Below are 63,548 nucleotides of genomic sequence, written 5' to 3'. Positions count from 1 at the left end.
GAAGAATGTCAGAACATTTTCAATCACCAGCTATATATTGTCAAATGCCATTCATGCAATTAAATGTTTGGGTTTGTTGAGGCAAAAACTGCATATCCAAAAGTGAACAACCTGCTGAAAAAAGGATATGTTTAGATCAAAAGGGCTCTTTAATAGTCATTTCCCTACCCATAATAGAGCACGCAATAGACATGATCCACCTGCTAAAACTTGTCTCTGAATACAGAGAGGCTTCTCCCCATTGAACTAAGAAGTTTATAATACTCTATAAGGAATTCCCAAGAAGCTTCCTAAAAAGTTATTTCTACCAGCTATAAATATTATATAACTCAAAACAGAAGTAGAAGATATAAATCAGGTTTTTCTAGTTATATAATTGTTACTAGACCAGTCCCATTGTGTGAGTAAATTGATTTCAAGATAATACTCAATAGATTGAGAATTTGTACAAAATTTTCAGATCATTTTGGTTTGATTAATTCCAAGTTTGGGTCAATTTTGGATTCAAGTGGTCTTGGTGTTAGGTCGATTTTTCAGTCGGGTCATCATAAATTCAGATCATTTTGGGATTCTAATCATTCAGGATCAAGTCATTTCAAGATTACTTGTTTGAGTACTTTCAAGTTTGGGTGTTTCGGTTTGGATTGTTTCATGCTCAGATCAACTTGGGTTCGATCAATTCATGTTAAGGTTAGACAGATTCATGTTATTGACTTTTATGGTCACAATACATTGGTCGGGATTGGTTTCCGGTGATTAAGTCAAATTTTGGTTTGGATCAGACTAGATGGGTATATATTATACCCTTTGTTCAACAATCAAAATAGTATAGTCTTACATTCTTTATAAGCATGTAATCTTGAAAACAGTTCCCATTGACAATCAAACATAAATGTAAATGTAATAGTTGCATCCAAGAAGTGCTGCCACCATCTTTATTTTCTCTATCGTTTGACAGATACCCTTTAATTGATAGTCAATTATAAATTTGATTCAATTGGACCTCATTGGCACAGAGAAGAATCTGCAACAAATTATGAGTTTAACGTGACTATTACCAAGGAGTTTAAGTAACTGTCTGAGAAACTCAAACTGCCAAAATATCTGCTTACATGCTAAATTTGCATTCACATTCCACTTCATGTAGGAAGTTATGTTATTTGGACTAGGGTGTATGTTAGATACAGGTATGCGTTTAACATAGTTATGGTCAATTTTTCTAAGTTTTTTCATGTATAGGAATTCTCGAGGCATCATGCGCCACATGGAAACTTCAGAAAAATGAAGAGCAAAGAACAATTTAAGATTGAGGGAAAAAGAAATCAGTGAAGAGTCTGAATAATATTCTACAAACTGCGCCATAAACGGGCAGCATCAGCCTGAGTATTTGTTCAAGGACTTGGGTCCCACTTGATTCAATCATTCCAATGGAATTGGTCTAATGCAAAGGAACTCGATGTTGACCTAGATTAAACAAGAATTGCAAATTCAGTAAGAAAGATATGCCTCTCTGAAATGCAATGGCGATATTGGAGAAAGAATAATTTGCAAACACTACCTCAATAACTGCGTCCGATGTAAGCTCTTGTACTAATGAGTCATTTCGGATGGTATCGCACGATATTTCGGTTGACCATAGAAGCTGCATTTTCATATCAAATCAGTGTCAAGCATGCCAGAAAGAAAATTGCACTTAATTTAGGTATAACTGACTCAAACAGATAATGACTAAGCAAGTTGTCATTTCCTTAACATCATGCTGCAGTTGTTCAATGTCTCATCAACACCAATGGCACCCTCAAGCCAAACCCAAAAAAGTGGCTAGCTACACAAATTAGTTAAGACTTCAAGCTTATCAGAACAGTGCCCCAAGCAGCAAAGGCACTTGAGTAGAAAGAGCTAAATTTATACATTCAATTGCAAGGTGAGATGAAATAGCAGAGAATGATGAGATTCTGTAGAACGTTAAGATTTTATTATGTTAATGTACTTTGTCAGTACAAAGCTAGCAATATCCCACACCCAACCCACCTACTACAAAATGCTTTTGACAAAGAAAGCTTACAAAGATGAACCAGTGTGGTCAGGCATGCGCCTAGATATGCTTACGTCTTAGCATTATTCAAAAAAACCTCATCCCATTAGGCGTGGCCCTTTGATCAGGCACATGCTTGGTGAGCTTAGGACTTTTTTTAGGCAATAGGCATAAGTAAGAAACAGGGATCCCTGATTGAATTTCACTTTAAATTTCATTTTACTTTCAGTGTTTTCATTTGATATGCCTTTATTAGTAAAAAAGAGATAACATCAAACTCTATCCTTCTCAATATTTGAGCAGTCAACAGCATAAGAAAATCATGCATATTGACCTGTGAAAAAATTGCATGTTTTGTAGATAAACTACACCACCTTTAGAGTTTACTATCTTAAGCTTTATATTTATATATGCAAACACAGACTAGAAAAAACTCACATACATATTGCGGTTTACTTTACTCTGGCTGGTGCTTTTTTGCACCTTGCGCCTAAAGCAATATAAGGGTTTTAGCACCTAGACTGCACCTTGTGCTTCACAACACTGGATGACACTCGCACATAAAAATGGTTTTGAAAAATAAAGCTATAAGCTAGTTAAAACATTGCATATGACCAAATGGAATTCAAATACAGAATAAGGGGAGAACAGAATACATACAAGTTAAAGGTCTATCCTAGTGCGCATGTAGTGAAAAAATGACAAAGCCAGCAACAACCAGATATAGTCAATAATTGGAGGGGAAAAGTATGTTAACAATACATATTTAAATTTATTGTTCTCATTACATTAATAGCCAATTTGGAGCCAAGATGAAAAATACGCTACAAAGAGATTGAGAGGAGAAATGGTTCTTTATTTGAATAAAGAAAAGGAAACAGACCGAGTAAAGGATTGTTAATCTAAATCAGACAAATCAAATAAACTATGAAATTTCATTTGCACAATCTCATATAACGGAACAGGCATAAACAGCCTTTTGCAGTTTGCATTATGCAATAATTAGTTGTAAAACCTGCTGCTTGTAATTTGGATTAGAATGAAACTTAGATAATTGTTAAATTAGAAAGTAATTAAAATAAATCAGGGTAAAAGTAACAGGTCACCTCATAATTCACTTATTCTATTAAAAGACAATAGGATCAAAAAACATCGGTCCAAGACATGTTTCTGAGATGCTCAAGCTTCACAAAAGTCTCATTGCCTTTTAAACATAGTACTAGTGTTTTTTTACTGATAGCCTGATACTGCTTCAGCTATGAATCAATTATATACTTCTTTGATGAGCGACGGCTTAATACATAACAAAGAAAATATCAAACAACAAGATTAAACAAAACCACAATAAGAATTGACAATAACTATGGATTTATCCTTAATTGACCTTATCACATAACATTCAAAACTAAAAATATGATATCTTTATTGGATGGAGAAGTTATAGACAGATATTTACCATCAAACTTATCATTCTGTGCAACCACAATTGGTGAGCCCTCCAGCTGCAATCAGTGGACAGAACATTTGACACTCTCAAAATCCATGAAAATCTATAAAAATCTAAAATGTATACATTAGCGACCTTCAATATCTGAAGAGTGTTTCTAAACAGTATGTCTAAGTCCCTAGAAATACCGATTAAGATACCATTTCAAGAAATGTTGCACTTCAAAATGTTGACAATATTGGTTACAAAGTTATTTTAACAAATTCATGGAATGGAACTTTGAGTTACCTTACAAGACAAGAGCTTAATACAGCACCATTAGGCTGTTCTTCAACTCTAAAAGCAAACGGGCAAACTCGAAATTGAAAAACTTAACCTTATACATAACACCAAATGTATTATCATCTACCCTCTCAATCTTCTGCATCAGCCGAGTATTGGCTCGCTGTAACTCATATACTCAACTGCAACCACCAAAACAAAATCCCAATTAAAATAATAACACAAAAAAAAAATTATCTCATCAGGCTTCAACAGAGTTTTTACTTTCCCAAAAGATTAAGAGAGTGACGCATCTATTTCAAAAATAAATAAAAAAATTTGGTGTAAAAAAAATACTTTAAAGAATTTAAAAAAAATGTTTAAGTAATATATGGATAATTCGTTAATTTTGCTATTATAATTAGATAGAAAACTGTTAATTAAATAGAATCAAACCCTTTTAACAATTTAAAAATAGTTAAATGCATAAATAATTTTATAAACCTTAAAACAAACAGCAACAAAGAAACAAGTAAAAGAAAACAATATATATATAATTGTGGTGCAAGATTACTGAGAGGGCGGTTCAACTGGCGAACGGAAATGGACTCCTTTCGACGAGCGACAAAACGGGCTTTAGGGGGGGAGTCGGTGGCGGAGGCCTTAACGCAGAGCAAGTGAAACGACGGTGGATTTTTGGAGGTTTTGATGGATGATATGTTTGAAGGAAGGAAAGGCGCGTTGAAGTGAGTGAGGAAGAAGATCCTAAGACCATGTTTGAAACGACGTCGGAGAAATGGTTTCCGAATCCAAGAAGGTAGATAGAAAGCGGATATTTGGGGAAGAAGCCTTGAACTGTGGACTCTGGTGTTTTGATCCCAGGGATAAGAGAAGAGATTTTTTGCCTGCCATTTGCGCCTGTGGTTAAATTGCGTCCCCTCGATAAAAAACAAAATTCAAACTAGTCAGAAAAATATGTACGTTAGTTGTGAAGTTAAATTACTTCAAAGGTTAAAATGATAGTTGTGCATATACACCTTCACTCTTTTGATGGATACTTGCGATATTTAACTTTCGTACGCTAGTTTGGATGGACGATTAATTGTAATGTAGAAAGTTTAATTTATTTTTTTTTTGTCTCACGTTACCATATTGTTATAGTATTAAATTTACTATTAATATTATTTTTACACTAATCGCAATAAACTTACCGTGCATCTAAACTCACCTTAAATTACCACCTTCTTCCACTATAGATCTCCCATTCCTTAACCAATGATTCCTTCTCTCTTTTCTCTCATTCCAACTTTCCTCAATAATTACACTTTCTTCCTTTTTTTATCTAGCTCCTTATTTTTCCTTAACTAGCTCTATTTTCATATTGTAACTCTCAACTTTTATCGCATTTTTCCCCCAATAATTGATTTGGTGAGCGTAAACATACATAATTCATTCTAGCTTATACATTCTTGTATGTATAAAGAAGAATGAGAACAAGATTCTCAAGCTTAGAACCAACTTCAAACAACCCAAGTCAACATAGACTAGTAGGAGGCAACAGTATCTTCCACAACAGTTGCAACCAACCACCATTATTATCTACATAACCTGTATGACCCTCGCCACCTAGATATTACACTCAATATCCAAACCAACAAAACCAACCACCACCTCCTTAAGGCAGCCATGGAGAGCAAACGTCACAAACCCAAACTCTAGCTTACGGTAGTTCACAGAGATGCAAGAAAAAAATGTGGATACTTCCTTGCAGCAACGAATATATTAGCAACAACAAGAGGCGAATTTTAAGTTTTATGTTGAACCTTCACTAGAAAGCTATAATAGCTCGCACAGAGGTTTCCCACCATTACATGATCACCAAAGGCGAAATCCTAACATACACTTACATTTAAGGGCAAACATTTTTCTAACCTTGCTAATTCTATGAACTCGATGAGCAGAGGGAGAGATGGTAGTTAGTGGAATCAACAACGAAAGCAAATTGAAAGAGCTCCATATAACAGGTTTGAAACTTATACACCTAACCTTACTTCGTCGCTTATATTCTTAGCTAGATAGAAAATTAAGGAATTTTAGAAACACCCCCATTGGTGAAACCTAGTCACTTTATAGTCAGCCCATAGGTGTCAGTTTCATAATGCTCCTGATCACAAGAATAAAACTGTATACACCTAAAGGATGCAATTGAATCTATTGTGTGGAAGGGATAGTTAAAGTAGTATGTAGCTCAACCCTTCAAAATCGAAATAACAGAGAGTATGGTAATTGAAATGTTGGTTCTTCTCAAGAGTTTAGAGAGGACAAAGCAAGAGATAAGCAACTACTTAAGGGAGTCATCAACGTGATGGTGGAAAATAATTAGGGTTGGACAAGACTTAATGCTAAGAGGAAGGCATATTTGAAGAATGCAATGTTCATCAATGCTCCATTAAAAAAGCCTCACTCGGGGCAATCATGGCAACTTTGGCTTAATGGAATTGATTAAGATCAACTTTTAGATGTAAATAGTAATGGCCTTCTGGTGGTTATCAGCGACCATAATTGGGTTTCAAGCGAAGAGAATATTAGTTGACCCTGAAGTGCAGTGGAAGTTTTACATTGATAGACATTCAAGTTGATGGATTTTAAGGAATCAATACTCAAGAGCGTGAGACCTATTTATGGCTTCGCTAACCAGCCAATAGAGGTCAAAGTGGCAGCAACTTTATCAGTCACGTTAGGCGATGGTCAGCATACAAAGACAGAGATGATAGAATCTTGATGGTTGACCATCCCTCAGCCTATAATGCCATATTTGGTAGATCAATCATAAGGATGGAAAAGATGGTCGCGACAACATTTTGTTTGAAGCTTAAATTACTTGCCCCTACAGAAAAATGCTACATGAGATCCAATCAATGTACTACTAGACAATTTTGCATGCGAATAAAGCAAGTAGAAAGAGAAGTGGCATAGGTATCTCCATTAGAGAAGCGTGGGAAAGATATATTCACATGATAAATGCAAGGGTAATCAAATTGGAAAAAGTACGATGAACTTGGAGAGTCTAGATGACAAGGCAAAGACAAGGATCCATAAAATAGAAGCAGCAAACTAGACAGAACCTTTGTGTTTGTTTCATAATGATTTTGAGAAAACAACATAAATTTCATTTGTTTTTCCTAAGACTAAAAGCGAGCACTAATTCACCTTATAGGAGTAAAGGTGAATTCGATCTTAAGGGTTTTTGGCTTAATTGTGATAAGAATGTAAGTTTCAATTTTAGGAGCTAAATTGAATAAAAGGTAAATGTTTAAGGAAATAGTGTAAAATGTTATTAAATGGTCATATGTATGTGTTCAGACATTTTAAAATTGAAAGTGATAATTGAGTTAAATTATTATATATAGATCAAGAAATGGATCAATCAATTAATAAACGTGGAAAAGGAAAAATTGTTGACTAGTCATCGGTGTGGTGTTTGTTGTTGTTTCATTTAAGTAAGTTCGCATTAGGTTCATTTTGATTGATACTTATGTTTGTACTAGGTGTATATATGTGTGTGTTGTTGTTGTTGGCATGATTGTTGGAAATAAATGTTGAAATTGATATTGAAAGACTTAATTGTAAAGTATAACAACTTATGTGTTTGGAATGAATTGAGAGATGATATGGAATGTAAATGACCATGATGAATATGAAACTATGTTATAAAGATGGAAAGAGTGTGATGATGGAATTAAGGCCCATGTGATCTTAGTGAATGATTAGGATATAAATGACATGTCATTAGGGTTTATCAGACACTATGTACAGGTGATTATATTTATTAGGTACTATGAACCGGTGGCCATATTATCAAGTACTTTGTATCGGTGTTCATGTTGTATCAGGCACTATGTGCCGGTGTTATATTTATCAGGCACTATGTGCCAGTGTTATATTTATCAGATACTATGTATAGGTGGTGGATATCATTTCGATGGCTAGAATTTAGCATTTGTCGCGAATACTCGACAACTTGTGTGAGCAACATTGAGTAATGGTTAATGTCTCGATTTACAACTTGAGTGAGCAAATTTATCCCAAGTATCCCAAGTTCAGTTATTATAGTTCTCCAGGCAAAACTAGATAAGGAAATAAATAGAGATGGAATATTATGGCATAAAATGTTATTCATTGAATGAATGGAAATGTCATGTGTATTATGCTATCTATATGTCTTGATGTTTGCTATATGTTCATGACTAACCATTTTGGTATGGTAGAGAATATGTAACTTGGTCAGGAATACTAAGTTTATATGTTAATTTCAATTTGTAGGAATTTAAATGACAAGCATGTTGTGTTTGAATTATACGAACTTATTAAGCTTTGAGTAAGCTTACCATGTTTCTTTTCTTCCTTGTAGATTGTTGGAATCTTCCTATTGATTGGATAGTCTTCGGGGCTCACATTATCTGTCAATCCTTTTGGTAGACTTTTACTCATTTTGGCCTAGTTATAAGTGGCATTTAAATAGGTTAATGGCAATGTATGCATATAAGTAATTGAATTATGTTCGGTGCCATCTTGAATATGAATTTTGCATATAGAGGTAAACCTTGATGGTTGCTTTGGTTAGTTGTGGTACTTGATGGTATAAGCATGCTTTGGTACCTAGAATGCATTTTGTTTGATGAATTTGACCATTTGGGATTGATGTTGTATTGGTGAATAAATAGGTATGAAACTTTGGTATGATTATACATGAATATATAATGATGAATGGTTGATTTGATGTGTCAATTGTGACATATTGGTTATGTAACAGCCCGAATTTGGGGCTAGTCGAAATAGTGGTTTCGAGACCACAAATTTGACGAGAAAAAAAATTATTTTCATTATATTTTTATGGTCTACGATTTCACAAAATGATTTTGTGAAAATTTCGTTCAAAAAATTTGACGTTTGGGCACTCAATTTAGTCAAAAGGACTAAATTGTAAAAATGAAAAAGTTGAGTTCTATATGTTAGAGGTGTCCAATTGTTATGAAATTTTAAATTGGAGGTCTTTATATGGTAATTAGACCATTGGTTAAGTTGGTGGACAAAAATAGGCATGGTTGGGCATGTTTCCAAAGTTTTCATTAAGGGTATTTTGGTCATTTAGTTATTAAAATGAATTAAAAACAAAATTAAAAGCCAATTTTTGTTCATCTTCAACCCCCTAGGCCAAAAATTGCATGGAGAAATCATGGCTAGGGTTTTTCAAGCTTCCAAGCTCGATTGTAAGTCTGTTCTAGCCCCGTTTTTAATGATTTTTACGTTTTTGAAATCCTCGTAACAAGAGTTACCTATTTTTACCATTATTTTGAACTAGGGTTTGTGTTTAAAAATTTACCCATGAATGATATGCATGTATTTTGATGTTTTATGGAAGAATATGAATGTTTGGAGTGTGATGAACGTCTTTTACTAAGTGATTTTTGATGAAAATGCCTAAAAGGATTAATTTGTAAAAGTTATCAAATATGTCTCAAGTGTGTGAATAAGTGAGAATTGTGGGCTGCTATAGTTATGAAAATGGTTCAGCTAGGCCTAAAATGCAAGGAAATTGAATAAAAATTATTTTACGAGCCTAAGGGCAAAATCATAATTTTGTAAAACTTTAGGGGTAAAAATGTAATTTTGTCAAAGTATGATTTTTGGACTGGAATGAATAGTGTGAATGTTATATAAGTTAATTTTATTGTTATAAATCAAGAAATACGAGAAATTTAAATTGATCGATAAAAAGAAAAGTGAGAAAAAGTGAAATTCCCGAATGAACCTTTGGAATAAAAAGGGATACGAATGAAGTGACAGAAATGATCACATGTGTGGCACGGACTGTGTGTAGGCCACTATGTAAAAGTAAAAGTGATGGTCACGTGTGTAGTACTATGTGCAGGCTACTACGTGTACCGGAATGATAGGTTGCATGTCTAGTACTATGTGTAGGCTACTATGCGTACCGGATAGTTTTGATCACGTGTGTAGTACTATGTGCAGGCTACTACGTGTATCGGATGGTAATAGTCACATGTGTAGTACTATGTGCAGGGTACTATATGAACTGAACATCATTGATTAGTAAGGTGTTGCTATGTGCTGATTCCACCGGACATCATTGATTAATGAGGTGGTTGCTATGTGCTGAATCCACCGAGTATCTGTTATTATTCCGAAGTGTTCATCGGGAAATTGACTAAGTGTAATTAAATAGTTAATATAGGTGTGGAATGGAATTGAATATCGAATTAGAAATGGAAAAGTGAATTTTGAATTGAATTGTTATTGAAAGTGAAAAAGTGAAATTATGAAAGAGCACATTTAGCAATAAAACAATTTAGATAGCAACAGTTGTGTGACTTTGAAAAATCACCAAAAATGGTGGAGATTGAATTAGAGGCTGAATAATATATGAAATTGAAGTTGAATGAGTCTATTTTCACATAAAAGAAATAGAGAAAGCAAAAGAGTTATATATTTTGAGATATTTGAAGTTTGGTTAGATAGAGTTAGAATGAGTTTGGAATCCCCTATTCTGACTTTGGAAAATTGTCAAAAATTGTACAAAAATAATTATGGGATAAATTTTATATGTTTAGAATCCTCAGTGAATCTATTTTCAAGAGAAACAAAAGGAAACAATATCTGAATTCTGTATAATGAGATAATTAATTTTTAGTTAAGAGAGGTTAGAACTATCAAGCAGTGAAACAGGGAAAATTTTAAAGAATAAACTGTACTATTTGGCTAAACCAAAATTCTAAAAATTTTATGGTAAGAATATATGTGAATCTAGTTTTGGGAAAAAATAACGGTTCTTAATTTGGAGCTCTGTAGCTCTAGGTAAAATAATTTAGTGACTCTAACTCAGAGAGACAATTTTAAGTATACATGTAAGTGAATAGTGAAACTATAGAAAATGTTATTTCTAAGAGTGTTATGTACATTAAGGATGTCGAATGGAGAGGGGGAGGAGGAAAATTGGAAGAACATATGAATGACTTATGTATAATTGACCATATGCTCGATTATAATCGATAAACGATTGAAAAGAAATGATGTTTATAATTGTGCATTATTAGTTATGGTTAAAGTTCATGTGAGAAAATAAAGTTTCATAGCATGTGTATGTGGTATACTTGGTATATGATTTGGTATGTAGCAATGTCAGAAATGGTTTATGAATTAACTCTTGTTGGTAAGTTTGGTACATAAATAAATGTGGTGCTTATCCATGCTTATACTGCTTATACTATCTGTTTATTTGGCTAGCATACTTGGTGTGTATGCTTAGGCTTTGGCCAAGTTGTGGCTAGATTACGCCACATCAAATTTATAAAATTATGCATTGAAATGGTAAATGCCTAGATGGAAATATGCTTGTGATCAAAAAAGGGTGGTAAGGTTTAAAGTTTGTAATCTTTATTAAAATGGTTTATCATGTGGATAGTCTTCAAAAAAAAAAGACTAGCTTGCGACAATGGTTGAGTGTAATGTTTATATCTTGTGTGATATGCATAGGAAACGGGAGTGGAAAGGAAATGAAATACTAAGTTCATTCTTGAAGTGTAAAATGACGCAAAAAGGGGATGTTAAGTTAAACGATAAATATGTATTAGTATTAAACTTAATGAAATTGAACTGTAAGTAAATTAAATGGAAATTGCAAATGATATGATTTGAATTAAATGAATTATTTTGGTATTGAAATGTATATTGGATTGAGAAATTGAATTGAATCGTGAATATGAGAATCGTGAATTAAATGAAGGATTGAATTGCATGAGTATGTATAGAAGTCCTGTTTGTTACAAATATAGTATTTTGAAGGTATAACATGAAGATTTATAAAAGCATGTTAAAAATTTGAAAAGTTTAAATTTGAATAAAATTTTATAACTTGGTTTAACATGTTTATAAGTGTTTGTGTTCTGGTAATGCCTCGTACCCTATTCCGGTGTTGAATACGGGTAAGGGGTATTATAGGTTAGTCACTTAGGATAAATGATATAAGTGTTGTTTTGGCATGTTTTTGATGTATTTTAATAGGTTGAGGAATGGTATGTTGCATGGTTGTGGTATATTTGAATGTTTGGATTAGTAACTTGCATTGTAGGGTACCTTTTAGGTATACACGGTTTGTCACATGACCATGTGTGGTCATGTGACACACATGGCCATGTGGCACGGCCGTGTAGTCTGTATGTTTTGGAAAGTTATTGTTGTACATGGCCTTAGAGAGTTTCACGGTCTATGACACGGCCGTGTGACTTCTTTTTTTAGTAATTTTACATTTAGGTCCACATGACTTCGGTCTGTTACACAGCCTGGTGACACGACCGTGTGACCTTGTTATACACGGTTTCAGTCTATTGCACAGTTTAAGCACACGACCATGTCATCTAAGACCACACCACATCAGCCTGTCACACGGCCTGGCCACATGACCGTGTGACACATATTTTTTATTTTTACCTATCTTTTTGTAGAAGTTTTGAATTAATCCTAATTTGTTTTAAGAGTTGGTTTAAGAGCTCCATAAGCTCGATTAAGACACAATTTTAGTTGTAAATCATGTTATACTTGTGTTAATGAATGCTTTGTTGATTGATTTAATATTTAAGTTGAATTCATAATTAATAGTGATCGTTAACTGTCATAGCATTTTATAGCTCGGGTCTGGCAATCGGACTAGGTATAAGGTGTTACAATTTCGTTTAAGATAATCTGGAAACATCAAATAAAATTTTAAAATTTAAAAGGAGATTAAATTAATTAATTTTCATATTATAGTAACAAATTAGTTGACATTATTAATGGATAAAAATATTCAACAATTTATTCAATTTATTTTGATGCTTTGGAATTTAAAATTTCAATATTTAAGAAAAAAAGAAATTTAAAATTTTGGCAATGGGATGAACAAGTACAATTTGGCAATTCTTGTGTATTATTTTAGTTTATATCACTTTTTCACTTTAATTCTTGAATTTTTTTACACCAATCAATACTTTAAAAAAATACTTTTTAAGTGAAAAAAACGAAAGCGACCTAAAAGTTGGGTGATCAAAATGAAAGTGTAAACATGATGTGGACTGTACAGTTTATCGCCATTAAAGATTTAATGTTTGGATGACCAAGATGAAAGCACCTAAAAGTTGGGTGACTAACTAGGTAGTTTATCCTAAAAAATAACGCACGTTTGTCTTGAATCATATCAACGTGATTAAAACCCTTGTCAAGCACCCATTTAACACGGATTTAAACCATGTGATCCTATCCCCTGACCCCAATGTTGTATAAAAATAATAATGCAAACTTTTAAAGATAAAAGCTCTATCTTCTTTGAAGTACAGGAATAAACATTATCCAAAAACCCAAAATTGAAAATCTTTACAACATTTAAATTTATTATAGAAATATAGATATGCATGCAATGGTGATAAGCAGACACTGCATTTTTATTTTGAAACTTATAAATCGAACTTTGCATGTCATTGATTGAGTAGCAATCACATTTAATCCGTAGATTGAATTTAAGGTGAGAAATCACCACCTTCCCCACTACCATACCCTGAGCCATAGCCTGATCCACTTCCATAACCCAAGTCGTTGCCTCCACTTCCACCACCTCCTCCTCCTCCACCACCACCTCCTCCTCCACCTCCACCTCCACCACTACCACCTCCACTTCCATATCCGGACCCATATCCTGACCCTCCTCCATTGCCACCACCACCTCCACCACCTCTACCACCACCACCTCCTCCACCACCTCCACCTCCACTTCCATATCCAGATCCACTTCCATATCCGGACCCATATCCTGACCCTCCTCTATTGCCACCACCGCCTCCACCACCTCCACCACCACCACCTCCTCCACCACCTCCACCTCCACTTCCATATCCAGATCCAAACCCATATCCTGACCCTTCTCCATTGCCACCACCGCCTCCACTTCCATATCCAAACCCTCCTCCACTGCCACCACCTCCACCGCCACCTCCTCCTCCACCACCACCACCACCACCACTAGCACTACCACCTCCACTTCCATATCCAGATCCACTTCCGTATCCAGACCCTTCTCCACTGCCACCACCTCCACCACCACCACCTCCTCCACCACCACTAGAAATACCACCTTCACTTCCATATCCAGACCCACTTCCATATCCGGATCCGAAACCATATCCCGATCCTCCTCCATTGCCGCCACCACCACCACCTCCACCACCACCACCACCTCCTCTATTTCCTGTCCCACCACCAGATCCAGAGCCACCTCCACCACCTTCGCCCCTACCTCTATCTCTTCCATTACCATTAGCTCCTGAACCATACCCAGAGCCACTTCCTGAGCCATAACCTGAACCATATCCAGAACCTGTGGCACCACCTCCACCACTTCCTCCTCCTCCACCGCCACCAACTCCCTTTCTTGCAGCCTTAAATGGCCTAGTAGCAAAAGCTAAATCCACAAGGAGCAAAACCAAGAAAGCAGCACCAATAACCCTAGAACTTCCCATATTCAAACCACACTTAGACAATTAAAAGCTGAATTCAAACTTAGAAATCTACATGAAACAAGCTTTGATGATGGAGAAAAAGGTTAGGGCCAAGCAATCTATTTATAGGAGTTAGAAATCAAATAAAGAAGTTTAAGTAAAACTTGAGATAAATATTTTAAATCTCTCTAATCCACACTTGCAAATTAATAATTTAAATCTCTCCATGTTAGCTGAAATTCTACTACTTCAGTCACGAAAAAGAAGGTTGAGAAGAGGATGGTAATGGCTAGGAACTTACGTCTTCTTCTGCATGCAATTTTAGCATAAAGTATTATCCTATTTCCCAGTTTTGACTTGAAGGTCCTTTTTTCTCGTCACAACTGTGGGCTACTTCATTTTTATAAAACAATATTCTATATAATTGAAAAAAATATTATCCAATGTTTCAGTTTTCCTCTTCTTTTTTTCTTAAACCATGTTTTGACTTTTTGGTTTGACTTTCCGCACAATGTTTGAGTGGCTTATAGGCATCCATCAAAGTAGGTTTCAGTAACTATACATATTTATATATCTATACCTATATATCAACCTACAGACACCTGTCATTTTCTATAAAAAAAAAATCTCTTTCTTTGCCATCGAAATAGTTTATTTCCAAGTTTTTAAAATAATGAAAAATATATTTTATTTAAATTTAATTATAAAAATATGAATATTAATATAAATCTTTTAATTTTTGAAAAACAATTAAAGCCATGGGAACTTACAATGGTATCATATTTTCAATAAAAAACAAATAAATATTTTTTTTCCAAAATTTTAAAATTCAAATTATTAACTAAAGCACAATATAAAACATGAAATGATTAAAAATTGAATTGGGCATAAATAGAAGAATGCTATAAATTAACATATTAAAAATTATATAAATATAAAATACTTTATCATGATTTATAAAAATTTTGGAAATTTTAAAAAAATTAACAAATAAACCAAAAATATCTATCATAATTAATGAATAAATATTAGTAAGCAAGTTTTTTAAGAATAGTAAGAAAGTTAATTTTATTTTTGGCATAATTACCTTTTTATTCTTTCAACTTTACAAAAAAAAAATTTAGCTTTCATTTTTTTTCGTCTCTTTTACCATTGAACTTGTATTTTTTTTATTAAATCACCCCAAAATGGATTGGAAAAGTTAACGTTTGTTAATTTTGCTAATATGACATACATGTGTACTGTCACATGGATGACATGTTAGCATTTAATCATTTTTTAAAATTTAAAAAAATATTAATTTTTTTATAATTTTTATATTTTTAATAATTTTAATGATTTTTAATTCTATTTTTTTTGAATTTTTATAACTTTGAAAAATTAATTAAATGTTGATGTGTCATCCACATGGAAATCCACATGTATGTAATGTCAGCAAAATTAAAAAAAAGGTTAACTTTTCCATCCATTTGGGTGATTTGACAAAAAATATAAGTTGAAGGGCTGAAAAAGGTAAAAATTAAAAAAAAATTAAATGTAAGACTAAAATAACTTTTTTTATAAAGTTGGATGGTCAAATAAGTTATTATGCCTTTATTTTTTATATAATGTTTTCGTTCGTTCACAAACGTGGATGTCACATATTTTATAGGGTAAACTACATTAATTGTCCCTAAATTTTGTTTTAAAATTACACTTCAATCACCTAATTTTCAAAAGTTACATAACAGTCACTAGTGTTATCAAATTATTACATTTTTGTTACTTGATTGTTAACTTCAGTTAAAAAAATAGCGTTGCACCTTAAGTCGAAGGGTTAATAGCTAATTTGGTCCTTGAGATAGCGTTAAAAATCATTTTGATATTTTAAAAATTTTCTTAACAATAATTATAAAAAAAATCTTAGACTAAAAATTATTAAAAAATCTATAAAAATAATAAAATATTATATTTTTAAAAAATATATATATAAAATATTTAAATATGTATAAATCTAAAAAATTCTTAAAATTAAAACTAAAAAATTTCAAATTAACATTTCTTGCAAATTTTTATTATATAAAAATGAGTGGGATCAAAGTGAATGAGTAATTTCTTTTTCTTTTTTGAAAGTTCAAAGACTGTGATTTTGATGAGATCAGATGTGAAAAAATTAGCAGCAAAATTCTTGGTTCTTCCTTGCTACAATTGATTTTTTAATGATTTTTTTTTATTTTTAAGATTTTTAATTTTTTTTACAATTATTGCTATTTTTTTAAAAATGTCAAAATAATTTTTTTAACTATAGCTTATGGACCAAATTAATTATTAACCCTTTGACTTAAGGTGCAACATTACTTTTTTAACGAAAGTTAACAGTCATGTGACAAAAATGTAATAATTTGATAATGTTAGTGACTATTATGTAAGTTTTGAAAGTTGGGTGATTGAAATGTAATTTTAAACTAAATTTAAGGACAATTGGTGTAGTTACCTTATGTTATATTATACGTCAATAATGGCAGTAGAAATGATCGCAAAGTAATAAGAAAGAAAAATAAGAACATTGATTTTATGTGAAAAACATTTTTTGGAAAAAACCATGGGCAAAGAAGGAGAAATTCACTATTGTTGAGAAACAACAATACAAGAGTTTTTCGACTACACACATTTTTAAGTATTAAACAATCATGTTATAATCAATTTCTAATAGAAGAAGTATAGTTCTATACGGATTCAACTTGTGTAGCATGGTTCGTACCGCGAGGGCTCCACCCCCACAGATCTCCCTATTTTGCCTCTCTATTTTATTTCTTTAACAAGTGACGGGATTCAGGTCGCACAATAACACTTTGTTTTATAATATATATATATAGTAATATTTTTTAGAGAAAATATATAAAATAAAAATTTTAACATTAATCTCATTATAGGTTCTTATCATATATGTTCTTTTTAATACAATGTCTAGAACTACCAATAGTTTCTCCCCAACCCTTAAATATGAGGATAATGTGTTTCAATGCACTCGAACTCACGTCCTCCTATATTAGCAATAATGTCGATACCAATCAAATTAAGACTCAATCGATATATATAAATAATTTAACATTAAAAATTTAAATAATTAATTATTTTAATGTATTAAAATTATATAAAATAAATTTAAACTCTAATAAGTATAAACAAAAACTTATCCACAAATCATTAAATTATCTATTAAATTCATTTCTATTGCAATTTTTTATGTGGTTATCATGTGAATATTTAAAAAAAAATTCAAATTGTGACTTTAGCAATAAAAGAAATTTAATAGTGTTACAAATTTGACCTAAATTTTTAAATTAAAAAAATAAATGGACTAAATTTTTAAAAATAAAAGTATGAAATTTAAATTTTAAATGAATGAAGAGTATAAAAGGCTAGAAGTATATTTTAACCTTCAAATTTTACTCTATAATTTAGTCAAAAATAATTAATTCAACGCGAAACATGGTAAAAAATCATAGTAGTAAAATTTAATTTAAAGGGTGAGGTGTCAACTTATAAAGTTTTGGAAGTTAATTTTTTATAAAATATAATTATATTAACTTTTACATTTAGAGTGCGTTTGGTTTGTCAAATTTTAAATTACGTTTCATAATATGATTACTAAAATGTAAATTAAGGATGGAATGTAAGATTATCCTGTTTGGTTCATTTGGCTGGAATGTGATATTCGAGCAATAATATTTTTTTAATTGATATTTTTGTATCATATTTTTTTGATTATTATCATGATTCAATTTACAGATTATTAGTTGTCATACTTTTAGTTTATAATATATTTTACATAATTAATTAAATTAGTATTATAAATTAATTTCAATATTTTACATATTAATCATTAGTGTTTATAATTTAGGTTAATATATGTTTCAAGTCCCTATACTCGTTAAACAATTAGAATCTAGTCTTTCTATTTTTCAAATTTTAAAATTTAGATTCAATTGTTAAAATTCTGCTTTTAAATTCGATGATGTAACATTGTAAATTTTAAAAATAAAATCTCACTTGGTAGTCATGTAACTAAAAGAAATTCATTGTAATGAACCTCAAGTAAACAAAACAATTTTAATGGTATTAACAATTGGACTTGAATTTTGAAAAATCTAAAAAAAAATGTAAGACTAAATACTTAAACAAAAGTAGTGGGACTAAATTAAATATGCACAAAGAGTACAAGGACTTATATCATATTTTAACCTATAATTTATGTATTATACATGTTATTTTTCATATCATACTTGCTTCAGTTATTTTCTCATATTAACTCTGTGTCATATCTTAAGTCACCCCATATTATGTATAGTTTTTCATAATAATTTGTTTTTAACTCTAAATCCATTTACTTAAGATACTAAAATATAGAAAAATTAAATATATTGTCATATTTCAATTTTTAAGTGTTTTTTCAAATGGATGTCAATGTGCCAATGGAAGTGGCCACTTCCGCTAGCACATTGACAGGAAATATACTTGCCTTATTTGGAGTTTCAATCAAATCACTTGACCAATGACTTAAATAATCTTGTGGTATTGTGTTGGCCCATATTTGAAAATTCATCTTTTGGAGCAACAAATCTTTGAAGATTTGATTAGATTGGATGAAGCAATCAAATCCCGTGAAATATGGAGATTGAATCAAGACTGATTAGAAGACTTATCTTGAAGATCTTTGGTTTATTTTGGACTTTATTAGGACATTTTTAAAGCCTTTTTATAAGGTTCTTTTAATAGGATATTCATTGTAATTTATCTTTATCTTAGCAAGCCATTAACTCTTATATGTTAGAGGCTTATGTGCGTTAGGACTATGTATGGAGAGCACTTATTTGTTCAATAAAGAACATTATTTGTAAGAGTACACTTTGATTGTAAAACCTCTTTGTGTTTGGTTTTACAAAGAGGTTTTACAAGCTAAGTTCTTAAAGAGATAATTTAGCAGTGAGAGCTCTAACCTTTGAGGAACAAAAGTAATGATTCTTTACTGGAATGTGTTAAATCTAGGTTCATTGGCTGTATTTGTTTCAAAGATAGTGAATTCATCTCACTTAGATAAGCTCTGGAAATGTAGGGAAACTAAACTGTGTAATCAATTTATTGTCTCCTGTATATGTGATTTATTAATGAAAATAAACTATTAAAAAAGTAGGAAATATATTGTAATAATCTTAACAGTCATCTCTTATAAATGACTTAGAAGTCTTTAGAAAACATGGGTGATTCATTATATAATATGGAAATGCATAGAGTGCTAGCAAACATTACACTTTTATTTTTGAAAATTACATAACCATCGTCATTTTAGTATATGATCAAGTAGTAAGCCGAAGTCATAGTTGGTTTGAATTTATGGTGAGAAATCATCCTCCACCACTACCATACCCTGAACCATAACCGGACCCACTTCCATAGCCCGAACCATTGCCTTCACCTCCGCCTCCTCCACCTCCACTGCCACCACCTCCTCCTCCACCTCTACCACCTCCACTTCCATTCCCACTCCCACTCCCACTTCCGTATCCGGACCCGGATCCGGATCCATATCCCGACCCTCCTCCATGACCACCACCTCCGCCACCACCACCTCCATTGCCACCACCTCCTCCTCCACCTCTACCTCTACCACCTCCACTTCCATATCCAGACCCACTTCCATATCCCGACCCACCTCCGTTGCCACCACCTCCACCACCGCCACCTCCACTGCCACCACCACCTCCTCCACCACTTCCTATCCCACCACCAGACCCATGCCCTGATCCAGATCCTGACCCATACCCAGAGCCACTGCCTGATCCAGAGCCGCCACCACCTCCGCCTCCTCCGCCCCCACCGCCACCCCCACCACTTCCCTTTCCTAGCCTAGCAGCAAAAGCTAAATCTACAAGGAGCAAAGCCAGGAATGCAGCACCAATAACCCTTGAACTTCCCATATTCAAACTGCACATAGACAAGCACTCAAAAGCAAGCTTTAAAATCTACGTAAAACAAGCTTTGTTGGTTGAGAAAAAAGGTTCAGGCCATGCACTCTATTTATAGTTGTTAACAATAAAAAAGAAAAACTTGAAAATGAATATTTTAAATCTCTCCAAGTCATCTCAAAATTCTGTCACGAAAGCAATGTTTAGAAGAGAAAGTGCAGTTGGCATTGGGACTGTTAGTGATGTCGGTGTTGACCTTATGTCGTCTTCGTCTGCATGCTTTGCATGTCCTTTTTGACTTCGAAGGTTTTTTTATTATGAAGAATTCATCAAACTGTGGGGGGAAAGTTAGCTCTTAAATAAATAATATATCATCAAAATGAAACTTAAAAGATACCATCCCTGTTCCCTCATCAAGTGACCACCAAAGTGTCAAAAACTGTATGTATGTCCTTGGGTTGTTTTTCAATCTAGAATTAGCATTTGGTTTTGACTTTGAGAACCAAGTTTTAGTGGCAAATACGATCCAAGTTCCATCAACTAGTAAGGGACTTCTCATTCTACAATTCCCATGATTTTGACTTTCAAAGCTCATACTCTGTTTGTCTTTCATGTCCAATAGTTTTCTCTCACCCATATGCTCTTATCATTCAAAAACAACACCCATACTCTACTTTAGTGGTTGCTTTACTTTTATTTATTATTAAAATATTAATATAAATAATTTTAATAATATATCAATAATATTATTTATAATTTAAAATTAGTATTTTTAAATTATATTATTAAAATAAAATTGGAATATTAAATAACTTATTTATTTATATATAGTTTCTTACTTCTATGAGATTACAATATATGTCCCAAAGAAAACATTAATTTAAAGTAAAAATATTATATATTTGAATATAAAAATCCTAGATTTTCGTTAAATCTATATATGTTTATTTTAGGAAAGTATATATCATATATATATATGATAATGATTTAAGACATTATATATATCAAATAAAACATTGTATTACAACCAAATTTCCTGCATTATGTATGATTTGTTTTCGACGATTGAAAAATATGGGAAAATGTATTTGAATGTCACGGAAGTGCCTACTCTCTGGCCATAATGGAACTGTTTGAGATAGTTTCTATATTTGAGATGCTGACAATTTATTGAACGGTATTTATGGATTGTGTTAAGTATATGGATGATATCTAATTCATCAATGAAGATCATATCAGTTGGGGAAACATGTTTTGGAGATTGGATCGAATCAGATCATCCCTACCTAATTTTTTGGGTCGTGGATATTGGATTGAATTGAAACATTGATTAGTTAGATTCCAAGAGTCCATGTTTACTTTCTACTTTATTATTATATTGTATTCAACTTATTCTATTGATGTTTTATAGGGATGTATATAGATATTCTATATAATTGAGAGACTTGTATAGGTTACTGTACCGAGAGAATTAAGCATGTAATTTGTCTTTGTGAGGAACCTTATTTTATAAGTGCATATTGATAGCAAAACCCTTTGTGTTTTGGTTTTGCTTGTTAAATTTACAGGGGTGAATTTAGTGGTGAGAGTATCATTCTTCAAGGTACAAGGGTGAGGAGCTAGTCATGGGTGTGTGGTAGATTAGGATCACTTGTTGTAAGTGTTGAAATAGTGAATATTTCTCAATGAGTTAGGCTCTGCAAATGCAAGAAAAGCGAATTGCGTAAACAACTTTTGTGTCTTTTGTTTGTTTACTGTTTTACTTTCCATGGTGAAAGAGTGCCCACTCCCTTGCCACTCCTTCACAGTGTGTAGCTTTTATCTTAGCTAAATTTTAAAAGCTTCAAAGAAAAACGCACATCAAACTTAATGGTTGGGTGACTAAAAAATCTAATTTCGAAAACTTTAGTGACTCAATTGAAAAATTTTGTAGTTAGGTGAGCAAAGTAGAATCACTCACATTGTTGAGTGACCAGTTGTGTAGTTTACCCTAAAAACATCAATTTCAAAAACTATCTCAGAGGGTGAGGTGTCAACTTATAAAGTATTGGAAGTTAATTTTTTATAAAATAAATTATATTAATTTTGTCTTAAATTTCATATTTCGTTTGAAATTTAGATAATTTAAGAAAGGGGTTATAATGAGACTACACTTATATTTCGATATTTTAACACTATTTAGGAATGTAAAATTATGAAATGATCGGAATGTTGATACTCCTAACACTATAATTTCATTCCGAAATTAACATCATAGGTTATAATAATGTTGTTGAAATTTCCTACAATTTCATTCGAGCAATAATATTTTTTTAATTGTTATTTTTGTGTTATGTACTAATCATATCATTTTTTTTTATCATGATTCAATTTGCAGATTATTTGTTGTCATACTTTTAGTTTATGATATAATTTACACAATTTATTAAATTAATTTAATAAGCATTAAAAATTAATTTCAATAATTTACATATTAATCATTAGTGTTTATAATTTAGGTTAATATATGTTTCAAGTCTCTAAACTCGTTATATAATTAGAATCTAGTCTTTTTATTTTTAAAATTTCAAAATTCAGATTCAATTTTTAAAATTCTACTTTCAAAATCGATGGTGTAACATTGTAAATTTTAAAATAAAATCACACTCGGTAGTCATGTAACTAAAAGAAATTCACTGTAATGAACCTCAAGTTAACAGAACAATTTTAATGGTATTAACAATTAGACTTAAATTTTGAAAAATCTAAAAAAGGTAGGACTAAATTACTTAAACAAAAATAGGGGGACTAAATTAAATATGCACGAAGAGTACAAGAACTTATAACATATTTTAACCTATAATTTATGTATTATACATGTTATTTTTCATATCATCCTTGTTTGAGTTATATCACTACACCAAAACAGGTTTTTAGCGGCGTTTTTTTAGGCCTTTAGCGGCGCTTTTTAACGCCACTAAAGATATTTGCGGCGCTTCTTAAAGCGCCGGAAAAAATGCCGCTAATGAAAACGTCGCAAATGTTTGCAGCGTTTACAAACAAAAACGCCGTTAAAGACCATGTTCTTTAGCGGCGCTTAGAAAAAAACGCCGCTAAAGATCATGTTCTTTAGCGGCGCTTAGAAAAAAACGCCGCTAAAGATCATGTTCTTTAGCGGCGCTTAGAAAAAAACGCCGCTAAAGAACATGTTCTTTAGCGGCGCTTAGAAAAAAACGCCGCTAAAGACCATGTTCTTTAGCGGCGCTTAGAAAAAAACGCCGCTAAAGAACATGTTCTTTAGCGGCGCTTAGAAAAAAACGCCGCTAAAGAACATGTTCTTTAGCGGCGCTTAAGGGAAAACGCCGCTAAAGATCATGTTCTTTAGCGGCGTTTTTTTTCTAATCGCCGCTAAAGAACATGTTCTTTAGTGGCATTTTTACAAACGCCGCAAAAGAACATGTTCTTTAGTGGCGCTTTTATACAAAAACGCCACTATTTTTGGGATTTTTTTTATTAAATTTTTCATTTTTTCTGCCCTCCTGTAGCAAAATTTCAAAAGCAACATTTCAAAAGCAACCAATAGCAATAAATTTATATAATATTTTAACATAAGGGAATAAAATAATATTAATATCAATAAATAAAAGTGAATTCATATTGTTTTTGCAAAAAATGTTAAATGTTAAATGTTAAAATGATAAAAATATTTATGTCATACACTATGAAGGTGGAAGTTGCGACTTAAACATCTTCATCATAATCTGAAGCTGCTGCTGAAGTTCGTCGTACTTTTTGCTCTGCTCTGCTTCTCTTGCTGCAGCCTCCGCTTCCCTCGCTGCAGTCGCTGCTTCCCTCGCTTCCGCCTCTGCTTTAAGTTGTAGCTGGAGTTCTTCATATTTCCTTTGAACCTCAATTGTAGTCGCTTGCATCTGAGCCATTTGGTCTTTTAACCTCTGAACTTCAGCTTGAGCCTGACTCCCCGAAGCCATGTATTGGTGGGAGCTGGATCCAAAATATTGGGTTGGGCTAACAAAAGATCCTTGAAATCGAACCCGACCATACCTTTCAGGACCCAAAACTTCAGTAATAATCCGATTATCAATATCTTCAAGATGAACCGAACTATCACTAGAAGCAATTGCTTCGTACTCCACCTTTTTATCATTTAGTTTTTCCTAATAAATATATCACATAGTTAGGAACACAATATTATATATTGAAAAACATATGCAACATAACAATAGTCGCATTAACTGCAATGAATTAAACCATTAGAAAATAAACACTATAAATAACTAAAATAAGTCAAATCGTATTAAGTAAACGTACCATTATTTCAGCAGCTTCAGGAGTCATGGGAGATCCATCTTTCTTCCTATGTGTAATTTCAAAAAGTTGAAGGCGTCCAACTTTTTGACCGGACGACCGTTCCTACAATATAGTAGTATAAATATTATTTAATAGAAAGTTATACATATTCGACAATATTAAAAAATTTAAAAATACCTCCGCCTCAGCTACACATGCGAAACTTCTCGACCCGGCTGTGTGGGTGAATTTTTGTTTCTGCCTGCTGCTTATTCTAACTTGTTCACGATCCTACGTTATGAAATTTTTTAGTACGTAAATAGAAAATACTATAAACCAAAATAATTACAATAGTTTAGAAGGACGTCAGACCTCGCCTTTATTCGAATGCCAAAATCTAACCGCATCTTCCCATTGGTACCTCAACATACCCGGCGGGACATTTTGCAATTTCTCATCGAGGGTTGTTTTTGTCTTATAATAATTTTTCTTCAAAGTAATTTTGTTGTCTCTCCATCTTTTTCCCAATGCCTTCTTTACATAAGCATCCGAGACCTCTAAAGCAAACCTCGCCTGCAAAAAACAAAAAACACAAGTTAATAAAGTAAATATAAATGAAACTATTTCCCAAGCATTATAGATGACATTAACATTTTGTTACCTTAATATTATCGAGGGCTTGGTTTTTGTTGCTATCGGGCATTTGATGCCATGACTCGTAGTTTATAGGTAACATATTCGGATTTCGTGCTAAAATGCCCATGTATCCAGCTAAAAGTCGAGCTTCTGATCCAACAGGCTGACCAAAACTGTTTCGTCCAACTTTGACACGCTCGACTGAATCTAACTCGTACAACTCTCTAAGTAGCGTACGTCCTCGACCTCTGCGCGTCCCACCATTTTCAGCTACAAATGGTATATTATAATATAAGAATTTGAAAAATAAATCAACTATAACAGAAACACGCATGTAAATTAAATGAAAAATTACTTTGAACTTCTGTAGGATCCTCAGCTGTAATCGGAACATTTGAAGATCCAACTGCTGTCTGTTGTTCAGTACTATTAGTTTCTGTCGAGTTTGGATTATTTTGAACAATGCTTCCCCTTAGAATTTTTCTTCTAGGCATTTTATCTACAATACACATAAAATAGTTAATAACTTAATAGCTAATTACAACAATAACAGCACATATAAAACAGTTGAAACATATAATAAGACGATTTAAATTATGATATTATATATAATTAAACAATCGTAAAATCTTACTACATCATTATTCGTAAATATCTTCATCGGTATCCTGACGAACCCATCCAAATTGTGCACTAGTACTAGGGATATTATCGTTTAAGTTTAGTTCTGGAAAGGGTAAAGTTACTGATCTATCTTCGATGTTATCTCTACTTCCACTGCCCATATCAAACAAGTCTCTAGGGATGTTACGGAGTACAACGTACCAACCCTCATCAGTTGGATCTTTTGAGTAAAAAACTTGTTTGACTTGAGATGAGAATACATACGGCTCATCTATCAGTTGTTGTCCTGTGTGAATCAATTGGTCAAAGTTCACCATTGTAAAACCAAATTGATCTTGCTTAATTCCACGAGCTGTATTAACATCGGCCCAATCACCACGAAATAAGACAACTTTCCATTTGCCGTAGTAATCCAACTCAATTATGTCAGTAAGTTGTCCGAAATATTCCACATTTCCCTCGACAGGATTATTGTCCCTAGCACTAGCATAACTCGTAATTGCAGAATTGACAACAATTCCACAATTTTGCGTTCTCCTCAACCTCTCGCGATATTTTGTATGAAATCTGAATCCGTTGATGAGGAACGCACTATATCTTTTAACCACTCGATTTGGACCTTGGGAGAGCCATTTAACATCGTCGTTTACGTTCTTCCCGCTCCAAACCTATTGAATGGAAAGTAAACTGAGTAATTCATTTGTTATGAGAAAACATTATTATTTGTAAGCGGAAGCTCGAACTGCATACCGTTTGGCTTAACCATTCATAAAATGATTCTGTAAACAACTTATTGATATCTCGATGTTGTGTTCTTCGGGAGCGCAAACGAGATCTCAATATTTGTTTGTACTCACTGTGTTAAAAAAATGTGATCTTTGTTAGAAGATAAACAATTATTAGTTTGATAAATATTTATCAAATTTGTAGAACTTACTTCCGTAAAGGTTCCAATAAATCGTGGTGAAACAGAACATATCGATGTGCTTGTACCCACGATAAATGATCTAATTCTGTAATTTCAACTTTTCCGATTGGTTCTCCAAAACTTTGGAACAAATAAGTATCGGCTAAGTTATGGTCCGTGAGTCCAGCATTCCTATTTGGTCTGTTTAACCTTATTTCAACATCTTCCAAATATCTTGAGCAGAAGGTCATACATTCTTCTGCCAAGTAGCCTTCAGCAATCGATCCTTCTGGATATCGCTTGTTGCGGCAGTAAGACTTTAATTTGGATAGAAACCTAAACAACATATACAACATTTCTTAATTATTGAAACTAAAGGCATAAAGGTGAATGAAGGAAAACTTTAAAACTTTTAATTAACACCTTTCTATGGGATACATCCATCGATAGAAAACGGGTCCGCCAAGAATTACTTCGTGCGGGAGATGGATTATCAAGTGAACCATAATGGTGAAGAAGGAAGGTGGGAAGATTTTCTCCATGTTGCATAAAATTAAAGCGGTTCGATCCTGTACCTTCTGAAGTTCTTGAACGTCCAAAACTTTGCCACAAATGGCTTTCATTATGTTGGATAGTTCAATTATACAAGACGTCACCTTCTTGGACATACAACATCGTAGAGCCACTGGCAGTAAATCTTGCATCAAGATGTGATAGTCATGTGATTTTAGCGAATATAATCTTCTATCTTTAACACTAACACATCGAGATATATTTGATGCATACGCATCTGGAACCTTTATATCCTTCAACACCGTGCAGAACAATTCTTTTTCCGTCTTTGACATTGAAAAAATAGAAGGCGGCAACCGATATTTCCCATTCGGAAGTGGATTGGGATGAAGATCAGGTCGGATTCCCATTTGGACTAAATCAAGTCGACTCTGAAGATTGTCTTTTGATTTTCCGTCGACATTCAAAACTGTACCCACAATGTTCTCGCAGACATTTTTCTCAATGTGCATAACATCAAGATTGTGTCGTAGAAGGTGATGCTCCCAATAAGGTAACTGAAAAAAAATACTTCTTTTTTTCCACAACTCCGCCTCATTAGGATCGTCCTCTTCATCAGAGTCATCATCAGCTTCATCATTGGATCTTCTATTTCTTTGCGTGTTTGGCGGTTGGTTCATCTTCCCATAAATAAAATTCATATCTTCCAACATGAACAAGATTTCAGAGCCACTGGTCTGCGAATGAGCTTCTCTGAACTCTTCAGTACCGTCAAATACAGAACTCTGAAATCTAAATCTATGATTTTCCGGTAACCACCGACGATGCCCCATGTAAGAGAACTTCTTCCCATTGTATAACCATTGCGAACATGTTTGTGCAGCACAACAAGGACACGCATAACGACCCTTGGTACTCCAACCGGATAAATTGGCATAAGCGGGAAAGTCATTAATGGTCCACATTAAAGCTGCACGTAAATTAAAGTTCTCCTTTCTCAGCACATCGTATGTCTCAACACCAACCCACAATTGTTTTAACTCTTCAATAAGTGGCTGCAAATAAATGTCGATATCATTCCCGGGCCCTTTCTCTCCAGGGATAATCATAGATAAGATTAGGGAAGATTGCTTCATGCAAATCCATGGAGGCAGATTGTAAGGAACAAGCACTACTGGCCAAGTACTGTAGGCAGTGCTCATGATCTTGAAAGGATTAAATCCATCAGATGCTAGCCCAAGCCTCACACTCCTAGGATCGCTTGCGAAGCTTGTAAATTTATTGTCAAATGATTTCCAAGCTAAAGAATCTGCCGGATGCCTTAGTAATCCATCAACGGTTCGTCCATCATGGTGCCATGTCATTGACTCCGCTGTCTTCGACGATAAAAAAAGCCTTTGAAGCCTTGGTATCAACGGAAAATACCGTAAAATCTTGGCTGCCTTCTTCCGTGACTGTGCATCATTTTCATCGTCGTTCCCATCTTCTGTGTTTCTACTTGTCCAACGAGAGTGGCCGCATACATGACAGCACTGTTGGTTTCTCCGATCGCCCCAATACAACATGCAGTCATTTGGGCAACTATGGATTTTGTTATACCCAAGGCCTAAATCTTTTATCATCTTCTTCATATCTTTGCAGGACCGAGGGATTTTTGCAAACGGGAACATTTCTCTCAAAAACTCTAACAGCATTGTCAACGAGTTTCCCGTCCACCCTCCCAAACACTTTAATTGAAAAAGACGAACACAGAATGACATCTTTGAAAATTTTGATCCCTCATACAGTTCTTCGTTCATGTCATTAAGTAGCGCGTAGAACTTCGCCGCTTCTCCATTCGGCTCTTCATGACGTACACTACTTCCCGGTTCGGTAAAAGTATTTCCACCAATATTACAATCATCAGAGGCCATAAAGTCCGCTGGGAATGATTCGACACCATGATTGTGCATATTAAATGCATCCCGCAACATACCTTCCATGTCATCCCCTCTACCAGACTGATGGTAAGCAGTATCAGGATAAGTTACATCCATACTTGAAGAGGAAGTACTAGGCGGGCATTCTCCATGAAATAACCATTGTTTATAACCCCGAACAAACCCATCAACAATTAGATGCTCGTATACAACTTCACGATAATGCCAGTTTATGTTGACACACTTCTTACACGGGCAAAGAATCATGTTCTCTTGGCTTGCATATTGAAATGCAAAATTTAGAAAAGTCTGTACTCCATTTCGATAACCGTCGCTTACCCTTAACAAATTCATCCAAGACCGGTCCATTTCTTAGATCTCGAAGTCTGATTTTCACCAGAAATTGCAATGGTAAGTTATGTAAGTTATGTAAGTTAAATGTATTATGTAAGTTAAATGTAAGTTGTAAGTTATTATGTATTATGTAAGTTGTAAGTTAAATGTATTGTGTAAGTTGTAAGTTAAATGTATTATGTAAGTTGTAAGTTATTATGTATTATGTAAGTTGTAAGTTATTATGTATTGTGTAAGTTGCAAGTTAAATGTATTATGTAAGTTGTAAGTTATTATGTATTATGTAAGTTGTAAGTTATTATGTATTATGTAAGTTGTAAGTTATTATGTATTATGTAAGTTGTAAGTTATTATGTATTGTGTAAGTTGTAAGTTATTATGTATTATGTAAGTTGTAAGTTATTATGTATTGTGTAAGTTGTAAGTTAAATGTATTATGTCAGTCAAATGTATTATGTAAGTTGTAAGTTAAATGTATTATGTAAGTTGTAAGTTATTATGTATTATGTAAGTAATGTAAGTTAAATGTATTATGTAAGTTGTAAGTTATTATGTATTATTTAATAAAATAATATATAATTTAATAACATTACTAATATAATTATTAATAATATTTAATAAAATAAAATTTTATTTTAATAGTCAATTTTAATATTCCACATATTTTTTTTTTATAATTATTAATAATATTTAATAAAATAACATTTTATTTTAATAGTCAATTTTAATATTCCACATATTTTTTTATATTTTATTTTATCTTTTATGATAACATGATAACAAAATTTAATTATAAGGTATACTCTTTAATAAATGGTTTATTTATAACATGATAACAAAATTTAAATCGCCGCTAATGCTTAATTTTTAGCGGCGTTTGTTGTCCAATCGCCGCTAAAGGCGCCGCTAAAAGTCTGTTCTGGTGTAGTGTACATACCGAAAAAACATAAGTAATTAAAGCCAAAAAACTTAAAAAACCGAAAAAATATATATGAAGATATGTTGAAACATGACAGTGAATTAGATGATATTAGAGGTTTAAAAGTGAACATATATATATGTTCCCAAAATAACATGACAGAAAAACAATCCATTAAATCCATTAAACTAACAACAATAGTTTACCTACTTGTCTAATGATTCCCCATCATCTAATGATTCCTACATTGATACTACATTATAATCAAATTAGAATCAAACTTGTCTTCCATGTCGTCCATGTGTTGAAATGCCTCAATTAATCTGCGTTTTTGGTGTGGAAGTTTTATTAACCAAGTTTTTCGATTTGCAGATAAAGGGAAAAGCACTAAAGTTATTGTTATTACAGCAGTAATTGTGGGTATATATAGTAACCATTATGATTATTATGCTATTCTTATGATGTTGGATGGCTAAAAGAAGAGGTAATATCTCTATCTTTTTTTTATTGGTTATTAAGATATTCAAACTCAACTCCATTACTCTGTTTGAAAATGATTGAACATGTTTGAGATTTTGCTTTTTAATTAGGTAACTCTGAATTCAGTGTATCTCTAATTTAGCAATTTGCATCTCAGGAAGGAAACAAAAACAGAAACAAATCAAACAACAACTCAACAAAGGAAATGCAATGACAAAATTTTCTAGTGAAAATGTGGGAGAAAAATCAATGGGAGTTAAACTCCAGCAGCTGCGGCTATTCAAATTCGAAGAACTCGCCATTGCGACGAGCAACTTCGATCACTAAAAAAAGCTAGGGCAGGGTGGTTTCGGTCCAGTTTATAGGGTAATTAATAATGGCGATTTCCAGCTAATCCAGAGTCAGTGAAATGACATTTTTCTTTTTGCAATCAAGTCTTGTGAGCTGAATATTGTGTGTAGGGAATACTACATTTATATCACATCACCCCATCTTTAAAAAGAAATAAGTCACAGCAAACAGCAAATTATTTGGCAATTGTGTGATGAGAAATCATTACTGGGTTAAAACAGGTCAAATTCACACCAAAGAAATAAAACACGTCAAATTCACACCAAAATCTCTAGTAAGATTTAACTTAAGTAGATCGGAATTATAGTTCATAAAAAGTAAAGAAAACCCCAAAAATATTATAAAAATCAATTCCTGAAACTCGCTAAATACACTGACATAAATATGGTAAAAAAAAGGGTAAATCTTACCTGAAATTCTCTCAGTAGGTTGACTACGACCCAGCTTGAAAGGCTCAATTTTGACAACAAAATCGGCAAGAAAAAGAATTCCAATAAAAACCCATCCCCAAATCTCCATTTCCTCTTCCGAGTCTTACTCTTCCAAAATTAAACAAAATATATATATATTTGTCAAATCTAAGCAAAGGATCACAGCTCAAAGGACCAAGCCCAAGATTCAGCTACAAACTACAGCCCCCCTCCCAAAGAGAAAATAAAGGGAAAAAAAAGAGAACAAAGCAAAAGCAGTTGTGATGTCACAAGAAGAAGTAGTTAAGAGAGAAAGGAGATTTCTTACGAATTTCCAGATTTTTAAGGGTATGAAAGAAATGGGTTTTCTTTATTTTGACAAAGAAAGGCCAAAAGATTATGATAGAGAAGGACAAGCAAATTTTGCTTCAATACCCTTTTTTGAGTTTAATTTTATGTTTTTATATATTATATGGGTTGATGAGAGGTCCATCTCATATTTACCAGAACCCAACCATTGGCAATTGGGTGATGAGAAATAATTAATTTGGCATTTTGTAGCCTTTTATAAACCAAAAATACAAATTGAGTTTTGGCAGAAAGAACTGTAAATCAAAGTCTAAAACTTGTTAATCACTCTATTATTCTCCTTCACTCTTATACTTATTTGTCTAGCTATTGAGAATGCATGTCTCATTCATGTATTCGACAATGTTTTCAATACAACATGGACGGATTCAATTCAAGCCATCGACACCATTGCCTTACCTTTGCCTTGCCTTGTTCTTGTTCTTGTTCTTGCCTTGTTCCAGTTCAAACAAATTCCACTTTTTTCTTCTGTAAAAGAGAAAGAAGGGATGGCGAAGACATGAGTAAAAATCAGGAACATTCAAACACAGTTCCAAGACGACAGACGGCTTACCTATTCCCCATCATCTAATGATTCCCCAGAAATTATGTTGTTTAATCGAAACCCTAAAACCCCAAATAACTTAGACTGACCTAAAACCCAAAAAATTTAATCGAAACAGAACTGGATGTGCTTACCTATTCAATCGACAAATCTCGCAGCTGTGCCCACCGTCTTTCAAGATCGACTCCGACCACCTTTCTTCCCTTTCTATTTTTCGTGATAAGTTTTTACACACTTCTCTCTGTAATTTCGACACTTAGAAAATTTTGTTAAGGGTTGCTGTAACTGGAGGACGGAGGCAGAGATGTAAGTGAATTTGTCCGCTGACGAAACGGCGTCGTTTAAGTTAAGTTATAAGTTTTGCGGCGCTTCCCTATAAAACGCCACAATAGAATCTGATTCCCTAATTCACAGAACGACGCCGTATATTGTAATAATTGTGGCGTTTTTGACTAAAACGCCGGTAAAGGATACCTTTTGCGGCATTTTTATATAGAAACGCCGCTAAAACTCTCATTTTCTTTTTGTCTTACTTTTAAATAATTAATTACCAATTTATTTAACAAATAAATAATTACTAACTTATTTATTTGTTTATTTATTTATACCAATTTTAGTTTGGTCCTATATTTACAAATTAAATATTTAATAACTATATATATATCCATATATATTCATATATATCCATATATAAGTAAAAATATATACAATGGACGTTAATTTGGGTTAAATGTTTTGCCAGTTATAACTATTATTAATTATTAGTTATATTAACAAGTCTCAAATTATAAATTAACCTTGTAATCTTCATATTAACCATTCAATTTATATATGTAGCTACGTACATGCATAAAGTGATCATCTTATACCTATTATACTCAAAACTTATCTTAATATTAAATTTATTCTGGATATATATTTTACAAATATATAAGAACATATATATTTACCTCCAAAATTAATCAATCTAATATTAACCTATTAAGAAACCCTAAACCCCAGCCAAACCCCTAAAACATCTATAACCCTCAGTAAACCCTAAACCCTAATAATTAACCCTATACCCCTAAATTCACATAACCCCTAAAGCATAACCTAGCCACTAAACCCTAAACTATAAATAACAAACCTTAAATTCATATATACCGGCCCGTACTCCTTAGAATACCATGCATCGACCAAAAAATTCCCTAAATATTCTTTAATAATAAAAAATATAGTGAAAATCTATTAAAATATAATAACTTATATTTATATAGTTAAAAATATTGTATAAAGTTGAAATAAGGAAGCAATATTATCTTTATGACAAATTTTCGTATGAAGCTTCGAATGTCCTCTTAACAAATGGATGAAATTTGTTATAATAAACTTGGTACAACAAATTTTGTCTCTTTGTATAAAAAACAATTTTTATTATAAAATTTGGTATAGAAAATGCATTTTTTTCGATAATAAGTTCGTAAAGGATGAGGACACGGGTTAAATGGCCTTTAAAGAAACGGCGCCGCTTAAATTAATTTTAGGTCACATTTGCGGCGTTTGGCGTAAAAACGCCGCTATTGCATGCCTTTTGCGGCGCTACCGGAAAAAACGCCACTAACTTTTCAATTACAGAAAGAAACGGTGACGTTTTCACAAAATTGTAGACATATTTGCGGCGTTTTACCTTAAAACGCCACTAAATTTTCAATTACAGAAAGAAACGGTGACGTTTTCACAAAATTGTAGACATATTTGCGGCGTTTTCCCTTAAAACGCCACTAATAGAGTACACATTCAACTGAAACGACGCCGTTCTGACACAGTTTCAAGAATATTAGCGGCGCTTCCCTATAAAACGCCACAAGAGAAACTGATCCCTAACACGTAACGACGTCGTATTGATCCATATAAAACACGAACTTTAGCGGCGCTTAGCAAAAAATGCCGCTAAAGAACAGAGAATTAGTGGCGCTCAGATAAAAACGCCACTAATAATACGAGCATTAGCGGCGCTAAGACAAAAACGCCGCTAAAGAACAGAGAATTAGTGGCGCTCAGATAAAAACGCCACTAATGATACGAGCATTAGCGGCGCTTAGACAAAAACGCCGCTAAAGGTTTAAAAAATCGCAAAAACGACGTCGTTGGTTTTAGCCTTTTTGTGGCGCTTTACATAAAACGCCGCTAATACCTATTATTGGCAGCACTTGTTGGAAATCGCCGCTGATGGTCTACCTTTAGCGGCGCTTTGACTAAATCGCCGCTAATGCTCGATTTTTTGCGGCGCTTTTCTTTCAAACGCCGCTAAAAGTGCCGCTAAAGGCTTATTCTGGTGTAGTGTATTCTCATATTAACTCTCTGTTATATCTTAAGCCATCCCACATTATGTATAGTTTTTCATAATAATTCGATTTTAACTCTAAATTCATTTACTTAATATATTAATATATTTCAAGTGGATGTCAATGTGTCAATGGAAGTGATCACTTCCGCTAGCACATCGACAGGAAATATACTTGCCTTATTTGGAGTTGAAAATCTTTTTAACCAAATCACTTGGCAATGACTTAAATAATCTTGTGGGCGTGTGCTGAACCATATTTGAAGCTCAGATTAGATTGGATCAAGCAGCTGAATCCCATGAAATATAGAGATTGAATCGGGGCTGATTAGAAGACTTATCGTGAAGATCTTTGATTTATTTTGGACTTTATTAGGGCATTTGTAAATCCTTTTTATAAGGTTATTTTAGTGGGATAGTCATTGTAATTTATCTTTATCTTAGCAAGCCATTAACTCTTATATGTTAGAGGCTTATGTGCGTTAGGACTATGTATGGAGAGCACTTATTTGTTCAGTAAAGGACATTATTTGTAAGAGTGCACTTTAACTATAAAACTTCTTTGTGTTTCGTTTTACAAGCTAAGTTCTTAAAGAGAGAATTTAGTAGTGAGAGCTCTAATCTTTGAGGAACAAAAGTGATGATTTTACACTGGAATGAGTTAAATCTAGGTTCACTGGCTATATTTGTTTCAAAGATAGTGGATTCATCTCACTTAGATAGGCTCCATAAATGTAAGGAAACCGAACTGAGTAATCAATTTATTGCCTCTTGTATATGTGATTTATTGATGAAAATAAACTATTAAAAAAGTAGGAAATATATTGTAATAATCTTAACAGTCATCTCTTATAAATGACTTAGAAGTCTTTAGAAAACATGTCTGATTCATTATATAATATGGAAATGCAAATGCTAGAAAACATTACACTTTTATTTTTGAAAATTACATAACCTCGTCATTTTAGTATATGGTCAAGTAGTAAGCCGAAGTCATCGTTGGTTTCAATTTATGGTGAAAAATCATCCTCCACCGTTACCATACCCTGAACCGTACCCAGACCCACTTCCATAGCCCGAACCATTGCCTTCACCTCCACCTCCGCCTCCTCCACCTCCACTGCCACCACCTCCTCCTCCACCTCTACCACTTCCACTTCCACTTCCACTCCCACTCCCACTTCCGTATCCGGACCCTGATCCATATCCTGACCCTCCTCCATGACCACCACCTCCGCCACCACCACCTCCACTACCACCACCTCCTCCTCCACCTCTACCTCTACCACCTCCACTTCCATATCCAGACCCACTTCCATATCCAGATCCAGACCCATATCCCGACCCACCTCCGTTGCCACCACCTCCACCACCGCCACCTCCGCTGCCACCACCACCTCCTCCACCACTTCCTATCCCACCACCAGACCCATGCCCTGATCCAGATCCTGACCCATACCCAGAGCCACTGCCTGATCCAGAGCCGCCGCCTCCTCCACCGCCACCCCCACCCCCACCACCTCCCTTTCCTAGCCTAGCAGCAAAAGCTAAATCTGCAAGGAGTAAAGCCAGGAATGCAGCACCAATAACCCTTGAACTTCCCATATTGAAACTGCACTTAGACAATCACTCAAAAGCAAGCTTTAAAATCTACGTAAAACAAGCTTTGTTGGTTGAGAAAAAAAGTTCAGGCGATGCACTCTATTTATAGTTGTTACCAATCAAATAAGAAACAATAAAAAAGAAAAACTAGAAAATGAATAGTTTAAATCTCTCCAAGTCATCTCAAAATTCTGTCACGAAAGCAATGTTTAGAAGAGAAAGTGCGGTTGGTATTGGGAATGTCGCCTTCGTGTGCATGCTTTGTATGTCCTTTTTGACTTCAAGGTTTCTTTATTAAGAACAATTCATATCAAACCGTGGGGAGAACTTAGCTCTTAAATAAATAATATATAATCAAAATGAAACGTAAAAGATACCATCCCTGTTCCTTCAACAAGTGACCACCAAAGTGTCAAAAACTGTATGTATGTCCTTGGGGGTTTTTATTTTTTTTTTATTTTTTTCATTCTAGGATTATCATTTGGTTTTGTCTTTGAGAACCAAGTTTTAGTGGCAAATACAATCCAATTTCCATCAACTAATAAGGAATTTTTCATTCTAGAATTGCCATGATTTTGACTTTCAAAATCCATTCTCTTTATCTTTCATGTCCAATAGTTTTCTCTCACCCATATGCTCTTATCATTCAAAAACAATACCCATGGTTGGAATGATTAAATATTTATAAATTGTAATTTTATTTATTATTAAAATATTAATAGAAATATTTTTAATAATATATCAATAATATTATTTCTAATTTAAAATTAGTATTGTTAAATTTTATTATTAAAACAAAATCGCAGTATTAAATAACTTATTTGTTTATAGTTTCTTACTTCTATAAGATTTTATAATATATATCCTAAAAAACATTAATTTAAAGTAAAAATCCTATATATTTGAATGTAAAAATCCTAGATTTTTATATTAGTGTTTGCATTTTTAATATGTTTATTTTAGGAAAGCATACATCATATATATATATATGATAATGATTTAAGACATTATATGTATCAAATAAAACATTTTGTTACAACTAAATTTCCTGCATTATGTATGTTTGGTTTTTCAAAGAGGGAGATTATTGAAAAATATGGAAAAATGTATTTGAGTGCTAAGGAAATGCCTACTCTCTAGTCACTGGAATTGTTTGAGACCGTTTTCATATTTGAAATGTTGACAATTTATTGAACAGTATTTATGGATGGTGTTAAGTATATGGATGATATGTATTTCATCAATGAAGATCATATCAGTTGGGGAAACATATTTTAGAGATTGGATTATTATATTCGTGTTCACTTTGTATTTTATTATTATATTGTATTCAACTTATTCTATTGATGTTTTATCGGGATGTATATAGATATTCTATATAATTGAGAGGCTTGAATAGGTTATTGTACCGAGAAAATTAAGCATTTAATTTGTCTTTGTGAGGAACCTTATTTTATGAGTGCATACTGATAGTAAAACCCTTTGTGTTGTGGTTTTGCTTGTTAAATTTATAGGAGTGAATTTAGTGGTGAGAGCATCATTCTTCAAGGTACAAGGGTGAAGAACTAGTCATGGGTGTGTTGTAGATTAGGATCACTTGTTGTAAGTATTGAAGATAGTGGATATTTCACAATGAGCTAGGCTCTGCAAATGCAGGAAAAGCGAATTGCGTAAACAATTTTTGCATCTTTTGTTTGTTTACTGTTTTACTTTCCGTGGTGAAAGAGTCCCCACTCCCTTGCCATTCCTTCACAGTGTGTAGCTTTTATCTTAGCAACATTTTAAAAGCTTCAAAGAAAAACGCACATTAAACTTCTGTTATTAACTTAACGGTTGGGTGACTAAAAAATCTAATTTCGAAAGCTTTAGTGACTCAATCGAAAAATTTTGTAGTTAGGTGAGCAAAGTAGAATCACTCTCATAGTTGAGTGACCATTTGCCCTAAAAACACCAATTCCGAAGTAATTGGTTTGACAATTTTTTTAACGTGCTACCTGTTTTATTTTTGGTCCAATGTTGATACATTTACTTGACAAAAGTTGTGCATTTTGGTACTTGAAAATAATAATTTTAACCTATTAATGTTTAATTCAGGTTTTAGAGTTGATTTGATAAAAAAAATAAGTTTAATGCATAATTTATAACTAAAAGTTTAGGAATTTATAATGAATAAGTATAACCCATGCATAGGACGGGATTAAATTAGATCAAAATTATCGTTTTCCAACAAAAATATAGGAGCAATTATTTTGCGAGATGGTGCCTTAGCCTTGTTGGCTTCATTATGGCATTGGTCTCGTATTTAAGCAAAATTGAGATAAAAAATTCAACATGTTTTAAATTCAAAAGCCTCATAATCTATCAAATGGATCAACAATTAAACAGCCCTAAATTACATATTCAAATTCAATGTGTTGATACTACGAGTCAATAAAGAGGTAAGCAAAAAGTTGGAGTTGAAATCTAAGAAAGGGAGAAAGGAGAAGAAGAGGAAGGAGGCTTTTTAAGTGGCTAAGGGTTGCTCAAGGAAGAAGAGAGGATACTTGATTCCTCGTGTGTTGGGGTAGGACTAAGTAAGAATGTTTGAAAATTTTAAAAATCAAAAATCGATTTGGATTGAGGTGTTTGAATCATTTATGGAATACAAGTTTAAAAACTACAGTTACCGGAAATCAAACTATACTTTTATTTAATTTTTAATAATTTTAAATTTTTATGGTATAAAAATAAATATTTTAAATTTAAAAATTCTTAAAAAAATGATTGTTTTATAGAATATTTATTAAAAAATTTAAAATTTGTCAAATAAAATTTAAAAGTCATAAAGTAAAGCTCATTGAACCTGATTGAACTGAACCGATATCACTCCTATGTTGAGGTAGATATAGCGGAGGTTGCTTGTACGGACAGTTTGGTGGCAAATTCGTTATATATCAATTTGTCACCATACATGATACTGTTTGTTCTTACTCTGACATTCTTCTTAATGAATTTGTACAAAATTATTATGCGTTGATGATCCTTGAATAGTCCTCTCGAAGAATCTGTGGAGGCATGCTTGAGCTCCTCGTTCTACCATGTATCCTTGATAGAAAAGGGGTATAACAGTGACATAATACAAAGAAAAAAAAAGTACATGCTTGTATCATATTTATATTATTTTTATATAATTTTTTACATGTTAATAACTGTTTTAAATAAATCTTAACAAATTTGTACATTTGTCTCATGTGCATGTTACTTTTTTTCATATCTTAATTTATCTTATATTTTGCAGAATTTGTTACAATAATTTAAAATATAAACTTCGATTGGGCATTAGTTTAATTGGCATTGTTGTTATTGTAGCAATTAAAAATATGTGGGTTCAAGCGTGTTAAAACATATTTTTTATTCGATTTAAGGGTTAGGGAGGAGTTATGAGTAGAAGTAGAAATTGGTAAAAATAAATAAATATGAACACATAAGGTTTAGAATTCAATAGTTAATTGAAGTTTAACTTGGTTGGTATTAGTATTGTTGTCAATATAAGAGCTTGTGGGTTTGAACATGTTAAAACGTGTCTATCCTTTTATGTAAGGGTTGAAAATTTTAGATATTAAAATTTTTCTAAAATTTTCGAAGAGATTAAGAAAATCTATAACAACTACTTGAACTTTTACAATTTTTGAACAGTGTTATTTGTATATAAGTTTATAAGTGATAAAATCAAGAGAAATAAAAAATTTCCAATTCTTTTGTTAATCAAATATTATATTGTAAAGTATATTAATATACACTTACTAATGTTGGATATGATACATTTTAGTAACCATAAACATGCATGATAGAAATATACTACATGAAAAATAAATGAATAATCACTAACATGACATAAATATATAAACATTTAAAAAGTTGTATAAATATAATTAAGCACGAAAATCATGTTCAGAAACTATATTGTGAGTTGAAGCTTGTAAAGTTGTGATTTGTTGGTGGAAATGGTGGTGATGTGGCCTTTGGTGCTAAGAGCTGTGTCAATGAGGTATTCATTTGACGCTTATCATGGGCTTGTTTGGGTTTTGGTGCTTTTTCTTGAGCAGGTGAATTGTGTTGGGATCGAATTTAAGAATGGTTTGTCAATGTCATGTGGCCGATGCTCTCACCATGGCTGGTGTCTCCTTTTATAAAGCTTGGTCCTTCTTTGTCTTTGACCTGCTGTTGTGGGCTTTGTTTTTTATTGTCTTGTTTATATTTGGCGATGATGCTAGTACTTTAAGTAATATAACCTTGTTTAAAAACAATGCAAAGTTGAATTTCGTGTGTTGATTTGATGATCAAGATATTTATTTGACCTGAATTCAAGTCACATTGTTATTAGGATTTTGACCTTCTCTTAATGCAAAGCTTTGTCTTAATTTGAAGTAATTACCGACATTTAGAAATCCATACAAAAGAGTACAAGTCCTTTAGAAATGCATGCGGTAGTGATAGGTAGACATAGAACTTTTATTCCGAAAATTGCAAAATCCTAAATGTTTTAATGCATTGCTAACTAATTAAGAAGTTTGAATTTATGGTGAGTAATCATCATCTCCACTACTACCATAACCTGACCCACTTCCATATCCTGAACCACTTCCATAACCTGAACCATTGCCTCCACCACCTCCTCCTCCACCTCCACCTCCACCTCCACCACCTCCTCCTCCACCTCTACCACCACCACTTCCGTATCCAGACCCACTTCCGTATCCGGATCCGGACCCATATCCTGAGCCTCCTCCATTGCCACCACCTCCACCACCACCACCTCCTCTACCGCCACCACCACCACCACCACCTCCTATCCCACCACCAGACCCATACCCTGATCCAGATCCTGACCCATACCCAGACCCACTACCAGATCCAGAGCTGCCACCACCTCCACCTCCACCTCCGCCCCCACCACCCCCTCCACCTCCTCCACTACCATAAGCTCCCGAACCATATCCTGAGCCACTTCCGGAACCATACCCTGAACCATATCCAGAACCTGAGCCTAAACCATTGGCACCACCTCCACCACTTCCTCCTCCTCCTCCTCCTCCAGCACCACCTCCCTTTCCTACAGCCTTAAATGACCTAGCAGCAAAAGCTAAATCCACAAGGAGCAAAACCAAGAATAAAGCACCAATAACCCTGCAACTTCCCATACTCAAACCTCACTTACGCAAAAAGCTCAATGCAAATCTTAAAGTCTACTGGAAACAAGCTTAGTTGATTGAGAAAAAAGTTAAGGCAAAGCTTTCTATTTATAGGCGTCACGAATCAAATAAAAAAAAACTTGAAATTAATAATATAAATCCCTCCAATCCAAAGTTAGCTGAAATTCTAGTAGCTTCTGCCACGAAAAGAACGTTGCTATGATGATTATATGTGAAAGGAAATTGATTTGCTCTAGCTAGGAACTGTTAGTGGTGTGGGTGGTGATGGCGATGGCGGTGGACTTATGCCTTCTTCTGCATGCAGTTTAGTATAAAGTTCTTTATTCTTTTGTCTTTAGGTTTTTTATTCATAACAACCCACTATGTGGCTAAAATGTTCTATTTTTATACCAAAATTATCTTTTGACTTTCATATGAAGTGCATGTACTTCCATGATCATCAAATCATATATAATTATACCTCATCTTTGAATGTTATGATTTTGCTATTACTCATTTCTGCAGAAGAATATATGAGTTATATTAATTGGATCCACATGCAATTTCATTTTCTTTTAATTATATATAATTTTAATTTAACGACAATCTCATCGCTTGGAGCAAAATCAATGGATAACATAAATTTATATATTTTCGAATATTCTATTTATATTTTGTTGTTTTTGATATAGCAATTTTTTTGAACAATAATCTCATTATAGGTTGTTATCATATATATCTATTCTCTTTCATACAATGTTTAGCACTATACATAGTCTCTCCCCAACCTTTAAATAGGAGGACAATGCGTTTTAGCTATTCAAATCTACGTCCTCCCACACTGACAACAATATCAATGCCAATCAAATTAAGACTCAATCGAAAATATTTATCAAAATTTTATATCCAAAGAATAACATTTTGTAATTCAGACCTCAAATCCAAATAGCAATATAAATTGTTACAATCGCAAAAATTAAAAATAACAATTACACATATTTAAATTCAAATGTTACAAATCCGATCCACTCCGTTCATAATCGCTTACAATCACAAAAAGTTTAAACAAATTATTCTACTGTTTTAACATGCTTATTCTTTATTTCAAGTCTCAACCTCTAAATTTATGTTACATTGATCTTTCAATGATAATTCTCACGTCTTTAACATAGCAGGATGAGTGATAGAATGAGCTATTGAAGCTATGATTGCTGCAGGAAGAATACTTTTGGTAAAAAAAATTGAATTTAATTAGAAAGATGGATACAATAATATAAATAATATTTAAATGAAATTTGTTATAGCTTCGGACATGTGGCAGTACGATAGATCATCCGAGAAATACCTGCAAATATCCCTTTGTTCACTACCAATCGACTAGTCATCAGAGGACTGAAGGCTCGAATCGCCAAAGTATTGATAGCCCGGAAGGCCTAGTTCTAGTCAACCTCCCATTTTTCCTAGAAAGGATCAACCATCCTTGCAAGTTGGCAATCAGCTTCAATCAGAAAGTTCTCATACAACAGCTAGCTACCCATCCTTGATTGAAAGTTCTTACTTACAGGGCAGTTGCTCTTCTGTTGAGAACGTGATTACTTAGGCCACCAACTCAACACCACAACTTAGAAGGAATGATAGAATGTGTCTCATCAGAGACATCATTCCCATGCATTCCACAATGATGGTCTAATAGCAAGGTCACCACATTTTCACCAGCAAACACAAAACCTCTCCCATAAATACCCCACAACATGGTGAAGAAAAGATTAACCCTCCAACATCTTAGACCCTATACTGTTTCTTTGCACCCTCAGCCTCCTTGTTCACTTATCATCTCCAACTCTCCGCCTTATAGGGTGAACCAACAATCCTTAGCACCTCCACATCCTCCTCTGTGTCTCCTCCCTTGTTGATTTCCAATATCGACAAAATTATTTAATTTATTTCTATACAGTATTGCATTATTTTTGTTTATCTATATTTATATTAAGCTTTTGATTGAGTTAGCGTTATGAGTATTAAGAAAATATCTTTTTATGTAAGTTACTTTTCAAAAAGAATGTAAAAAGTAAGTTATATTATTATTAGAGTGTTTTAGTCATTTTATATTTTATATCCTTTTAATAAATATATTTATTATATAATTTTCTTTCAGCCACATCATAAATATTGTATCATAATCTAAAGATGTTGCATTCAATTTTTTTATATAAAAATTGAAGCTTTATCAATCTACTTTAATCTCAAAATCTCCAACCAACCACTCTTTAAAAATATGTTAAAACTATTACTAATCTTAATATTAGAGTCAGGATAATGTCTCCTTTTGTATCTACACTTTTTATAAAATATTCAATGTAGCATTTAAACTAACCATTTATGTATTATTATGATACTTGGAGTTAACATTGTTAGTAAATGATAAGCCAGTTAATGAAAACTCTACACGTAATTTTTTTAAACCATTTTGTTTTATTTAGTTTTTTCACATAATGCTATATTATCTATATAAAATTGATGATTTGAAGAAAAGAAGTCCACGTATCAAATTTTCATTAGTTGGTTTAGCATTTGCTAACGTTGTTAACAACATGTACCATAATAATACACAGATTGATAATTCAATTACATATTAGACATTTTCAAATTACAGATAACTCCAAATATGATGTTATCCTTATCATTTAAGTCATAAATATTCTAAAAAATTGAAAATAAATATAACAAATATCTTAATTATTTTTATTAGGTATATTTATAATTAATATTAGAGTTTGTGACACTTATAATGTGAGTGAAAAATAATAAATTTTATATTTAAATGGATACTTTAATTTTTTATTGTTTAAATAATAAGTTTTAATGTTTAAAACATGGTATATCTACTCAAAAATTTAGAGCAAATATTAGAAAGTGCCTAATAGCTGTAATGCATTAAATATAGTAGGAAATTGAGTCTAGGCTTCCCCATGGTGTTGGATGAATGAGAATGATAGGATAGAAGAATGGCATGATTGGGTTGAAAGCAAATGGCAAGCAAGCATGCTTAGAAAATGGAGGCATGTTGGTAGCCAAGCAAAGTAGTAGAAACTAAAATGCCATCTGTCAATCTAAACGTATATTTTAAGTAAGAAGACAACTCCACTATCAAATTCTAAGGTGGGGGGGGGGATTTGGGTAGGTGAGTTAGTGGGTATGATATATTTGTGGCTTTGAATTTTTAGTATAATTTAATATTGATAGAGGAGTTTTTTAATTTTATAAACATGAGAAATTATTATATTTTTAATTAATATTTAAATATTAAAAATAAAATAAACAAGATAAATGATGATTTCTTAGCTTTTGTAGTTTTTGGTTTTAATAATTCATGTACTATGTGTTAGTATTGTATATGGATAGCCTCTTCCCAACTCATAAATAAGAGAATAATGCGCCGCAGCGCACTTGAACCCACGTTCTCTTACATTGGAAACAATGTCCATATCAATCGAACTATGACTCAATAAAATTATATTTTTAAAAGGGTTAGTTTTAGTTTTTATATTTACATTCTGTTTGTGTTATTTTTTATTATATTATATTATAATTATTTTAATTTAGGTTCTTTTACTGGATTACAATATTATTTGAAGTTGCCCAGAAGCAATGATGAAAGGATAACTCGTCCATATTCCATCAGAGGAACCAAAGTTGTAAGTTATATAAAATGTTAAGTATTAGAATGAGGGTGTTTCACGCCGTATAGGATGTAAAGAGTTTGTAGATTGAGAGCGATTTATAATATGAGTGGTGCGGAGTCGTTAAGTTGATAATTTCAGACAATTTTAGAGTTCAGTAGAGGGTAGAGTGCGGGTTTTTTACAATAATATCATAAAAAAATAAAAAAATAATCAAAATATTATAAATTTTTTTTATTTACCAAAATATTATAATTATTTTTATTATTTACAAAAATATATAAAAAAACCAAAAAAAAACCTGCAAAAAGCTAAAAAAGCTGATCAGGCCAATGACATTGGCGGCACCAATGGTGCCAAAGCCATTGGCGGCACCAATGCCATAATAGGGGGGGTCGGTGGTGGGGGGGAAGGAGAGGGAAAGAAAGAAAGAAAGGAAGGAAGGAAGGAGAGGAAAGAAAGAAAAAGAAGGAAAGAAAAGGAAATGAGAAGAGAAAAAAAAAGGAAAGAAGAAGAAGAGGAAAGGAGAAGAAAAAAGAAAGAAAAGGAAAGGAGAAGAGAAAAAAAAAAGAAGAAGAGGGAAGGAAGGAAAGAAAAAAAAAAGAAAAAAAAAGGTAATTTTTTTTATAAATTTAATTTTTTTTGTAATATTTGTGTGTTAAAAATTTATGTTATGTACATTGTAAGTATTTTATTATTTTATTTAGCATATATATTTTATGAAATATATTTAGAATGAAAAAATTAATGGTACGTACATTGTATGTTGATTAGGGATTTTTTTTTATGAAATTTACTTATGAAGTTGAAATTAGTTATTTTAGGAAAATAGCATTAAAAGTAAAATAATAAAGAAATATGTTTAAGAAAACATAAAATACGAAAAGAAAAAACAAAAATTGTATATTCACCGAAAATAATAAAATGCGAAAAAAATACGAAAAATGTACATGTACTAAATTTCAAACATAATAAATTGAAATAATGTAAAATTATAAAATTAAAAATTACGATATTTTTTAAAATAATAAAATGCGGATAAAAAAATACGAACAAATGGCCGAAGTAAGAGTGTATTAGTAAATTTTTTAAAAAAAATCAGAAATAATTAATACAAATAATTGAAACAAAATGTACTGAAATAATATAAAATATGAAAATATGAAAACAATATATTTTTATTTAAAGTAATAAAAATTGGGAAAATAATAATACGAGCAAAGGGTAGGAAAAAGGTTTTTTCGGGTTTTTTACCAAAATATTACAAAAAAATAAAAAAAATACCAAAATATTATAAACATTTTTTATTTACCAAAATAATAGAGGAAAAAAAAAGAGAGTGATGGAGGGGAATAAAAAAGCGGCACCAATGGAGAGGAATAAAAAGGCGGCACCAATATGTGGCTAATTGCCTTTTAATCCCTCCTTATTTATTATTTTATTTTATTCCCCTTCAAGACACTAAATTAATAAATTTCAAACGTTATGCACTGAAATAATGTAAAATTATAAAAGACTAAGTTTATGAGATTTTTTAAAATAATAAAATGCGGAGAAAAAAATACGAACAAATGGCGGAAGTAAGAGTGTATTACTAACTTTTTTAAAATTCAGAAATAATTAATACAAAATATTTCAAAGAAAATGTACCGAAATAATATAAAATAATAAAATACGAGAATAATATATTTTTATTTAAAGTAATAAAAATCGAGAAAATAATACGAGCAAAGGGCAGGGGTAAGGGTTATTTTCTTACACCAAACTAATTTCAAACATTATGCACTGAAATAATGTAAAATTATAAAATTAGAAATTATGAAATTTTTTAAAGGAATAAAATGCGGAGAAAAAAATACAAATAAATGGCCGAAGTAAGATTATTTTACTAAATTTTTTTTCAACTTGCAGGCATCGCAATGGCTGGATTGGTTAGAAACGATGAACACATATCTGATGCGGCTAATAACGAGGTATGATTTTTTATTTGTTAATCACGAGTTCTATTTATTTAAAAAGGATATACGCAGTATATACAAATAAATTATATTATCGTAATATTTTTTCTGTAATTTAACACTATCAGGACTCGTTCCGAGTATTAAGGGGCCGTGTGAGTGTTTTAAAGAAAGCACCGGATGCACGATTGATGGCGTACTTGGAGCTAGCCGGATTTGGGTCAGTAGCATTGATCCGGTCCTCCGACTTGCGCTTTGATTTATTATCTGCGCTAGTGGAGCGGTGGCGCCCGGAGACCCACACTTTCCATTTTCCTTGCGGGGAGTACACGGTTGCCTTGGAGGATGTTGCATTGCAGTTTGGGCTCCCAATTAACGGGAGTCCCGTAACGGGAGTGTCTTTATTTACGGATCCGGCTGCACTTTGTTATCAGCTCCTAGGAGACTCGCCAGGGGACAGTGAGTCATATTTTTTCGGCTTAAAATTTACATGATTGAAAGCCAAAATTGGACAATTATCAGCGACCGCCACTGAAGGTGAGTTGATGTGCGTTGCTCGAGCGTACATCATGCATATGCTAGGGGCAGTACTCATGCCTGATGCAAACGGCGACAGTGTGCATTTGATGTACTTGCCCCTGCTAGCTGATTTGTCCACTGCTAGGTCGTATAGTTGGGGTTCCGCCATCCTAGCAATGCTGTACCGGGAGCTTTGTCGGGCGACAAAGCCGGATGTGCGCGACATTGGCGGATGCCTCATACTGCTACAGTCATGGGCGCTTTATCGGCTGCCCTTTTTGGCATCCGTTAGTCACCAACCGTATCTGTATTCACTGCCACTCAGGTGATAAAATATAAATTGTCATTATTTGTAGTCATAATATATTGACTAATGTTACCAACCCTAAACCCTATAATATTTTTTGTAGGTGGACTACTCGTCCAAGCATCGGGAAGTCGTATGATGTCTCAATATACCGCCTCATGATTGAACAGCATGCCCGGGAAGAGGTAACCTGCTATTTTAATATTCATGACATCTATTCTATTTCTATATCTTACTCACATGTTATGGCTCTAACTCGTTACAATGTTATTAATCGTACAGTTTATATGGATGCCATACCAAAGGCCAGAAATTACAAATGTTGTACCCTCGTCTGCATACGTTGATTCCCACATATGGTGCACTAATGCACCAATTATCAATTTCAATGTAGTCGAGTGGTATCACGGAGACTGTGTGCTACGGCAGTTTGGATGCATCCAACCTATCCTAGAGCCGCCGTGCCAGTTGGGGGAAGTTCACGGCATGACAAAGAGAGGAAGATTTCAATTGGATTGGGGAATTCAGCACCGGAAATTTGTGGCACTGTGGAACGATAGATTGCGTCGAGTACCTCAGATGGTTATGGCTACCAACCCGCAACCATCATTAGAGTATATACAATGGTATTATGGTTGCGGGAAGCCATATTTACTTGGAGGTCAATCGACTGTAATCCCCCGGAACGTGCAGCAAGTTGGGGGATAGGACGCAGGGAGCCCAGTGGATCCAGATCCGATGGCATATTATCCTCTGCAACCAGCAGAGCTCGAGCAGGAGCCCCAGCCAGATCCTGAACAGTCAGGGTCAAATGTGGATTCACATGGCTATCGTTTGGATTTGGCGGTCGGGCACTATTTTTCGAGCTTCGCAGAGGGCGAATATGCCTACGAGTATGAACTGTTTGGATCCTACCCGCCGCAGTACGATATGCCCGACCCGTCTGACCCGTATCCGCAGCACCATGGGACTTATTCCGGTTCAAGTTCGTCGGCGGCGAACGAGCCACAGGACTTTTCCTCTATGTACGCCACACCCCCATCTGCGCCGGATGATGATGTTGGTCGTTACCCTAGACGTTATCGTCGACCTCCGCGTAGGTATACCCCTAGGAGAACACCATCGAACCATCAATTTTAGGGGTTTAATGCACTTTTTGTATAAATTTAATATTTCTAATTTAATTTTTTTTCTTACTTTTGAATTTTTTTGTATAAATAGAAATTATTTTATTTATTCTTGGCATTAAAGCTGAATCCAATTATGAATGCCTCAATTTTCGATATAATTTTAAGCATTCCAAATGCGCACATGATATTTTATAACTTAATTTGAATACAATTTGGATACAATTTAAGCGTAAGCATAAGCCGAATAATAAAAATTATTTCAAATCAATTATACTTTTTATGACAATATGCATAAAAATTTTACAGCATTGGATCAATTCCGACCCGATCCGGACGACTGTCCAACATGAAAGTTTCGGTTAGGGCATTTATTTCGACTATGACCAATTAACCTGCATATTCCACAACGCTTTCCGTCTGGTTTCTCCCTAATGTCCATCTTATTACGGATTCTGCTTGACTGCGGACGACCCCTTAAATTCTTCCGTAGCCCTCTGTCTGAGAGAAGCTCGAAAGTCATTGGCGGCACCTCCCACGTACATAGGTCAGGCAAGACGGGGAACTCATTCTCCCAGACACGCAATGTGCACTCCAGCGTGTACACATCATCGACATATTGTTCAGCATCAAGGTTGACTTTAGCACACGCTGCCACGACATGCGCACAGGGATAATGAAGTGTTTCAAACCTCCTGCACTCGCACCGTCTATTCCGGAGATCAACTCCGTATGACCTAGTTGGTATACCAGGTCGACGACTGATGGTCTCAATAACTCGAAATGTTTCCAGTCGTCGTGAATATATTTCCATGTTCATTGACCTCGCTAACCGATGGTTTACGACCATTGCATCCCTGACATGATCGACAAACACATGTCCCGCCTGAATCTGGTCGACTTGCGCCTGACCCATTCTTGGCATCAAAGTAGCCAGCCTGTAGAAAGTAGCAGAAAATACTAATGCAATCGAAAGATGACGTGTTTTCAACAAGACATCGTTGATCCCCTCCACTAAGTTTGTGGTCATTTGGCCATAACGAAAGCCCTCGTCAAAATTTTAAGCCCACTGCCACGGCTCCATTGTGCCCAACCATTGTCGGAAAGATGTGTTTGTCTGCCCCTCCATGTCACTCTCAAGTCGGATCATTCTTTGCCGAAAAATATGTGGCTCTAACTCGTACGCTGCATACGTATTAAGGAAAAATAAGTTCTAGTAAGTCGATAACATCAAACATTACAACTTATATTGAAAAGATAAGATTATCATTTACCCATTGCCATGACTTGTCTCTTCCAGTCTGCATTCTTATAATCTTTATGGAAATTAGACGCAATGTGACGAATGCAGTAAACGGATCTCCACGGCACACCGGAACGCCTAATAGCTGCAATTAAACCCTTCCCTCTATCGGAGATGATGCAAATGTTATCGTTTCTAATAACATACCTCCGCAGATTTGTGAAGAAGAATTTCCAAGACTCCATGTTTTCTTTATCTACTATAACAAATGCTATCGGGAGTACGTTTCTGTTACCGTCTTGAGCAACTGCAGCAAGTAGGATCTGTGTATATTTTCCATACAGCCAGGTCCCATCCACCTGCACAAGTGGCTTGCAGTGGGGAAATGCCCGCAATATGGCCTTAATATGAAAAATCCGATGGAAAATCATCTTTGCCGGCTGTAACTGATCATCCGGGCCGTAATATGGCCTTGTTTGCAACTCAATCACAGTCCTCGGTACGTACTCTCGTATAGCAGCTATCCAACCTTGAAACTCGTTAGACGACGGATCGTAATCCCCATACAGTTGCTCCATCGCCATCTGTTTAGCTATCCATGCCTTCCGATATGAGACTCGATACTGGAATCGTGCTTGCATTTCGACAATCAGCACCGAAACTTTAATGGTCGGCGTGTCCTTCACCATTGGCATGATACACGTACAAATAGTTTTCGAATCAAGTTTTCCATGATCTTCTGTCATACGTGTTGATGTGCATGTATGAGGACCAACAAATTTTCGTATCTCCCACATCTGAGAACTTCTAATTAATGCAGCTCGTACCCGCCAATTGCAGCCTTCCGCTGCCTTCTAACACTCCCCAACATATATTGTCGGAGTAGACACGGAGACTTTATAATCCACCAATATATTCATGTTGTACTGTTTAATGGCATATACGCACTCTTCTTTACAGCTGAATCTCTGGCCTATGAATAACTCATCATCATCAGATGTTACGGCCAGCCCGTGAGGATGAACTATTTCAGGGTACTCCGGGAACTCAGCTACATACGCTGCGTCAGGGTCTATGATTGACATGTGTGGCCCAGGATTATTGTGTATCAAAATACGCGCATCTGCTCCCCGACCGAAGAAGCGTTAATGTATTCATCATCAATATCATCATGTACATCGTCTACATCGGATCACCGTCACTATCGACCTCTTCATCCCAATGATCGCCACCACCTTCTTCTTCGCCAGCACCTTCTTCTTCACCACCAACCATATCAACATCGGGTGTAATATTCAGGTTGATACTAATCCCACCCATAGATGATTCACTATCAACATATAATATTGGAGCCACCATCCACGGTTCTTCAGCCCCGTCTTCTTCATCAAATGCATTAACATCTTTATTTTGCTCAATATCGACTAACTCAGCAAATAAGTGAATCGGTGCATTCTTCTCACTCCCATTCCCCCAGTAGAGATCGACTATTGTCTCCACGTCTTCGTCGTCTACAAGTTCCATTTCGACGAATTTGACCGGATTTGTCGAAACTGAAAACTTGTAAAAAATTTTTGATATCCTTCTCTCACAACGTCTAAGTATTTTTGCATTAATCCTTGCCTTTATTTCATCGAACGATACATTTCTATTAAATCTCATTGCTATTTGTCGTCGACATTCAAATACACTTCCAACACTTGTTGTCAAGATGACTCCATCGAAATAAACACATACAAGAAACTCAGCATCCATCTTCAATATTTAATCTGTAAAAAAACAAAATCTCATAAAAATTCTCGAACGGTAAATAAATTACTAATCCTAATAACTAACACAATAATAATATTAATAATTTTATACTCAAAATAATACACACTAAAATTATTAATTAGGGTTTTACTAAAAATAATAACTAACTAACTATAATAATAATACTAGTTTTTTACTAACTAGTTTATATTGGTAAATAAAAATAATAACTAACAATAATAATAATACTAAAAAAATTTTGATATCCTTCTCTCACAACGTCTAAGTATTTTTGCATTAATCCTTGCCTTTATTTCATCGAACGATACATTTCTATTAAATCTCATTGCTATTTGTTGTCGACATTCAAATACACTTCCAACACTTGTTGTCAAGATGACTCCATCGAAATAAACACATACAAGAAACTTAGCATCCATCTTCAATATTTAATCTGTAAAAAAAACAAAATCTCATAAAAATTCTCGAACGGTAAATAAATTACTAATCCTAATAACTAACACAATAATAATATTAATAATTTTATACTCAAAATAATACACACTAAAATTATTAATTAGGGTTTTACTAAAAATAATAACTAACTAACTATAATAATAATACTAGTTTTTTACTAACTAGTTTATATTGGTAAATAAAAATAATAACTAACAATAATAATAATACTAGTTTTTTACTAACAATAATACTACTAAGTTACATTTTAATACATTAATAACATCTTAATACTAACAACAACAACAGTAATAATAATAATAATAATAATACTAACTAAAACTATCAATTTGAGTTTTATTAATCTTAATAACTAACCTAAAACAAAAAATATTACAAAATATACAAAACAATAACAACAATATAATCAATTATTTTTTAAAAATACCTTCTTTTTCTCTTCTCTTTCTCTCTTTTTCTCTTCTTTTTCGCAGCACCTCTTTTTCTTCTTTTTTTCTTCTGATTTTTCTCCCTTCAGTTGGGCAGAGGCCGTGTTTATAACACGTGTAGTGCCGCCAATGCCTTTGGCACCATTGGTGCCGCCAATGGTTTTGGCACCTTTGGTGCCGCCAATGCCATTGGTCTGATCAGGCTTTTTGCAGCTTTTTGCAGGTTTTTTTTTGTTTTTTTATATATTTTGGTAAATAATAAAAATAATTATAATATTTTGGTAAATAAAAAATTTATAATATTTTGGTTATTTTTTATTTTTTATAATATTATTGTAAAAAACCCGTAGAGTGCAGATGACCTCTTTCTTCTTAGGTGGTGAAAAGATATTTATAGAAGAAGAGTAGTTGAATGTGTATCCTAGTCATTAACTTTCCATTGTTGTAATTTAGTGCATTTAGTGTAGTTATTTTTATTAGGAATGCATGTAATTTTTTTCGAATAGATTGTTTAATAAAATTTCATCATTTACATTCTTATCTTTTGTATATGTCTTATATGATTTTTGCAAGAAAAACAAAATGTTTCAAGAAAATATTAACTCACTGATTACCTAATGTTTAACTAATATTAAGTTGTATCATATGGTCAGATCATGATGCAAAATGAACACTTATATTAGTAGGTATATTTTGTCCTTGGTAAAATTATATATCTCCATTTATGTCCTTTACACTTTTAGGTATTTAGGCTTTTAGTCCTTTAACTTTTTGAATTTACACTTTAACCCCTCAACTTTTAAATATTCACACTTTGACCCCATCACTTTTCACTTCTTCACAGTTTATTCAATACCTTGAATTTATATCTTACAATATAATACTTGTTTCAACTTTCTCTAGTATCCAATACCTTTCACCACTAACACTGATGTACCTTATTTTATTTACTCGATAAATCAATTATACACTTTCCGAGTATGACACTTTACAAATTTAGTATGATGATTTTAGGGGCGTTATAGTTTTTTAACTCAAAAACTTCACTAGATCCATGATTTTCAACAAATTAAAAAACATGTGACACATGCACGGATGGGGTAAAATTTATTAAATTTTATTCATCGAAGCTACCAATTTTCAAGTTTGGAAAATCAATTAACTTGTGATGACTTTTTGGATGAAATCCAAGCATTTCTAAGTTGATATGTCTTAATAACGTTCAAAGATATATCTCTAAGCTTCACAACTCAATTCCAATTTTGGGAGCTTGAGTGATGTGAGTCTTAAGGCCCAATTTTAGACCCATGAAAATGATGGGCTCACACTACCTCAAGGTCCAACAACAATGTCAAAGGTTAATCACATCAAACCAAGATTCAATCAAAGACAATATGAGAGGATGAATCTTTTCAAGGAAACAAGAAATGATAAATGCACGGAATAGGTGAAATTTATTAAAGATTCAACCAAGCTGTCAGTCTTCAAAATGAAAAGATTAGTCAACTTGAGACAAATTTTTGGATAGGATCCAGAAATTTATGAGCTTAGATGTCTGCATAGAGCTTGAAAATCCTCTTGTCTTCGAAATGCACTTTTAATCACTCGATTTCGAGTCTAGGAGCTCAAGTTATGACCCATTTAGTGAAGATTGCACGAGCTGAATTTTTGAACAAGATTATGACGGGAATTACAAGTTTCGAGCTTTCAATTCGAGTTTAAATCATATTGGGTTCGGTTTTTAGGCTTAATTTTTATTATATATGAGTCCAATATTGTATTTATTAGGTTTTATTATTTTTATTATTTATTTATTTTGAATTGTGGATATTGTTTAATTATTTTTAGTTGTTTAGGAGTTTTTGTTTCTTAGTCAAACAAGAAAGTTTAGTTTAAAACTATTTGTTTAGATTAATTAAAGTTTCAGTATACTTCAAATTTGTATTTGAATGTATTTAGCTAGCCTATATAAAGACTTTTCCATTGCTCATTAATGAGACAATTGTTTTTGTCGTAACCATTTTTTTGATAACGGTCGACTTTGATTTTTGAAAACAAAAACGAACATGGGAGTCGCCACCAATCCTTTTTTATGACGTGTGATCGGATCACCTCATAATTTGATTGTTTTAATAAGATGTTTTGATTTACTAAAACAACGATTTTGGTCTATGAAATTCGAGAAAATGGGTTCGGGTGTCGATTACGTACGATGAAGGATTAGCACCCTCGATACGCCCAAAATTGGTACCTAGTTGATTAATTAGTGTCTTAGTGTCGAAAATTAAAAATCTTGTAAAGGTTAAAAAACGATCCTTTTTTAAAATATTGAAAATTGAAAATTTTTTAGAGAAGGGCGTATTTCACGTTAATCGGGAAAAAAATTATGTCCCGTAAGTTAGGACACAATGTCTTAAATTCTCGAAACGAGAATAAACACCGGAAAAGTTATTTATTTTGAAAGGTATTTGATTATCCCAATTTTAAAAAGAAATCATAGCCCGTAAGTTAGAACACGATTTTTTTTATTCCCGAGAATATTTTAATTAAAATTTCATGCTAGAAAAACATTCCGCTATTTGGATTTATTAAGAAACTCAAAACTCCGTAAGTTAGGGAACGACTTTTCGAATCTCCAAAATACGAAATATTACTTTTTGTTAAACATTTTTACATACTTGGATAAAAGTTAATGTAATATTCAATAATAACATACGATAGATGATAAAATATTATAAAAATAATGATGTAATTACAAGGATGAATTCAACATTAGTAAACAAGTCATGATAAATAAATAAAGCAATGAAACGGAAATGCATGATATAAAAATGGACTAACATAATATAAAAATGTTTAAACATGAGTGAAATAATGAGACCATACATAAAAAGGAACAAATTATAAACAAATGGATAAATAAGTGAATTTTAGTAGTAAGAAAGCGTTAACCTTACAAACTAACATATATATATATGTATAAAGCATATATATTACGAAAATATGCAGTTACCATGCTTAGGTGTTGGGTTTATATGTTAAGTTCCATGTTTAATTAGAATTTTGACTTGTATATAGATAGTAGTTTCCTTGTAATATAGCTTGATTATAGGCTTAATTATTTATACTTGTATGTATATATTCACGTCTAATAATCAATGAGAAAAAAAATCTTCTCTCTATTCTTTATATGGTATCAGAGCTTTCTTAGGCTATTGATTATCATTCTTATTAATCACATTCAAAACAGCCATGCCTAACAAAGAAAACTCATCAACGCAGTCTTCATCCAACCCCTCTCATTCTTTCTTTGTTCATCACTCCGATTAGCCTGGCCATTTACTTATTCCCATCAAACTAAATGGTGCTAACTATCAATCATGGAGTAAAGCCATGATCCATGCTTTTACTGCAAAAAACAAAATTGGCCTTATCGATGGATCCATTGAAGCTCCTTCACAAGACAAAAATCATGCAGAATTCACACTATGAAATCAGTGCAACAGTATGATTTTATCATGGTTAACGCACTCGATTGAACCGAATCTTGCCGAAGGCATAGTGCACGCAAAAACTGCACATCAAGTTTGGATTGATCTTCGACATCAATTTTCTCAAAAGAATGCACCAGCAATCTTTCAAGTCTAGAAACATGTCCGTAGCATCTTACTACATCAAACTGAAAATGCTATGGGATGAATCGGATACTTATCACAATCCATTCACCTGCAACTAAACCGCGTCACATCTGGAGCAACTTTAGGAAGATAGATTAATGCAATTTTTAATGGGACTTAATGAGTCATATAAAGCTGTTAGATCCAACATTCTCATGATGACGCCTCTTCCTAATGTACGGCAATCATATTCTCTGATTGTATAGGAAGAAACACAAAGACAACCTTCATTTGAACTAGTCAAGAACTTCATCATTGCTGCAGCTGTGTAAAACAAGGTGCAATTTTCCAAATCATCCTCTAAATTTTGTGATCATTGTCATAGATCTGGACATACTATCAATGAATGTTGTACCTTGAAATTTGATTGCAAATTCTGTGATAAACGTGGACATACTGAGGATCATTGTAGGCTGAAGAATGAAAGAGCAAATGGCAATTCTTCAAGCCAAATCCGCGGAGGAAATTGAAACAATAGAAAAGCTATCCCTCGAGTTAATCTTTCTGAAACTTCTCATGAAAAGGAGGAAAAGAAATCGAATAATCTTTAGGGATTTTTGGTTGAATATCTTCAACAAATAGCAAAGGCATTAGCCTCGATGGATCAAAGAACTTCTATTGGTAATGGTGATGTTTATGCAAACGCGACAAGTTTGTTTTCGATATCCAAAGCTTTTGCCAATTCAGCCATGTCAAACTCGTGGATCTTAGACAGTGGTGCTACTGACCACATGTCTTCGGATCTATATCATTTTAGATATAAAAAACCACCGATAGTACATTCAGTCAATATACCGAATGAAGTCACTGCTCCAATCACAAAAACCGAGAACAAAGAATTCAGTCCTGATATTACCCTTAAAAATGCCTTATGTGTTCCTACTTTTCATCTCAATTTAATCTCTGCCAGTAAACTTACTAGAGATTTGAATTGTCGCATTGTATTGCTTCCTGACTCATGTTTCTTGCGGGACTTGACGACGGGGAAGATGATTGGCTCGGGTATACAACATGGAGGTCTCTATCACATGATGCCTACGTATTCACCTGTTCACTATTTTCAAGCCTCTAACACACAAGATCTGTGGCATATGTGCCTCAACATCTATCCCATTCCCGTTTCAAATTAATTTCTCCTTTGTTATCCTTGAATAAGAAGTCTGTTGATTTTCATAATTACAGTGTTTGTCCTTTAGCAAAACAAACAAGACGATATTTTTCTATCAGTTCAATCACCACTAAAGTTCCTTTGGTCTTAATACACTGCGACGTGTGGGGGCTTCATAAAATTGCCACATATACAGGAGCTCGTTTCTTTCTCGCCATTGTAGATGATTACACACGTTGCACCTGGATTTTTTTAATGAGACACAGATCTGAAACTTAATATCTTTTATCAAAATTCATCTGTTTTGTCTATACACAGTTTGATACTTCCATTAAAATCCTAATAACTGATAATGGTACTGAGTTTAAGCCTTTTTAAAACCTTTCTTTATGACCACGGTATTGAGCTTCAAACTTCTTGTGTCAACACACCACAACAAAATGGTGTTGTTGAACAAAAACATCGTCACATCCTTAACGTGGCTCGTTCCCTTAAGTTCCAATCTAATGTTACCTTAACCTTTTGGGGCGATTGTGTCTTGACTGCTGTTTACCTAATAAATCGGCTCCCTATACCAGTTTTATCAAACCAAACACCATATGAGCGTTTATACAACAAACGTTCAAAACTTGACCATCTCAAAGTTTTTGGCTGTCAATGTTATGCCACCAATGTTTATTGTAAACTCAAATTTGATCCTCGAACTATCTCTTATGTTTTCCTCGGATATCCAAATGGATAAAAGGGATACAAACTCTATGATCCTACTATTCAAAAATTTTTTGTCAGCCGTGATGTACATTTTTGCGAAAATATTTTTCCTTTTTCTCAAAAAGCTTCATCACATTCACCAAACTCGCAGCCACAATTAATTTTGGATGCTGATCAGGTTTCTTTCCCAACAAGTCATGCCCCATCTGCTGAAAATCAGCCATCATTTAGTGACCCTTTACCACCGGACAATTCATCATCCTCGACCAGTCCACTATCCTTTACTCAGCCACCTAATATCACTTTATCATTACCATCCATTCCTCCTATTACCGCTGAAGAAATGCAACCACCTTCCGTAGCTCTACCTGATGACTAAACTCTCCGTAGGTCAATTCGAACTAAACAAACACCACGTTGGCATTAAGAGTATCTCATGTCATCTGAAGCCAATCACGCTGCCCCAAAAGCAAGTCTGATTCACAATACCAAGTATCCCATTACAAATTACTTGGCTCTTTCTAATTTCTCACCTAAACATCGAGTTTTTTAACTAACCTTACAACAGAGATTGAACCTAAATCTTATGAAGAAGCTGCACTTCACCCTCATTGGCAAAAAGCTATGGATATAGAATTACAAGCTTTGGAACGTAACCATACTTGGAGCATTTTTTCTCTTCCTACAGGACAAAAGCCTATCGGTTGCCGGTGGGTTCATAAAATAAAGTACAATTCTGATGGATCGATCGAACATTATAAAGCTCGTCTTGTTGCCAAAGGTTACATGCAAGTTGAAGGAATCAATTACCATGAAACATTCTCACCAACGGCAAAGTTAACTACACTTCGATGTCTTCTATCTGTTGCTTCTGCCCGAGGCTGGTATACTCATCAGTTAGATGTGCAAAACGCCTTTTTACATGGTGCATTACAAGAAGTTATTTACATGACTCTTCCACAGGGACTTCACCGTCTGGGGGAAATTTTGGTATGTCGGCTGAATAAATCCCTTTATGGACTCAAACAGGCTTCACATAATTGGTTCTTCACATTTTCTATCACTATAAAGCAAGCTGGTTATAAGCAATCCAATGCTGATTACAGTTTATTCACAAAGATATAAGGTACATCTTTTACTGCATTACTCATCTATGTTGATGATATTTTATTAACGGGCAACAATTTACAAGAAATCAGCCAACTCAAGTAGACCTTAGGCAATTTCTCATCAAAGACTTGGGCTCATTAAAATATTTTTTGGGCATTAAATTGTCACGATCCAAGCAAGGCATTTTTATGTCCCAACAAAAGTATACACTAAATATACTACAGGATGCAGGTTTAATTGGGGCCAAACCAGAAAGTTTTCCTATGGAACAACAAATGAAGTTCAATGCAACCGACGGGGAATTACTTCACGAACCAACTAAATATAGGAGACTTGTTGGTCGTCCCATTTACTTGACAGTAACACGACTAGATATAGTGCATGTCGTACATATGCTCAGTTAGTTTATGGGAGAACCACGAACAACACACTGGAACACAGCACTTCGATTATTGAGATATATAAAAGGCTCGCCAGGACAAGTTCTTCTATTGCCATCCATGAATTCTTTCAAATTGAAGGCTTATTGCGATTTAGATTGGGCAGGTTGTAGTATGACTCGACGGTCTATTTCAGGATATTGTATATTTCTTGGATCTTCTTTAATCTCATGGAAATCAAAGAAGCAGGCGAGCGTTTCGCGATCATCTGCTGAAGCAGAGTATAGAGCAATGGCAAATGCTTGTTTAGAGATTGCATGGCTCTATTATATCCTACAGGATTTGGGAGTGACAAGAACAAAATCGGAAAAATTATTTTGTGATAATCAATCAGCACTATACATAGCAGCGAATCCGGTCTTTTACAAACGTACAAAACATATAGAGATCGATTGTCATATTGTACGTAAAAAGCTACAGTCTGGACTTATTAGACAATGTTATATCCCGACTAAAATGCAATTGGCAGACATTTTTACAAAGGCTTTAGGTCGGGACCAATTTGAAAATCTGAAAAGCAAGTTGGGAGTTCAAAATATTCACTTACCAACTTGAGGGGGAGTATTACGAAAATATGTAGTTACCATGCTTAGGTGTTGGGTTGATATGTTAAGTTCCATGTTTAGAATTTTGACTTGTATATAGATAGTAGTTTCCTTGTAATATAGCTTGATCATAGGCTTAATTATCTATACTTGTATGTATATATTCATGTCTAATAATCAATGAGAAAAAAAAATATTTTCTCTCTATTCTTTACAATATAGAATACTCAATGAATGAGTAAGTAAGTTAAATATACATAGTATTAAGCTTGAATATTTCAAAGTAGAAGTAATAAATAAATAATATAAACAATAAATAAACAACATAAAATGATAAGTGAATAGATAAATCAAACAAGTAAAATATTAAATTTGAAATATAAAAGAAACGAATAAGGGCATAGTAAACAAATAAGTATATGATTAAATAAAATCTCTCATAAAAATTTAAATTAAATGGGCGAAGGACTAAGTTATAATAAAAATGAAATTAACAATAAAACTTTTTATAATAGAATAACCACATAAGGACTATAGTATGAGGCGCGGAATTCCATAGGGACTTATTAAGAAATTATTCCTTTCGCCCTCTGAACGCACCGTTTCCAGGACCAAATGGTCAAGGGACCAAAATAAAAATAGAATGAAAGTTTATGGATAGATTTTAAAAGGAAGAAATAATGGAACAAAGACCGTATTAAAAACTCTAGAAAAGCGGGAGGATTAAAAAAGAAAATAACCCCTTTTACTGAAAAACGCGCGGATCCCATCGGTGTGGGTGGGGTCAGCCCATTCCGTGTCAAAACGACGTCGTTTAACACTTGGGTTACTAATTCAAAACGACGTCGTTTCTGATAAGCTATATAAAACTGATTTTTTACCAAAAATTCATTTAGCCCATTGTTTTTTTTTCTAAAAAAAACTTAAAAAGCTTTCAAGCTCTCTCCCTCTCCTCAGAATCCGGCCGAGCTCCAGTCATCGGACCACCGTGGCAGCCGCCAGTCTCTAAAAGTTATCGTTTTTTAGTAAATTTAAACTTTTATTAAAATGATTAAATTAGAAGGTGATCCGATCACACCTAAATAAAAAGGTTGGTGGCGACTCCCATATTCATTTTCAAAATCTAAGTCGACCCCTTTATTAAAAAAATGGTTTCGACAAATACATTACAGAGATTATAATATATGCGATTTTTTCCATTTAGGTTCTAATTTTTTTTGTTATAATTAGCATCTAAATTTTGATTCCATTATCGCTTTGATCTAACAATTATAAACTATTAAATTTTTTTCTTATTACATCACGTGACATTTTTAATTAAATAAAAATGTTTATCCCTCTTCCTTTCTTAATTTCTTCTTTACCTCCTCATCCCTCATACTCCTTCACAGTGGCGAAGCTAAGGGGACTGGCAGGGGCCCTAGTCCCTTAAAATAGGAAATTTTTTATTTGGATCTTTTATAATTTATAAAATTTTAAATTAAAAATAGTAAAATTATATGTTAGGCCCTCAAAAATAATAAAAATTTAATTTAATCATTCAAAAATTATAAATATATAAATTATTAAAATGATGAAATTATATTTTTACTATCGTGAAAATATATAATTTAATTTCGATCCCAAAAATTTTGTTCTGCCTCCGCCATTACTTCAACCGTTTTGGAATGACACCCATTACTTTTCATGCAAGCTTTATTCTCAAATTGACTGCACATCTAACGCTTGTGAGTAATTTAGCTCCATCATTGATCAATTTACCAATTATTTAAGATTTTCTCTTTTTTATGTTTCTTTTTCTTGTTTAATTTTGATATTAATTTTAAATTTTGAGATATTAATTTAAGTTTGATGCTTCAAATTATCTTTTAGTTTCTTTTCCTACAAATTTTTCTGGGCTTCATCCAAAATTTATGAGTGAGTTTGTTGTTGTTGTTGTTCGGTAAGAGAAAGGAAGAAAATTGGTATATATTAATATTATTTTTCATATATGATATAATATGATAAGATTTTATTTATTTTATTTTATTAATTAAATTATTTAAAATTTTACAATAATTGCATGTTTATGTAGAAACGATAATTTTTAACATGAATACATACAAGTATATATTAATATTAATTTATATGAAATTACATTAAAAATTTTGAAATAAATATCTTTGAGGATGAAATAAACACATATTTAAATTAACATAAAAGAAAAATAGAAGGATTCATGTTTATATGTTTTTTTTTTCATCATTTCATTATAGATCTTAAAATAATTTTTAAAATTAATAAATATATGCAACAAATTTGTGGCACACTTCTCTAAATTAATAAATATGCAACAAATGAACATAAGTTGGTAAATATATGCAACAAATTTGTGGCACACTTGTCTAAATTAATAAATTTGTGCCACGATTTTCAACATGTTTCAGCTCCACAATATCCCATTAAAGTAACATCACGTCGTAACATCTCACTCCATTAATTGGATGTAGGGTTTTAATAAAGATAAATTCCATCAACATTTACTCAATTTTAGAATAGTCGATAAAATAATTATTTAGGTTTCAATAACAAAAATCATTTTCTAATTCAGACTTCCATTTTCCGTTCCCCTATTGTGCTTTCACGTCCTTCTTCCTCTTCCTCACCATCCCTCCTCTTATTATAATTCTTTCCCTCTCCCCCACGTCCCTTTGCTACCATTCCTCCCCCTACTCCAATTCTCTCCCACTCTTTCCCACCGCATGGCAATTAACTTGTGGATTTTTTTAAAATTTATGAGCTTTTTGTTTTTATTTTTATTTTGAATATTTTTATAAAATTTA

The 63,548-nt window shown here is 33.2% G+C and overlaps 4 protein-coding genes and 1 pseudogene across 4 annotated transcripts; 1 reads left to right on the top strand and 4 right to left on the bottom strand.

Moving 5' to 3' along the window:
* Positions 1 to 1,300: 1,300 nt before the first annotated feature.
* On the bottom strand, positions 1,301 to 4,699 carry LOC121215888 (uncharacterized; annotated as a pseudogene).
* An 8,613-nt stretch (positions 4,700 to 13,312) lies between these two features.
* LOC121215887 (glycine-rich cell wall structural protein 2) lies at positions 13,313 to 14,308 on the bottom strand. Its single transcript, XM_041090690.1, has 2 exons — positions 13,540 to 14,308; positions 13,313 to 13,428 (listed from the first exon to the last, which is right to left on the bottom strand). Exons 1-2 carry the CDS (start codon positions 14,306 to 14,308, stop codon positions 13,313 to 13,315), a joined length of 885 nt encoding a protein of 294 aa, XP_040946624.1.
* A 5,363-nt stretch (positions 14,309 to 19,671) lies between these two features.
* Positions 19,672 to 20,244, bottom strand: LOC121215886 (glycine-rich cell wall structural protein 2). Its single transcript, XM_041090689.1, has one exon. It carries the CDS (start codon positions 20,242 to 20,244, stop codon positions 19,672 to 19,674), a length of 573 nt encoding a protein of 190 aa, XP_040946623.1.
* A 15,650-nt stretch (positions 20,245 to 35,894) lies between these two features.
* LOC107940457 (putative glycine-rich cell wall structural protein 1) lies at positions 35,895 to 41,653 on the bottom strand. Its single transcript, XM_041090687.1, has 2 exons — positions 41,325 to 41,653; positions 35,895 to 36,483 (listed from the first exon to the last, which is right to left on the bottom strand). Exons 1-2 carry the CDS (start codon positions 41,651 to 41,653, stop codon positions 35,895 to 35,897), a joined length of 918 nt encoding a protein of 305 aa, XP_040946621.1.
* A 5,590-nt stretch (positions 41,654 to 47,243) lies between these two features.
* Positions 47,244 to 48,816, top strand: LOC107940459 (serine/threonine-protein phosphatase 7 long form homolog). The gene is made up of 5 exons (XM_016873889.1): positions 47,244 to 47,297; positions 47,411 to 47,741; positions 47,805 to 48,126; positions 48,212 to 48,293; positions 48,391 to 48,816. Exons 1-5 carry the CDS (start codon positions 47,244 to 47,246, stop codon positions 48,814 to 48,816), a joined length of 1,215 nt encoding a protein of 404 aa, XP_016729378.1.
* Positions 48,817 to 63,548: the final 14,732 nt, after the last annotated feature.

The sequence above is a fragment of the Gossypium hirsutum genome, chromosome D04 (genome assembly GCF_007990345.1).
Source record: "Gossypium hirsutum isolate 1008001.06 chromosome D04, Gossypium_hirsutum_v2.1, whole genome shotgun sequence".
NCBI classification, from domain to species: domain Eukaryota; kingdom Viridiplantae; phylum Streptophyta; class Magnoliopsida; order Malvales; family Malvaceae; genus Gossypium; species Gossypium hirsutum.
This window is presented reverse-complemented; position numbering and strand designations above follow the sequence as displayed.

Coding starts and splice junctions, on each gene's coding strand:
- LOC121215887 (XM_041090690.1), bottom strand. CDS start 14,308: ATGGGAAGTTCTAGGGTTATTGGTGCTGCTTTCTTGGTTTTGCTCCTT. Junction 13,429..13,539: donor AGGTGGAGGTGGTGGAGGAG/GTGGTGGTGGTA, acceptor GTGGAGGAGGAG/GTGGTGGTGGAGGAGGAGGA.
- LOC121215886 (XM_041090689.1), bottom strand. CDS start 20,244: ATGGGAAGTTCAAGGGTTATTGGTGCTGCATTCCTGGCTTTGCTCCTT.
- LOC107940457 (XM_041090687.1), bottom strand. CDS start 41,653: ATGGGAAGTTGCAGGGTTATTGGTGCTTTATTCTTGGTTTTGCTCCTT. Junction 36,484..41,324: donor GGGTCAGGATCTGGATCAGG/GTATGGGTCTGG, acceptor GTCTAAGTGCAG/TTTCAATATGGGAAGTTCAA.
- LOC107940459 (XM_016873889.1), top strand. CDS start 47,244: ATGGCTGGATTGGTTAGAAACGATGAACACATATCTGATGCGGCTAAT. Junction 47,298..47,410: donor CTGATGCGGCTAATAACGAG/GTATGATTTTTT, acceptor TAACACTATCAG/GACTCGTTCCGAGTATTAAG. Junction 47,742..47,804: donor AGGAGACTCGCCAGGGGACA/GTGAGTCATATT, acceptor GACAATTATCAG/CGACCGCCACTGAAGGTGAG.